We start from the raw sequence: 72089 nt of genomic DNA, 5'->3' as shown, positions 1-72089 counted from the left end.
GATCCGAGATTTTCGAGGAGGACCTATTTATTGGCATAGAGGGAGCTAGGAGAGTCCAAATGAGGTGCGGTTTTTGGCCACGCGATCGTGATCGAACACTCTAGAACATGGAGCAGAGTTAGGTGGGTTTTGGGCCAAATTGAAGGGGTGTTGGGCTACAACACACACGAGGCCTTTTCGGTCCCTAGGTTAACCGTTGGAGTATCAAACGAAGTCCAAATGATACGAAACTTGACATGCGGTCTACCGATAGTAAACCAAGGCCGCTTGGCAAGTCTCGGTCCAATCCGGAAATGTTTAATCCCCACACACGAAAGAAACCTAGAAATGACCACCGGAGGAGAACGAAGCGCCGGAATGCAAAACGGACAACGGAGAAAATGCTCGAATGCATGAGACAAACACGTATGCAAATGCAATGCACATGATGACGTGATATGAGATGCATGACAACGATAACAACACACGGAGACAAAGACCCGAACCCGAGGAAATAAAATAACTTAACGCCGGAAACGGCAAGAGTTGGAGTACAAATTGGGAAAGTTACATCCGGGGTGTTACAACACTCCACCACTACGAAAGGATCTCGTCCCGAGATCTAGGACTGAAAGAACACCGGGTACTCAGAAAAGAGGTGATCCTCGCGTTCCCAGGTAGCTTCACGGTCGGAATGGTGTGACCACTCGACTTTGAGAAATTTGATTGACTTGTTGCGAGTCTTGCGTTCAGTCTCTTCAAGAATAGCAATTGGGTGCTCACGATAAGAGAGATCTTCTTGGAGCTCAATGTCCTCGAAGTTGACGGTGCAGTCAGGAGTCTTAAAGCACTTTCGAAGCTGAGAGACATGAAACACATCATGAACATTTGCAAAGTTTGAAGGAAGCTCGAGTTGATAGGCGAGGTCGCCTCTCTTGCTGACAATCTTGAAAGGTCCCACGTATCTAGGGGCAAGCTTCCCTTTGATACCAAAGCGACAAGTACCTTTCATAGGAGAGACACGGAGGTACACATGATCTCCGATCTCGAAAGCTAAATCACGGTGCTTACTATCATAGTAGCTCTTCTGACGGGATTGGGCTGCTTTGAGGTTATCACGAATGACTTTGCACATTTCTTTTGCCTCTGTGATTAAGTCATTACCCAAAAGCTAACGTTCACCGGTTTCCAACCAGTTGAGAGGGGTACGACACTTCCTGCCATACAGAATTTCAAATGGGGCCTTGCCCGAACTTGCTTGAAAACTGTTGTTGTAGGAGAATTCAGCATAAGGAAGACAATCCTCCCACTTCATGCCGAAGGAGATCACACAAGCCCTGAGCATATCTTCAAGAATCTGGTTGACACGCTCGACTTGACCGCTAGTTTGAGGATGGAAAGCTGTGCTAAAGCGGATGTTGGTGCCCATGGCCTTCTGAAAAGAATTCCAAAACTTCAAGGTAAAGATGCTGCCACGGTCTGAAGAGATCACTTGTGGAATACCGTGTAGAGAGACAATTCGAGAGGTATAGAGTTTCGCCAATTGAGCTGCAGCGATCGACTCTTTGATAGGCAGAAAGTGAGCCACTTTGGTGAGTTTATCGATGACAACGAATATAGCATCATTGCCATGCTTGGACTTTGGAAACCCAGTCACGAAATCCATTTCAATGTGGTCAAACTTCCATTCTGGAATGGCAAGAGGTTGGAGGAGACCTGCTGGCCTTTGGTGTTCTGCCTTCACTCTTCTACATACATCACATTCATTCACAAATTGAGCGATCTCGCGCTTCATTCGAGTCCACCAATAAGCTTGCTTAAGGTCCTGATACATCTTCGTGCTCCCAGGGTGGATGGAGAGGAGAGAATTGTGAGCCTCGTTCATGATCACTTTACGAAGGTCACCTTTGGGTACAACAATACGATCCTCGAAGAAGAGAGTGTCCTTGTCATCAAGGCGGTAGCACTTGTACTTGGACTGACTCTTGGCAATCCCAATCTTCACCTTTTTCACCATAGCATCAAGAAGCTGGGCTTGGCGAATCTGGTCTTCTAAGGTAGGAGAGACTAGAAGGTTGGCAAGGAAACCTTGAGGAACAACTTGCAGGTTAAGTTTGCGGAAAGCTTCACAAAGGTCGGGTTGATAAGGCTTGAGAATCAGACTGTTGCAGTAGGCCTTTCTGCTCAAAGCGTCAGCAATCACATTGGCCTTGCCTGGAGTATACTCGATACTCGGATTATACTCTTGAATCATTTCGACCCATCGAGTTTGCCTGAGGTTGAGATTAGGCTGAGTGAAGATGTACTTGAGACTCTTGTGATCAGTGAAAATGTCCACTTTTCTTCCCAATAGAAGATGTCTCCAAGTCAAAAGAGCATGCACAACTGCCGCCAACTCGAGATCATGAGTGGGGTAGTTCTTCTCATTAGGCTTCAACTGGCGAGATGTATAAGAAACAACTTTCTTCTCTTGCATCAATACTGCGCCAAGACCTTGGAGAGAGGCATCACAAAAGACCTCGTATGGTTTGGATTCATCAGGCGGAGTCAGAACTGGAGCAGTGATCAATTTCTCTTTCAAAGTGTTGAAAGCAATATCACACTCCGGAGACCAAACGTACTTGACGTGCTTCTGAAGAAGATTAGAGAGAGGCTTCGCGATCTTAGAAAAGTTTTCAACGAATCTTCGGCAATAGCTTGCGAGACCGAGGAAGCTACGGAGTTGCTTCACGTTCTGAGGAGGTTCCCAATTCACAATTGCAGACACCTTCTCAGGATTCACGGCAATGCCCTTGGCAGAGATGATATGACCAAGATAAAGAACCTCATCGAGCCAAAATTCACATTTGGAGAACTTGGCGTAGAACTTGTGTTCTCTGAGCTTACCAAGAACCAAACGCAAGTGCTTGGCATGATCTTCCTTGTTCTTCGAGAAAACCAGAATGTCGTCGAGATAGACCAAAACGAAGTCATTGGTATAGGTGTTGAAGATGAAGTTCATCATGCGAGAGAACGTCGGAGGAGCGTTGACGAGACCAAAAGACATGACAGTGTATTCATATGAACCAAAGCTTGTCCTGAAAGCCGTCTTGGGAATATCTTGCTCACGGATTCGAATCTGATGATAACCCATACGGAGATCAAGCTTGGAGAATACTTGGGCACCTTTGAGTTGTTCGAACAGCTCATTGATGTTGGGAAGTGGGTATTTGTTCTTGATGGTCTTCTTGTTCACTGGACGGTAATCAACACAAAGTTGGTCCGTTCCATCCTTCTTCTTCACAAAAAGAACACCACAACCCCACGGAGAAGAACTAGGCCGGATGAGACCCATTTTCTCTTGAATATCGAGTTGCTTCTTCAGCTCCTTCAACTCTTCAGGTCTGAGCTTGTAAGGACGTTTGCACACAGGTTCCGTGCCAGGCTCAAGATCAATAACGAATTCGACTGGCCAGTGCGGAGGCATTCCTGGAAGCTCTTCTGGAAAGACGTCTTGATATTCGCAAATGACTGGAATTTGTGAGATGGCATCCAATTCACCCTTCTCGTTGAGAGAAAACAGACGGATGGTATTATCCCGAGCGGCAAAGACAATTACATCCTCAGACGAATGAGTCAATTGAATCTGCCTGGATGCACAATCAAGCTGAGCCTTGTGCTTAGAAAGCCAAACCATTCCGAGAATAAGATCAATATCCGAGTTACCAAGAACCACCGGAGAAGAGAGAAACTTGTAGTCACCCAACGTGATAGAGATATCGGGAGCAACCAAACTAGAAGTCAAAAGCTTGCCGGGAGAAACAACTTGCATGACTTTGGGCATGATCTCGGTATCAACATTGTGCTTCGATGCAAAAGGACATGACAAAAAGGAATGCGATGCACCAGTGTCAAAAAGAACTTTTGCAGGAACATCGTTAACAGGAAGGTTACCCATGATCACATCTGACGAGTCCTCTGCCTGAGCTGCATTCATCAAGTTAACCTTGGCGTGCTTGGGGTTATGCTTGACCACAGCTGTACTTGCCGATCTCACAGGAGGAGGAGGAGGAAGACGCCTCTGGTTGAAACACTTGTTGGCATAGTGACCCTTCTGTTGGCACTTGTTGCACGTGACCTCTGAAAGCGGACGGTGATACGGAGCACTCGATCTTGGAGCTTGAGACGAAGTCTTGTTCTGAAAGCCAGGGTTGGGTGGGTGGGAAGAACCACTGCCACCTTTACTCTTCTTCTGATACGGCTAACGAAACGGAGGAGGAGGAAGCCAATACTTCTGCTGCTTGGCCACTTGAGTAGAGTAAGAAGGAGTAACATCTCTGGCATGCTTCTTGGAAGCATCACACCTCAACTGAGCAGCCTCTTGCTTCAGTGCCATGATGTAGAACTCATCGTATCTCAAGGGCTCAAAGAGGACAAGAGCTAGCTGAATTTCTTCTCTGAGACCACTCCTGAACTGGTATATCATGCTCTTCTCATCAGGGCCGTCCTGCTTGGCAAAGCGGGTGAGCTTCTGGAACACCTTCTCAGGATTCACGGCAATGCCCTTGGCAGAGATGATATGACCAAGATAAAGAACCTCATCGAGCCAAAATTCACATTTGGAGAACTTGGCGTAGAACTTGTGTTCTCTGAGCTTATCAAGAACCAAACGCAAGTGCTTGGCATGATCTTCCTTGTTCTTCGAGAAAACCAGAATGTCGTCGAGATAGACCAAAATGAAGTCATTGGTATAGGCGTTGAAGATGAAGTTCATCATGCGAGAGAATGTCGGAGGAGCGTTGACGAGACCAAAAGACATGACAGTGTATTCATATGAACCAAAGCTTGTCCTAAAAGCCGTCTTGGGAATATCTTGCTCACAGATTCGAATCTGATGATAACCCATACGGAGATCAAGCTTGGAGAATACTTGGGCACCTTTGAGTTGTTCGAACAGCTCATTGATGTTGGGAAGTGGGTATTTGTTCTTGATGGTCTTCTTGTTCACTAGACGGTAATCAACACAAAGTCGGTGGCGGCGCGGCATGGGGCGCGGCGCGAGGCGGTGGCGGCAGCTGGGCGAGGCGGCGGCGCGGGGCGCGGCGCAAGGCGGCGGGCGGCTACGGGCCGCGGGGGCTGGCCCCGGGCCAAGCGGGCTTCGGCGGGAGGAGGTGGCGGCGCGCCATGTGGTCCTCTGCAAGTGGCCGCGGGTGGCGGCGCGGCATGTCCGGCGGCGGACGGACACGTCCGGCACGGAGAGAGATGATTTTTAGGGTTTCGGGGAGGGGGATCCGAGATTTTCGAGGAGGACCTATTTATAGGCATAGAGGGAGCTAGGAGAGTCCAAATGAGGTGCGGTTTTCGGCCACACGATCATGATCGAACACTCTAGAACATGGAGCAGAGTTAGGTGGGTTTTGGGCCAAATTATAGGGGTGTTGGGCTACAACACACACGAGGCCTTTTCGGTCCCTCGGTTAACCGTTGGAGTATCAAACGAAGTCCAAATGATACGAAACTTGACAGGCGGTCTACCGGTAGTAAACCAAGGCCGCTTGGCAAGTCTCGGTCCAATCCGGAAATGTTTAATCCCCACACACGAAAGAAAGCTAGAAATGACCACCGGAGGAGAACGAAGCGCCGGAATGCAAAACGGACGATGGAGAAAATGCTCGAATGCATGAGACGAATACGTATGCAAATGCAATGCACATGATGACATGATATGAGATGCATGACAACGATAACAACACACGGAGACAAAGACCCGAACCCGAGGAAATAAAATAACTTAACGCCGGAAACTGCAAGAGTTGGAGTACAAATTGGGAAAGTTACATCCGGGGTGTTACACCCTCGACCCCGGACTCGAAGAGGATCCGGACATATTCGTGGAGCTGATCGACAGGACATTCTATCAATTGAGCTACGATGATGCCATGGTGGCCATCATAGCCGACTATGCTAGGCTACTCCCTGCATCGCATGTAAGAAAAACCGGAGTCCCAACTTCCGAGAAGGATCCCCTTTTACGCACTTCACCTACCGTACACATATGGTGTCTTACAGGGAAGGCCCTCAGGACGCCATGCCGAACCCGCAGTGACTCGCCAACAAGGGACACCAAAGCCGGGTAGGCTAAAAAGGAAGGCGGTCAGGACTGAGACGCGGCGTAGAGGTACCAAACCTCCCTCCGTGGTTGTTGTCTTTCTTAAAATATAATGACGTCCATGTTTCCTAGTAGGAAAAACGCTCGCCGGACTATATCCGGAGAGGTTGCCGATCATGCCTCCACCAGTCGGGCTCCAGGGCCGGACATAGAGGCGGAAGCTAACACGGGGCGAACGCCGGATGCTCCTCCTACAGAGGATGTGGATAGACTATCCGCTACAAATTCCGAAGTGGAGAGCGCCATGAATCACAGGCGTCGCCGGGCCGTACTCCGTGACGCTTGTTTCTCCCAAGAGGCGTTCGATGCCTTCAACTTAGGAGACGCGTACATCCGTGCTGCTCAAAATGGTCTTGCCAGAGCCACGGACCAGTATGTAAAGGATATACGGGTAAGAAAGTCTGATGATTATATATATCAGTAGCCCCTGAGACTTGAAACAGTTGACACAACTGGTTTAAGGATCATTATTTGTGCAGGTTCTTACGGAGAAGAATACCCAATTGTCTCAAGAGCTGGAAGAGTGCAAAGCCCAGCTACGGGCCGCGGTTGCCGCGTTAAAGGAGTCCGAGAAGGCCCCCTCTGGTAACACTTGTTTCCATTGCAAAGAATGACAGGTACCAGATAGTATGCGGCATGCATGCAAATCTAACAATAGATGTTGCAGATGACTCCGGAGTGAATCCGGAGGCCGTGCCGGGGAATGCGCAACATGCTAATCGACAGCTAAATGCTGGCGAGCGCGTGCTTATGCGGGTCAAGCAGGAGAGAAATGATCTCCAGGATGCTAATATCCAGCTGGGCGTGGAACAAAAAGATGTCCCAGCCCAGCTTGCGGACTCCGTGAAGGAGAATAAGCGGCTTCGACGCAGCATTTTCAGTAAGTGCTTGAACGAACTTTTGAAAAAGTTCGGCGAAGAAGCCGGCTAACAGAGTTATGTCTGCAGGTATGCTGACGGGTCATCCCGCGGAGGAGATGCCCGGGTCTACGGGTGATCTTCTACCAGAGCTCTCACAACTGCACGAACAAGTTCAGCAGGTGATGCAGGGTATTGCCCAAGCCTTGTGGCCATCCGCCTCCCCGCCAGGAGGCATGGGGGAGCTTATAGAAAAGCTCAAGGGAGCGTGGCGGCGCTTCCGATTATGGAAGATATCAGCCTGCCGACAAGGTGCAAGGGAAGCCTGGGCCATGGTGAAGACGCGATATACCAAAGCTGACCCAAACCACATGGCCGAGGTCGGACCTGTGGGGCCCGATGGGAAAGAGATCCCCGTCAGTTTGGTGTATGACCAAGTAGAATTAGCCGCAAAGTATTCCCAACAGGATTGTAGGCTAGACAGCCTGTTGGATGGTATAGAAGAAGAATTTAGTCAGTCTTAGTGACTGTGTACTTTAAGTGACATATATAATGTCCCTAGACGAATTCCGATAGTCCGGAGTGTATCCAAATACCTGCTCGGTTATGTAAAAACCGGGGTATGCATGGAAACCAGGCGTAGGGTTCATAAGTGCTTGAACAGACAAGTACCCAACTAGCTACGTTATATTACATGGATAGTAAGAAACATCTTCCAGGGAGAATAGTTCCGTTAAGGGTTCCTTTCCCTGGGTACGCATGCCCTAATGTGCATGTCCGAACTGCGAAAAGAGACGCAGGCTATAAACATCTGGGGGGCATGTATCAAAATAAATAAAAGTCAACTTTTGTTCACCGACCGAATATTCCCTTAAGAACGCTAGCTTTCGGCTTCACCCAGTCTGAGGTACACATCCGGCTGACCCGGCAGTAACAATCGTAGAGGTGCTCCCCTTATGCCCTAGCCGAATTAATGGGAACATAGGGCATAAATACAAGAGCCAGCGAACCCAGCTTGGCCAAAACTTAAGTCATATCGATGCATATAATGGGGAAAAAAGGTACATGTGGAAGAATAACACATGTGTGGGGTGTAAAGCCCAGAAAAATAGTTATATTAAGATTCTGTATAAGAAGCCCCCGGGTATAATGAGCGCGGTTAGCACATCAAGATTGTGTAGTCAAGACACAAGTTAGCCTTTTAAGGCTTTGAGGAGAAGAAAAAAGAAGAGAGAAAGAGAGAAAAGATAGATAACAGATATCCAAAAAATTGATGGGGTTAAGGAGATGAACATAGAGTCTGGCACTAGGCGTAGAATCATCGGAGTTTGGCTGCGTTCCATGGGTTTGGCTCGAGTCGATTATCCGATGCATCCCGCAGACGGTACGTTCCACCGGTCAGAACCTGGTCAATAATGAAGGGACCTTCCCATTTGGGCTTGAGCTTGTTATTTTTCTTCTCCGGCAGTCGTAGAACTAGTTCGCCAACGTTATAGGTTTTGGCTCGTACTTCTCTGCTTTGATACCTTCGAGCCTGTTGCTGATAGAATAGGGCGTCCAAACTGTCCTACCGATCAAGCTCGGCCTCTTTTTCTTCGTACATGCGCACTCGAGGTGAGTCATGAATTATGTCGCAAGGCAGAGCCGCCTCTGCGCTGTACACCATAAAAAACGGTGTGTATCCGGTAGTGCGATTCGGCGTGGTCCGCAGCCCCCATAGCACGGAGTCGAGCTCCTCTACCCAGTGCGTGTTTGATTCCTTTAAGGACCGCACTAATCTGGGTTTGATGCTGCTCGTGATAAGACCATTTGCTCGCTCGACTTGACCGTTAGTTTGTGGGTGATAGACAGAAGCATAATCGAGCTTGATGCCCATGTTGCTGCACCAAAGTTTTACCTCGTCGGCTGCAAAGTTCGTGCTGTTGTCAGTGATGATGCTGTGGGGGATGCCATAATGGTGTACAACCCCAGATATGAAGTCTATCACCGGTCCGGATTCAGCCGTTTTAACGGGTTTGGCTTCTATCCATTTGGTGAATTTATCCACCATGACCAGTAAGTATTTTTTCTTATGGGTTCCCCCTTTGAGGGGTCCGACCATATCAAGCCCCCAGACCGCAAAGGGCCAAGTAATGGGGATTGTTTGAAGAGCGGTAGGCGGCATATGGCTTTGGTTTGCAAAAAGCTGTCAACCAATGCAACGTTGGACCAGACCCTGTGCATCCGCTCGGGCCGTCGGCCAATAGAAACCTGTACAGAAGGCCTTGCTTACAAGGCCCTGGGCTACAGCGTGGCGGCTGCCGATTCCAGCATGGATTTCTGCCAAAAGCTTCCACCCTTCCTCTTCGGAGATGCACCTTTAAAGGACTCCGGTAGTGCTTTTCTTATAAAGCTCTCCCTCGTGGACCTTGTAGGCTTTAGATCGCCGCACTATGTAGCGTGCCTCATTTTGGTCCTCGGGTAGTTCCTGCCTGGTTAGGTAGGCCAGGAATGGTTCTGTCCACGGGGCGATGATGACCATTATCACGTGGGCTGAAGGTGTTGTTTCGATGGCAGAGCCTCCGATTGTGTCAGAGTGTTCGGTATCTGGTGTTGTGGCTGGGTCCGGACTATTGTTACCGGTGTCCCCTTCCCATACCATGGATGGCTTAAACAGCCTTTCCAAGAAGATGTTAGGTGGGATAGGGTCGCGCTTAGCACCGATACGGGCGAGGATATCCGCCGCCTGATTGTTTTCCCGAGCCACATGGTGGAATTCAAGCCCCTCGAACCGAGCTGACATTTTGAGGACGGCGTTGCGATATGCCGCCATTTTTGGATCCTTGGCATTGAAGTCTCCATTTATTTGAGATATTGCGAGGTTCCAGTCCCCACGCACCTCCAGGCATTGAATGCCCGTGGAAACTGCCATCCGAAGACCATGTAATAGGGCCTCGTATTCGGCTGCGTTGTTAGAGTCTGTGTATAGTATTTGGAGTACGTATTGGACTGTATCTCTGGTGGGGGACGTCAAGACGACGCCAGCCCCCAGACCAGCCAACATTTTAGAGCCGTCAAAGTGCGTGATCCAATTGGCGTGCCGTACTCTTTAGGGAGCTTGGCTTCTGTCCACTCGGCGATGAAATCGGCCAGTACTTGCGACTTAATGGCTCGCCGTGGTCTATATGTTATGTCGAACGGGAGGAGATCGATATCCCATTTGGCAATTCGGCCCGTGGCATCGCGGTTGTTTATTATGTCGTTGAGTGGTACTTCTGAGGCCACCGTAATTGAACACTCTTGAATACCGCGTATGCTATATTTTGATAATGTGGGTACCATGATTTGCATGGAGTGAGGACAGTGGATACATAATATACCGGCTTTTGAAGTGGGAATTTATGTCCGTCCGTCTCTCGTTCAACGACGAGCACTGCGCTTACAACTCGGTGAGTTGCCGCTGTATATAACAACATTGGTTCACCGACATTTGGCGCGTCCAAGATTGGGTTGGTGGCCAGGATGGCTTTTATTTTTTCCAATCTGGCCGTGGCTGCGTCCGTCCACTCGAAGTGTTCGGTGCGTCGAAGAAGGCAATAAAGGGGGAGTGCCTTTTCTCCTAATCGGGAGATAAAGCGGCTTAAGGCCGCCACACATCCAGTTAACTTCTGGATTTGCTTGAGGTCAGTTGGGATAGCCAACTGCGACAGAGCTCGATTTTAGCCGGATTTGCTTCAATTCCTCTACTGGAGACGATGAAGCCCAGGAGCTTTTCGGCGGGCACGCCGAAAACGCATTTTTCCGGATTGAGCTTAATGTCGTATGTTCGGAGATTGTCGAACATGAGCCTCAAGTCATCTATTAAGGAGTCGACGTGTCTGGTTTTAACGACCACATCGTCTACGTATGCCTCCACTATTTTGCCGATCTGCTTTTCCAGACACGTATGAATCATGCTTTGATACGTTGCGCCAGCGTTTTTGAGCCCGAAGGGCATTGTGTTAAAACAGAAGGGGCCGTATGGAGTGATAAATGCCGTTGCGGCTTGATCAGACTCCGCAATCTTAATTTGGTGGTAACCGGAGTATTCGTCGAGGAAGCACAATGAGTCGTGTCCTGCGGTGGCGTCGATAATTTGATCGATGCGAGGGAGGGGGAAGGGATCCTTTGGGCAAGCCTTATTAAGGTCCTTGAAGTCGACACATAGGCGCCAGGATTTTTCCTTCTTTGGTACCATCACCAGGTTTGCTAGCCAGTCCGGATGTTTTATTTCTCTAATGAATCTGGCCTCCAGTAACTTGGCTAGCTCCTCTCCCATGGCTTGTCGCTTAGGTTCAGAGAAACACCGAAGAGTCTGCTTGACCAGCTTGAATCCATTTAGAAGGTTAAGGCTATGCTTGGCCAGCCTGCGTGGGATTCCTGGCATGTCTGAAGGATGCCAGGAGAATATGTCCCAATTCTCGCGTAGGAACTCCCGTAGTGCGGTGTCTACAGCGGGGTTTAACTGTGCCCCGATGGATGTTGTTTTTGTGGGGTCTGTTCCATGGACTTGGAATTTGACTATTTCATCCGCTGGTTTAAAAGAGGTGGACTTGGATCTTTTGTCGAGTATCACGTCGTCCCTGTCCACTGTGGAGCGCAGCGCAGTTAATTCTCCGCCGCAAGGGCTTCGGATAATTCCTCGAGGGCCAGTGCGGCTGTTTTGTTTTCGGCGCGGAGTGCTATGTCCGGATCACTAGCTAGAGTGATGATTCCATTGGGCCCGGGCATTTTGAGCTTCATGTACCCGTAATGGGGTATGACTTGGAAGATCATGAATGCCTCCCGCCCTAGAAGGGCGTGGTATCCGCTACTGAACGGGGCCACTTGGAATGTAATTTCTTCAGACTTGTAATTCTCCGGAGTGCCGAATACCACATCAAGTGTGATTTTCCCAGCGCAATGTGCCTCCCGACTGGGGATGATTCCTTGGAAGGTCATGCTGCTTTGCTCAATACAGTTTCTGTCTATTTCCATTTTTTGAAGAGTATCCTCATAAACGAGGTTTAGTCCGCTGACTCCGTCCATGAGCACTTTAGTAAGCCGAAAGCCGTCCACAATTGGACTGAGGACCAAGGCAGCTGGCGCTCGGGCTGTTCGGAATTTAGGTTCGTCACTGGCATTGAAGGTGATAGCCGTGTCGCTCCTTGGATTTATTGCTGCCACATGGCAGACTTCGGCAAGGCCGCGGAGTGCTCGCTTACGCCTATTATTTGAGGCGAAGGTCTCGAAGACTGTCAATACTGTATTGTTATCCCCGGGATGGTGCTCTGCGGTGTTTTGAATGAGGAGATCCTCACCGCTCTTGGACACCTGCCGGAGTACCGAACATGCTCTAAGGCTGTGTGTTGGTATGGTATCCGCTGTACTATGAATTTTGCAGGGCCCGTTAAGCCATCCCTCCAATACGGTTCCACGCCCTATAGTGGGCTTTTGCTTCTTTGTAATTGAGTCGGGCGACTTATGAGAGTGCACCCTTTTAGTTCGGACTGGGGGTTTTGTCAGAGCCGGATTATCCCAACATTTTGTTTGGGTTTTCCAGGCGCTTTCCATCGCACAGTACTTCCGTACTATGGCCGCCAAGTTAGCGAAGTGTGCTATGTCACGATGACTTATGCCGTTGAGGATTTCCATGTCTGTGCAATTGTTTCAAAAGAACAGTGTCGCGACAGTCCTTGACCTTGTTCATTACAAGGAGGAATCTGGCCCAATAGTGATGTACTGTCTCTTGGGGCTCTTGCCTAATGTGGGAAAGATCGTTTATATCTGGGTGGGTGGGTGGATTTAAGTCCAGACCTTGACCCAATCTGAGACCCAGGGGCGGGGGAGTTTCCGATCTTAGAAGTTTGGGCTCCGGGATGTTGCCCCACAGGTTCGGCATGCTGGCTGATTCTAGGTTCAGGGTTAGGGCGATGTCCTCCCGTGGACGGGTATCCGGCTCGGAGAGCTCGGGAATCCAGACATAGTTCGTCCTCATGATAGAGGAAGAATCGCCGCATTGCTCCTCCACCACCGCTATCTGAAGGGTGACTGACGGGGAGTTAATCTCCCTTTGGTCGGGTTTAAGCCCAATCCGATCATAGTCCGTAGTGACTCCCAGAGCGGCGATGCCATCCAAGAGCTTGTTCAATGAGGAGAGCTCCATTGGATCCATCTGCTCGGTGAATTTCGAGCCGATGTGGAGGCTATTTTCGATGACCCGAGAAGTCATTGTCGGTGCAATGGCCGAGCGGGCGGTCATGACGAAGCCGCCTAGTCGGAGAGTTTGGCCTACAGCCAGGGCTCCCCCAGAGGTGATGTTGTTCTTGACAACGAGACGAGCCATCCCTCCTTATGATGACGACACAGTGGAACTCTCAATGAAAGCACCGATGTCGGTGTCAAAACCGGTGGATCCCGAGTAGGGGGTCCCGGACTGTGCGTCTAAGGCGAATGGTAACAGGAGGCGGGGGACACGATGTTTACCTAGGTTTGGGCCCTCTCGATGGAGGTAATACCCTACTTCGTGCTTGAATGATCTTGATGATATGAGTATTACAAGAGTTGATCTACCACGAGATCGTAGAGGCTAAACCCTAGAAGCTAGCCTATGGTATGATTGTTGTTGTCCTACGGACTAAACCCTCCGGTTTATATAGACACTGGAGGGGGCTAGGGTTACACAGAGTCGGTTACAAGGAAGGAGATCTACATATCCGTATTGCCAAGCTTGCCTTCCACGCTAAGGAGAGTCCCATCCGGACACGGGACAAAGTCTTCAATCTTGTATCTTCATAGTCCAACAGTCCGGCCAAAGGATATAGTCCGGCTGTCCGGAGACCCCCTAATCCAGGATTCCCTCAGCCTACTACTCAAAATATGAGAGCTCCAGAAGTGATGATACTTCGCAGATGACAACTTCAACATATAGTAAAGAAGAACAAGTCGACCTGACCTGATAGATTCAAAATATACTAAGGGAGAATAACTTGACCTGACCAGTCAACCGCAAGAGAAGAGGATCATCTTAAAGAAGAGCAAAAGAGCAAGTGGATTGAAGATATTACAAGTCTTTCTACACAATGTCGCTTGGCCACCCATGGTGAACCAGAGCACATAGAGAAATACTATTCCTTCCGGTCTCTCCATATGTGGCTCACATGCATTTCGAAACTAAAGTAGGAACATTTAGCTGACCAATTAAACATCTCTCAGTTTTACTAATATCAGCATAATATCAGATTTCAATTTGTACAACTAAGCTTGTTTAGCTCGATGGGTGGAGCAGTGCTATTACGACACGAACCACGTAGGCTGATCGTGGTCATCATAAAATAGGGAATCCGTAAGCATGATGAGTATAGTGTTGACCGTGGCAGTGGGATGGCAGATCTGAAGCTGCAAACCGTGCAAAGGGTAGTTAGCAACCGATGTTTGCTTTGAAATAATAACTAAGATTTTATATGGATAAGAAAGTACAGTCAACAAGTGACAAAGAAAATGCAATTCTGTTGTATCTCTATATGTCGCGACATGTATTTGGAAACTCAAGTGGGACCTTTAGCTAACCAATTAAATGTGTCTATTAACTAATATCAATATCATATCACAATCATATTTGAACAACTAAGCTTTGGAATTTTGAGTGTTGTGTTGTTTAGCTTGAAGGGTGGAGTAATGCTAGTATGAAAGAAAGCACCTACACACATCATAGTAGAGTAGATAAAAGGGGAAAACCCAAAGCATCAAGAGTAAAATCAGGAAAGTGGAACTAGCTGGACCAATGGGTGGCACACATGCTTTTCGAAACGAATATAGGAACATTAGGTGACCAATTAAACATTCTCTGTTTTAGTAATATGAGCATCATATCAGATTCATATTTCAACACGTAAGCTTTGGAATTATGAGTGGCATGTTGTTTCGCTTGATGGGTTTAGGTCTTGAGGAGCAGTGCTAGCACAACACGAAGCAGTGAAGCACCTACGATGATGGTAGTGAATATAAAGGGGGGAAACCATGAGCTTTACGAGTATAGTGACTGTGACATGGCGGATCTGAAGGTCGAAACCGGACAAAGCTACTTCGCAACCAATGTTTGCATTCAACTAGCCACTATGATTTGGTACGGAAAAGAAAAGTACAGTAAACAATTTAAGATCTATTTTCCGGGTGAGATCAATAACTTAAGCACATATGGAAGAGTACCACCTCTCTTGCGACGCCATGTAGGCCCCTGCTGATACGTTGAGGGTGCTGCAGGTGCAATGGCTGTCGGCAGCAGGGAAGAAGACTTTAGGTGGCAGACGGCCGGGTCGGGGGATAAATCCTATTGCCGTGGACGAGGTGGTCATAAGAGCGGCAACGACAAGGTGGACGACGGCACCGATGAAGCGATACGACGCAACGCAAGGATCCTGGTCCAGCACCATGGATGAGAGACGTCCATCTCTTGCAGTGGACGACGGGGTAGGGGTAGAGGCTCCGGTAAGGTGGAGGATGGGCTGGCGGACGGAGGAGGCTGGCCGCAGTGGGGAGGTTGTCGTGGCACCGACGGTGTATGAATGGGGAAATGGAGGGGGAGGGGAATCTCAAACTTTGGGGCGCGCTTGTCTGAAATGTGGGGAAGTTACGAACTTATCCCCCGTTTAAAATTTTGGACGTCACGTTGCTTGGGGATAGGACGGTAATCTCGCATCTCCCAGATATTTGTCGGTAATGATTTCGGGCGAGGAGAAGCTGTTTTGCCGCTCACGGTTGGCACCCACGGTGTATGAACAGGGCTGATAGGTAGGGCGGTTTTATCACGTCTGAGGGAAGTTACACACCTGCCCCTATTTAAAATATTAGGCTACATTGATTTCAGACAAGGAGAGTTTGTCTTGCCGCCCACCATGGATGAATGGGGAAATGGAGGGAGAGACACATGTCTTTCGGACGATCTTGAATCAAATGTGTTTTGCTGCCCACGTTTGGCGCCCACCGTGTCTGAATGGGCTCAGAGGCCATCGTGTCACGTCTAATTGAAGTTACTAGTCTACCCCTATCGACAGCAGTGTAAATCCGGTCGATAAGGATGTTAAGTGTCAGGGGTAGACAGTAATTTCCATCTCGCCAACACTTGCTTTGGGCAGCCCACAAATGATAGTGGGTGTTTAGCCGCTTCGTTCAAAACTTGGGAGAATTAGCATTCACGTTTGCCCTGGGCCCTGGCAACTAAATCCAAATTCAATTTTTATTCAATTACGAATATCCACAAATAATTCTACATTTTATTATTGATTTCTTCAAAACCAAAACAAAGATTTATTCCACCTTTATATATGATTATGATTTAGAAATGTCGTGATCTTCGAATTCAGTAGGTTGGATACACTTTGAGTCAAATAGTTATTTCATCCAATACAATATGCTCACACGGAAAACAGTTCACCTTATGTCAATCATACAAGTACTGAGGATTACCTCGCCAAAAAAATCGGATCATTACAACACATTACAATAATCAAATGACAATTTCAACAGCTATCTAAAGTAGAACTAGGATTACCCTGGGCTTCAGATAGTAGAAGCAGCAGGACCTCCTCCGTCTTCAAATGCAACATTCTTAATTCCTCCAATTCTTGGGTTGCTTGCATAATGCGTGCAGCTAATTGCATAATTTCCAGCTTCAAGATCGAGATTACCTCATTCATGGCAGCCACACCATCTCTTTCTGCCTCTAGTAGAGCCTCAAGAACTATAATATATGTGCTCAGATTGCTCTCCGATGGTGTTGCCTCTGAACTACTACCATCTGCTAACATGGATGGCGCACTACTTCTAGAAATAGATTCTGGGGTTGTACATTGTGTCCTAGTGTGAACGACATCCTGAAAGGTTTCCGCTGGACATAAGTAAGATATAGTTATCGCATGATCCAGGCAGTAAGCTTACATGGTAAATGACGTACGATTTATTGCCGAGCATGGCAAGCTATATTTAAATGGTTCGAAGCAACATCAGCCGAAAATAAATTAAAATGGTAAGATGGAACTAGGGATGTAAGTGGCAAATAAACGACATCTGCCAGTCCCATCTAGTTAGTTTTTGCTAGCTCCCCGGTTCATTTTCCTCAAAAAACAAAAACTCTTTTGAACTATCATACCACTAGTGGACTTTAATCGGGATTAAACGGGACCCAGTTGACATCCCTAGTTGAAAGGGAGTGTACCACCGCTATATTTAAGTTGCCAAGGCATCTAAGCAGTTGAAATAATCTGAGAAAGCACTTAAAAGTGTGGCCTCATATAAACTACGAAGACAGTCTTGTGATGAAGTTCAGAGGAAAAGTTAAGGACTCATATGAACTAGGCATGCATTTCTTTACGATAGTACAGCAGGCACTGCTGACATATTGGCCAACTCAGGTATAGCATAACAAGTAACAAACAAGCACTCGAATCAAGCAATACAGCAAAGCACAGAACTGAACTATTTGTTATTTTGTAGGATTACAGGTTGAGGGCACAAGCCAAGAAAGCAGCCCACACGCATTACATTTCACATGTACTAAAACACACTGGCTTACCATATGTTGCTGTGAAGCCTCACTGCTGTTGCAATGTTCTTTGAACATATCGTCAGCATCCCGTGGTTGCAAATCTACTTGTTGTAGTTTATTTTGCACCCTTTATTTAGGTAAAATTAATTTTAATCACATGCACTGGTTCGAATTGATCATCAATGGTTCATCTAAACTAATGAAAGAAGGGTGTGTGCATACACGACAATATATATGCTTCCCTCTATTTTTATGCTTGTTCGAGGTGCCAGCCCTAAAAGAACAAATATTTTGCTTGATGGGGTTGGCAGCTCCATAATTAATAGAAGCATCAAATTAGTCATGCAACTTGGGAAGATCAAGAACACACAAAAAGTAATGAACAGAGGCTCGGAGCAGTGATGTAATAGCTAGCATCAGAAAATGTAGGGCAAAACGAACAAAAACCAGTGGAACCACATGCTAGTTTGATGATGTGTAATTAAGCATAGAGAACATGAAGCAGTCTGATGGAACCAATAGGTGGCATCAGAACAACACCATTATCATAAATATAGCATGCAAGAAGTAAAATAGTAGGCAGTGATATCTAGGAAGTACCGTAATACTTAGGACAAAACTAAAGCATATTAACTATATCTGCACTGGTATGTAATTTAGCACATGTAACATATTCACTGCCTGAAGTATGGCCCTACAGGTGCAAGAAGAATAACGCGTCTCATGAAAAACTGAATGATGCCCTGAAGAAATTCAAAGGTGCAGTGCTTATGCTAAGAAAGTGAGCGTAGGCGCCGGCCGTTGGATAATAGTACCTGATTCTCAGCGGCATATGGGTATCGTTGGCATACTTGATAGCTAAGGATCGTCGATGGTGCACGTGTTGCGGTTGAGTTTGGGCCGGCTGTCGCCATCGCTGAAGCGGCTCCGGTGCTGCGGTTGCGGTGCCTGTCAACATACAAGAAAGTTCATCTGCAGTAAGTGAAGTGGACGAAGGCTTCGGCGGGCGCGTTGTATAGTGCTTTCGGTGAGGCGGATCTGTTGCGGCAGATGAGGGCTTGTATGAAGGGCCAGCGAAGGGATGGACGAGGGAGTCAGTGAAGGGCCTACACTATGGTGGAAAAGGCCGCCGGTTTAAGCAGATCCGGTGCGGTGGACCATGATGGCGGTCAAGGAGATCTGGAGCGGTGGACAAGCCAGTCGCTGAAGCGGCTCCGGTGAAGTGGTGAGTTGGCAGTTGGGGGTTCCAAGGTGCGGAAGGTAGATCCGTCGGGGTTTGAGGTCCACCGCTGCGGCGGAGGACTAGATTCAGCGGCTTGCCGTGGTTGGGGGGGTCGGGGAGGGGAAGGGGAGGGGCTCCGGGGAAGAATGTTGGGGGCAAAGAGGGGAAAACAATGGAGTTACGAAAGCAGCCCTTTTCCGTTCATGTGGCAGGGGTAAAACAGGAATATCGCAGGGCTAAACTTTCGGGCGCGAGATATTTCGATGTGAGCGGGAAGTTTGAAAGCTTTTGGCGCCTGAAATTATATTCTGCTCTTGTACGACCGACTATGATATCATGGCCGAGAATTTGTTTGTTTTGCACGCAAAAAAGTGCAAGTTTTGAAAATCAATGTCTCCAACTCGAAACTTAGATTGTCCATTCAATTCAAATATGGATCATTGAGCTACAAGCAAATACCATCATACGGTCCAATTCAAATGAAATTCCAAATGTGTTTATCCTAAATATGATGACAAAAGCAAAAATGTGTATGTGTATGAATAAAGTGGATGATTATAAAGTTTGAACATGCCCGTATGTGTATATCTCTAGGTTTGATATATGAATTTGAAATCACAAAATCCCGGCTTAAAAATGTACCTCCGTTTAAATGAATTACAAAAGCTAATGATGGAGTCGAATTCCAAAATTTCAATCTTAGGTTTGTAATTCTGGTACATCAAGGTATATCACGCATGTTCAAAAGTATCGTTATCTCATAGTCCAAACTGTGAAACAAATTGATCAACCATGAGTGCACACACTATTGACCATGTATATCTCAATTACGCTAAAGTCCCTCAAATATAGACACCTCACTCTTTATCTGAAGCCACCCCCCCTCGTCGCCCTCCCACACACAGAGAAGTCATTCTCTCCCCCAAATACCAACACACGAGCACATTAACACCCCTCTCTCTTCTAAAGTCCGGACCCCAATATAGGTCTCTATCACTTTGTCTCTTGGGCATGCACACATCTCTTCCCCCACTCTCTAGCTAGGTCTCCCGGCATCTCTCTTTCCCAAGCACACGCACTATGTAGAGTGTATCTTTCCCATACACACAAAACATCGCCCCCAAACGTCTATCTCCCTAGTTATGTGGTTCTTGCACACTCACCTCACACACCACCCCCACTGCAAACAAGCACACTTTGTCTCCTTGTGCACCACTCTCCTCTTTCTATCTCTCCCACATGCGGACCCGCCCCAGCTCCTCCCTGTATACATATATGTCGTGACTCTTTCCATAGCTCCCTAATGTATCATCGTTCTCGATCTCGCACATTGTTCTCTACACCATCTATTCTAGATCTCTCATGAAGTCCCTATCACACACACGATGACTCGCTTCCTTGCGTCTCCGTACATAGGCCAATTTCAAACAACATCAACATTGTCTCCCTATCTATACGCCATTTATGGTCACAAACGCCCCCTCTCTCGCCCCTCTCTTCCTCCCTCTCTCTCCGTCGCTAGCTCTCTCTCTCTCTCTCACACCCCTCTCCCACACACACTCGATGTCTCTTCCAAATAGTCTGCTCCCCCCGCCCGCACCCATGCTATCCCACTACTACACATGTCACACCATTCCCCCTTTCCTTATACTAGGTTTACATCATTAGTGGTCTCTCTACTCCACATACATGCTCCCTCTCACACACAAACGCACGCACAAACACACACAGACACGCACAAACACCCATTAATCCGGATCCTCATCTCTCCCCATGTCCGCATGTGTATCTCACACACTCACTCTCTAATTATGTATATGTGTCTCCACGTTACACAACACAAAGCCCCATGTACATGTCTCTCTCTATCCTCCACACACATAGACACAAAGAATCTGTTATCATTGCCTCAGTCTCTAGACATATCACACACGCACACACACACTCTCTCTCTCTCTCTCTCTCTCTCTCTCTCTCGCAAACACGCTCAACAAGGGTTTCCCCGTGAATAACTTACTGTCTATTCATCAACAGTCGTGGCAGTATGGCGAACACGAGACATGAAAAAGAATAAATCTACATGTGCTTAGACCACCTAGTATGACTACTAGGACTAGAGCAGGCCAAAAAGCACGCCGCCGTCACCCCCTCCTTATCGGCGACGGGAAAACCTTTGTTTTACACAGTCGAGAAGTCATTGTGCTAAGGCCTCACATGCTGAGGCGTTGAATAGAATGTAGATGCTAGTTTACGGAAACAAGTATCGATAATACGTTTGTATCTCCATACTTATATTTCTTCTCTTATAAAAAACCGAGTTGGTGATGATGGTACGCGTGCCATCTTGCAATATAGACCGTCCGATCTATATCTGACGGATGGAAATTAAACTAAAAGATACCCGCACCCCTCTCCACATTTGCAGACAAGGCCTTCCCTCGTTCATCCTTATCTCCAACAACCTCATTGTTGAGCAATTAAGAAAGGAAGCCTTTGGAACAAACTAGCCTGGTGGCCGCTGCCGCGTCGTCAATCCCCATGCCTCCACTCAGTCCGACCACCAATCACCACCATGCCCCACTCCTCTTCACCTTATCTCCTATTTCTCGAGATATCATTAGTTTTTACACATGGGATTACTCCCGCATGGGTCAATCACAACAAGTGTTTTATAAAAAAATGCATCTTGATGTTCCGTGCAATGCACGAATCTTGCTAGTACTCCTACAGAAGACTAAGTTGGTGATGATGGTGTGTCTGCCATCCATCGTTTGTGACCATTAGGTATACATTTAACGACTGTGAGGTAAGTTGTTGCCTTTTCTCACCAACATCCCACTTGTCTACCAATTTGCAGAAAAACCCATAATTAGTATCTTAAAACCAACCACATCCCTCCCTGACCTCACCAAAACAGCCCAAGGAATATATTCTAATTGAAACATAATATATCTCTAGTGATATATGTATATCAAAATTAGAGTGTTTTGTATCAAGTTTGTGAATAAGTATTATTCTAATTATGATTCGTTTCAACGCACATGAACATTGCTAGTATTTCCAACCATGCAATTTTTTCCTACTATTCCATAGTTTCGAGTTTTCCATCAAGATATTAGTCACTCATGGTTGATGTTTACTTTCAATCATGTACACATATGCACTATGTAACTAGCCTTGCTTATTGGGTTCCAAAGCTTAACTTTCACTCCTACTTACAATATGTAGAGTATTTAACAAAAAAACTACCACTTTCAACCAGCCCTAGGAAGAATCTATTGTACAAAAATAGCAAAAACATACCCAAAATTTCTTAATCCACGCCAAAAACTACTATCTAGTACTCCCTCCTTCCCACAATGTAAGACGTTTTTGCAAGCTAGTTTAGCTTGCAAAAACATATTATATTATGGGACAAAGGGGGTACCAATTAGGTTAGTTTAAACCCGTTTATGACAGGGTTAGCCCACACGTCCGTGCTGACGAGGCAGATTAAACCAACACATTTTGTTTGACCGTTGACACGAGGGACCCACATCTGACCTTCTATCCTGTTATCCCCCCTCAAATCATTATTTTTCCTAAACATTACTTCAAACAGTACTAATGCATGTTCGTCGATGGCGGCGGTGATGAGCGAGTTGGCCGCCGCTCCATCGGACCGGACGCCGCGCTGGCCTCTGCATGGGTTGGCAGGCTGGCCCGAGCATGACCCATGAGTGAGCAAGCCGCCGCGCTGGCCTTCGCTCGAGCCAGATGGCTGGCCTTAGCTCAGCACGCACGAGCAAGCTGCCGTGCCAATCTAGCTAGCAAACCTTGCAAACAAGCAGCTGGACGGAGCTATCTTGGCTAGCTAGCGGATGCGAGCGCCGGACGGAGCTGGCATCCGGGCTGCCACAAGATGGGCTCCGCACCGCCGACGGTTTTGACCTCGCCTTCTACCGGCGGCGGTAGCTGCGTCCCATGGCCGAGGATGACTAGGTGGACGGGCCGGAGGTAGGAGGTCACTCGGGGATTTTTTGTGCAGACTGACATGTTGGTCCCACAAGTCATAACGCCCAGTCAAATAGAAGGCGTTGACTTAATGGGCGACATGGGCCCTGTTTGGATACTCTAAGTCAGAGGTTAGAGTTAGATTCTAACCCGGAACTAACTCTTACCAAAGTGGTGTTTGGATGGCAGGCTAGATTGACAATAAATGTACCCAAACAGGGCCATGGGTTGAAACGTGCCTATAACAGCACTTTGTAGAGTAGTCGTTTCTTGGTAGGGCTGGTTGGTAAGAGCATGTACAATGTTGATAAGGTAGTCTTATCTTAAGTCTGCCACGTATACGAGTGGTAGTAGTTTCTTGGCATTATTAGTGGTTTCTTGCATTATTAGGGGTTTCTTGTAAGGAACAATGTACTACTAGCGACAAAAGGCGATTCTAGGTCGCGTTGTACTCCAACGAGTACTGCTAGTGGTCGCGGGAGTGTATACCTCGTTTTGTGGGTTCGATCCCGGCCGGACGCATGGCGGCCTTTTTTTAAATAGTTACTTTGCTGCGAGCCAATATTTTACACTGGTAGTTTGAGTTTTGAAGTCAAACGAACGTGCGACACCACAATCTGGGTGCACTGGATAGCCTAGCCACATGAACAGATTTTCCTTCACTCCCCAACATCTCTTGGCTCGCGTGCTCGCCCTAGCCACACCTTGCTTGCAGCTTCCTCATCAGCTAGTAGCATATTTAAACTAGCGCCTCCCAATTAGGCCCGAGGAGTCGGAAAAGCCTGGCGGGGCATTAGGAACTATGCAATATGGCTCTGTACGTAAAGTGCTCTACTACTACTCTGTAGCTTGTGGTGTTGCATGCATGGAGTTCACTCCATTATTGGCTCTACTATAAAAGAAATTCCTCTTGGTGTTTTTTTTGAAACGGAGGCAAAAGCTTTGCTTCATCTCATTCATAAAGAAGGAACTACTAACAAAGTTCGATGAGATCCATTACACCTCCACAAATGGAAGTGAAAAGCCTAGTCTCGTTGTATCAAATAACTCAAATGTTCTGCCCCCGAGTAACCGTCGCTGATAAACAGGCTGCTAGTGTGTGCGTGAGAGGAGCGGCTGAGTAGGCCAGCTACGTGAGAGGAGCGGCTGAATAGAGCACCGAGAGTACGCACTAGGCCACTACGTAGGTGTACTTTCCCTGCATTGATAGTACAATGATGGTTCTAGAGAACAGTATGTAGTACCCTCCACTTCCAACTGTAGCTCCTTGGCCCTGAGATTCAAGAGTTCAAAACTGGTGCACTATACTAGAAGTACAGTACATCGCACTACTAGTTGAGAAAGTAGTACTAGTACTGCTACAGTACGAGTACGTACTCCTCCGTCACATAATGTAAGATGTTTTTTGACACTAGTTGGCGTGTACAAAAAATAGCAAAAACATACCCAAAATTTCTTAATCCACGCCAAAAACTACTAGCTAGTGCCAAAAATTTCTTACTAGTGCTATTATTTACAGTATAATGCAATCCCATAACGTCCCATAATGCTAGTACTAGTAGTAAATAATAGCCTCACCCCTTCGCTAAGGAACGATCTACAGTTGGAAGGGACGAGGCCCTGCGGTTACTACGCTCTTATCTCCTCCTCGCCAGTTCCCCTCCCCCCGAAGAGAAGGCAGTTCGTCGCTGCTCCCATGGATTCGCCAGGCGGTTCTCCTCCTCGTCGGGGCTGGGAGACCTTGGACGACGATCCTCTGGGAGAAATCGCACGCCGCTCCGACGTCCTCACCGCCGCAAGACTCGGTGCTTCCTGCACCAACTTTTTCAAGACGGTGCTTAAAAAGGCTTGGGAAAAGGCCATGCTTGTTGGTCTTCCATGCGTCCTCGAGGAGAAGGTTCTTCTATGGGACAATCCTTCGAACAGTCCACCGCTCCCTGGCCATGGTTGCACGTTGACTCCACTAGAGTTGCCGACGTTGAGAGGTAGTCGGATTTTGTCCGATGAGCAGGTCAGTAATGGAGTTTGATCATGTAGTACTTAGTTATTCCATTTCCATCCCGTAATTTCTCCGCTGCCCATCGTCTTATATATAGGTCTGGGTCGGTGCCAACGAATATTCGCTTGCATACCTCCGGTCGGATACCACCATCATTTTGCACAACAACCACAGCAGTGCGGCCGTTCGGGTAGACCCCTTCTCCACCATTGGGATTGGCCTTTGTGACTGGCTGAGCTTGAATACGTATGATGGTGCCTACATGAGATTGAAGGAGATAGCAATTGCGGACCCGCCGACAAAGCGACATGGCTACAACGATTACTATCTCATCGCGGTGTTCGACATAAGGGTTGCCAACAATGCAAGAGGCAGTAACGGCACAGGCTGCGCATGTTGGCGGTGGCAAATTTGTACCCCTACACGTTCGAATATGCCGTGCGCCATCTAGGCCGCATCTTCGCGATGACATGCCAGGGGACTAGTTTCATCTGGTTGCCATCCTACGGTACGGGAGATTACAAACGGAAGGCACAAACCATCATTTGCATCCCTAACGGTACTCCATTAGTTTGCAGGGACCAGTCATCTTGCGATCAAAATAAGATCGCCGATCCTGGATGTGCATTTGCATCCGCGATTCGATCGAACCTGGAACCTTGTAGCTAACTTTGGCATATTGGGATCAACTATCTTAGTAGTTGTTACCCATGGTACCACTGATGTGCAACATGGTCACACAATCTACCATGATCGGACCGTCACCATCTACCCAGGTATTCCATTTTTTAACCCTCTCGCCTTCTCTTTCATTGTTGTACTAGTACTCTACTTACGTACTAGTAGGAGTACTTTTTACCTTAGAGGACGTGTATAGCTAGCTAGGCCCTTGAAGACTTGAACCCACTAGCTGCCACCATTTTTGTTTTTCCATGTCTTACTATCTCATCCATGTAGCCAAGAGTGGCTATATATAATAAGCCGGTTATTTTACTTCCTCTATACCGGAGTAGTACTATTTGCTGCACAGTATTACTGACCGCCATATTTGAGCACAACATTATTATGCATGGACCTTGACTATGTACGTCACCATGTGTCCAGATCTGAGATGCCGCGTGTACCAGATGAACGGCACCGAGTTCGACCCCCGTGATGCTACATGGGTGCCGAGGAACACTCTTGGAGAGTACTCGCTTTTCATTGGGGACAGCTACCCCATTGTGAAGCGGATGCCACCTTCCGTGCACGACACGGAAGGCCTGCCGTTCATGAAGCATGGTTGTGTCTTCAGTGCGCACCGCCGGATGAATGACATGCTGGGACACGCTATCCCTGATTTATGCCGCTTCAGCTTGGATGAGTCTCCATCGTGTGGAACCGGACTAGAAAGCTGCGACAATGATTCCCGTTGCCCACCGCTATGGATCGTGCCATCCATGAAGAACACCTGGGACTGGAACCTGGAGGAGGACATGTAGCCCATCTATAACGTGTAAGTGGAGTACGGTAAATTGTGAACGGTAGCGCTGTGAATATATGTAGACTAGTCGTGCACAAATTTATCACATGAATTGGAGATGAACTTGTGTGGCATACTGGCATTTGTCCTTTAGAATTTATTACTAGTAAATGTGTTATGTGTACGTGCAACTTGTGTGGTTGTTGCACGGGCTCCAACACGCTCTTTGAGAAAAAAAAGTGGCACAACATTGGATATACGTGACATGGCGGCATCATACAGTAGCATCGTTCGCTATAGTTGTAGTACACTCCTACTAGGACAAAAACTCCTATAAAACCTTGCGCTTGGCTCTTTGCCTCTTCAGGAGGTTCAACAGTTCGTACTCGTGTGAACCTTGCACTTGGCTCTTAGCCTCTTCGGAAGGTCCAACAATGATGATACTACATTACATTATGCTTCTGGAAATCTGACACCGATTGAACTGATGCACGTCCACCGCGAGGGCAAGGGCGAGGGAGAGGGAGAGGGCGCTGTAGTCAAAACCCTCTCCTCGTCCTATGAACCACCACGTGCGTGGGCGATGGAGAGGCGTAGTAAGCAAGCTTCTCCTTGTTCGGCGAGTTGACGGGACACATCAAAGTAGTACTAGTACTAGTCCATACTGCGTCCTTTCCGGTTAATATGGCTTAATTTGAAATGAGAAAAATACACTGGCGGTCAAAGTATGTAACAATACGCTCTTTATGGTCACTATATATAGTTTTGCGGTGATTATACAATCACTAGCTCATCGTAGAGCACCGTATTGCACCCTACTGACCGGCCACATAGTCGACGTGGCACTTTGTTGACTGGTTAAATTGTCACCTGGTTTCTGGGTCCCACCTGTCAGTTGGTAGAGCAAAGAAATCAGTTAAACAAAACTTTATGCAGGCGCGACAAGAGTCCAACCCTTGCGCGCGAACCACCCTGGCTGTGTATGTGAGTGCATGCACGTGTACTCCCTCGGTCTTCCAACAAAGAGTGTACGTCGGCTAAAAACAAAGAGTGTAGTACATCTACACTTCCAATGCATTTAGCCTTTAATCTAAATCGATACTGATTGACTAATGCACTAACTTGTGCTCTAGGTATACGCTACATGTCTATCCTTAATTACAGCATGCAACGACCTTCAATTAATCTTCTTCTCTCAATGGTCGCATGCACACATAAGTCTGCTACTTTTGGGCATTAATTATGCCCTGGTCAATGTGTAAATCTCTAAATGTACAGTCTTTCACGGACGTAGGGAGTAGGTTGAGCACTTGAGCATGAGCGTGTGTGTTGCGTCGTGTGCTATGTGCCGCATGGGTGCATGAGTGTTGCGTGCGTCCATGTGTATGTGTGAGTGCTGCATGTTGCATGCATGCATGGGGCTTACTCCCTCCCACTGACATGTTCATATTTCAAGCTTCCTCTATTCCCTCCATACGGTGATACTCCCTCTGTTCCCAAATACGGAGTAAAATCCTCCCTCTATTCCCAAATACGGAGTATTTATCTTATTACAGATTTCAACAAGTGACTGCGTACGGAGCAAAATGAGTGAAGTGAGCGTAGAGGCATAGGGATAACTAGAAAGGAAGTCATTGTGATCCATTATTCCCCATCTCGGTCAGAGAGAACTATTCAACTAGTCTACGCAGTGAAGTGGCAATACACGCTACAACATATGGGACACTTAATTAATAAGCTGAACCAGCGTGTTGGTGTTACTAAATTAGCCTTACCCAGTACTGCCATCATGTTTGCCCGTAGAGCATGCTTCTGTCCTCCGTTAACTGACATATGGGCCCTCTTGTGGTAGACCCACATGTCATTGGTGTAACTATTTACACTCCGAAGGATGGTATATCCTGGTAGTAGTAGTAGAATTGAGATTTAATGCACTTTCTTCCCCGTCTTAGACTCTTCTTCCTCCTCTCTTCTTCTTCCTCCTCTCTTCCCCATCGTCGGCCGCACACCATTTCCCCCTGCTCACTGCTCACCCGCCCGCGCTATATTCCTTGGTAGCTTGCACGTACCATACCCCCCCGCTCACTGCTGGGCCACACGAGGAGAAACTTATTCGCTTGCACGCCCAAATCCACTTCCCTGCTGGCTCGCAGGCACCGAAAACCCCAATGGCAGAACCGACTGACACGCAGATCCGCGATTGGAATTCCCTCCATGATGTTCTCTTGGAGCAGATCTATAATCGTATGGACCTACTCAGCACCGTCCGTCTGGCCGCATGCTCGATGTCTTTGTACCGTCTACTCGTCTGCAACCGGCCGGCTCTTTTCAAGACACCCTGCTTGCTGATGCCCGATCCTCGCAGGTGGCCCAGACACCAACTTGACGATCCTACGAAGGTTGCCGTGGTGCCCCTCGACATGCTACCACTACCCGTCCACTTGTCCTTCATGTGCGGCCACTACTGGGCGGGCATGAAGGCCAACTGGATCGTCATCATCCACCAATCCGGTAGTCCGTGGCATCTCGTGGATATCTACACCCAACGAGAGATCACCCTTCAATCGTTGGATAACGCTGCCATCGAGCCTCGCGGCCCGCCGGACACTCCTGCCTACTATGCTACTTTTGGGCGTCAAGCTTTTGGCTCAACCTCTGTTTGCTGAAAGTATTAATCTGTGAAGTGCCCACACCATCAGAAGACTACATGGATTACAAGCTGATTGCATTGTTCAACATGGGATTAGTCTATCTGGAATCCGGTCGCCATACATGGTTATGGCTCATCGTCAATCCTGTTGAGGCAACATTTCTGTCTGATGCTATAGTGCATGATGGCATCATTTACGCGGTCGACGCACAGATTGGCTGCCTATACTGGTGGGATCTATCATCGTGTAATTGTTTTATCTCATCTCATGTTTACCTTATGAATACGACTGTCTGTTCATTGTTACAAATTTAGAATAGATAGTATGTCTATAACCACATCATTGCTATATGTTCCTCTCATTTCCTAGATTTTTATGACCACACATGTTATTGTTAGAGTTGATATGAGAATAATTGGCATCTAATGATTATTAGAATAGATATTATGAGCATAACATCATGATTGCTATATGTTACTCTCATTTCCAAGATTTTTGTAACAACACATGTTATTGCTTAGAGTTGATATGAGAATAGTAGTAGCAAGTGCTATGGTAGAATATGAGTAGGCTCTGTCATAGCTGTTTTCCTCTCATTGTTACATGATGTTTGAACCATGACATATTGCTAGAATCACTACAAAAAAAGACACATCCGTGACATTTTGGGCCGAACGAATTTTTTTTCTGTCATACATATGACACTTCTATGACGATAATTGTAACAAAACCCGGTATCATCATAGATGTGGTGGGCTCCTACTACTATGACAAAAAATCATGACAGAAAATGGGCTTTTCGTCCTGGGCGGGCCGGAGACGTAGCTGCATGACATTCTTTGGGCCGTCCATGACGGAAAAATCGTGGTAGAAGCGAGGGGGAGGAAAATTTCGGGGAGTTCCCGGTTACGGTGGTAGGTTGGGGGCCGAGCGATGCGCGTTTCTCTCGTACATGTACGCGCGTGTGTGCGAGGCGTTGGCTCTAACTGAACCCGAGCGAGGCGTTGGGCTCTAACTAAACCCGAGCGATTGCACTGCAGGCTACGCGTTACTGAACCCGAGCGATCGATCGATGGCTGTTAACTGAACCCGATCGAGCGATTCCTTCGCTACTGCTGCTAACTGAAGCCGATCGATGCTGCCTCTGGATGAACAGTGAGCGTTGCGGGGGGGGGGTTGGATGAACAGTGAGCGGTGGCGTTGCCTCTGGATGAACAGGACCCCGTGGTGTGGTGGAGGGCTGGATGAACAGTAGACGGTGGAGGGGTGCCCGTGGAGGGGTGGTTGAACATGACCCCGTGGTGTGGAGGGCTGGATGAATAGTAGACGGTGGAGGGGTGCCCGTGGAGGGGTGGTTGAACAGTAGCCGGTGGAGTAGCGCGCGTGGAGGTTGATGAAAGGAGCCTGTGGAGGCTGGAGGAGGTCGACGGTAGCCCGTGGAGGCTGGAGGAGGTCGACGGTGGAGATGAACAGTATCCCGTGGAGTCCCGTTTTGCGGTACGCCACACCCCTCCCATTGAACAGGACCCCCGTTTCGACCGTAGCGCTCCAACACAAGTTTGTTTCCTCCGTTTTGCGGTACGCCACACCCCTCCCGATCAACAGGACCCCCGTTTCGACCGTAGGAAGGTCCGTTTCCTCCGTTTTGCGGTACGCCAGACCCCTCCAGATGAACATGATCCCGTTTCGAACGTGGCCGGTTGAACACAAGGCCGTTTCCTCCATTTTGCGGTACACCAGGCCTCGTTTCCATCGCCTGTTCCATCCAAGCCCTCCCGGTGAACACGACCACGCATTCCGTTCCAACCCAGTCGGTTGGCTCCCACGCGTTCTGTTGCCTCCCGATGAACACGACGCATTCCGTTGCCTCCCCATGAACACGACGCATTCTGTTGCCTCCCCATGAACACGACGACGACGCTGTTTCTCCGTTCCGACCCAGCCATGTACACGAGCCCTGGCCGTATGTATGCGCGAGTAGGCGTTCGAGACCCCGCCCGTATGTACACATACGTGGCCGTATTTTCTTTCTTGCACCCTGGCCGCTGTACGTACGTGTACATGCTACGTGCGCGCCTCTACTACGACACGTACGCGCCTCTACTACGACACGTGCGCGCCTCTACATCCACCAGTATATATGTACGTACACGTTCGCGACCAGAATGACAACGCTACGTACGCTTCGACCAGGTGGGTCCCGACTGTCAGGCACTTCCTTGCCTGCGAAGATGTAGCTGGTGGGTCCCAGCAGTCAGGGGGGCGAATCGTTTTTTTTGCCCGGACGCACTTCCTTGCGTGCGAAGATGTAGCTGGTGGGTCCCAGCAGTCAGGGGGAAACATTTTTTTCGCGAAATACAGTGGCCCGTCCGGTGGGTCCCAGCTGTCAGGTGGAGGAATCATTATTTTCCGCGTAATAAGGAGGCACTTCCTTGCTGCGGCCGTGGACCCAGCTGTCAGCCTCTCCACGTACAGTCCACGTCCGATGGAAGTCGTTCCTTGACCATGTTGACCACGCCGCGCCGAGAGCACCAGGGCGGTGGACGACGGCGAGGCCTAGGAAGGGGACGACGGGGAGCCGGGGAAGACGCGGCAGTGGAAGCCCGCGCGGAGAGGAGTACGAGGGTTCACTGGTTCGGCTGCGGTGTGAGGCTGCCGTCGCCGCAGGGCCTGGCCAGCGGTGGGAATAGTAGGGGGCGGTGAGGCCTCCGCGGCAGCACAGCCGGCCACGGGAGGCAGGAGCATGCGGCACGACCGGCGCTGCTTTGGGCGGCTGGAGCAAGAAGACCAGAGGTTGAAGAAGCACTACGGCCGTTGGATGGACATCGTACGGTCACTGGAGCTAGAATCGTTCATATTGACTAAAGTTGACAAAGGCCCCCGTCCCAGTCAACTTAGTAGGCCCACAAGTCAGCCTCCCACCATGGTGGGTCCCAGCTAGCAGGGGGAGTATTCATTTTTTTGTGCGTAATAAGGAGGCACTTCCGGTGGGTCCGAGCTGACAGCGGGGGGAACGTTTTTTTCGCGAAATACGCTGGCCCGTCCGGTGGGTCCCAGCAGTCAGGGGGGAAACGTTTTTTTCGCGAAATAAGGTGGCCCGTCCGGTGGGTCCCTGCTGTCAGGTGGAGGAATAATTATTTTGCGCGTAATAAGGAGGCACTTCCTTGCGGCCGCCTGGACCCAGCTGTCAGCCTCTCCACGTACAGTACTCTTCCGATGGAAGTCGGTCGTTGACCACGTTGACCACGCCGCGCCGAGAGCACCAGGGCGGTGGTCTGGACGACGGCGAGGCCTAGGAAGGGGACGACGCGGAGCCGGGGAAGACGCAGCAGTGGAAGCCCGCGCGGAGAGGAGTACGAGGGTTCACTGGTTCGGCTGCGGTGTGAGGCTGCCGTCGCCGCAGAATAACAGGGGGTGTGGGTGAGTAGAGGGATGGCCTGGCCAGCGGTGGGAGTAGTACGGGGCGGTGAGGCCTCCGCGGCATCACAGCCGGCCACGGGAGGCAGGAGCACGCGACACGACCGGCGCTGCTTTGGGCGGCTGGAGCAAGAAGACCAGAGGTTGAAGAAGCACTACGGCCGTTGGATGGACATCGTACGATCACTGCAGCTAGAATCGTTTATATTGACTAAGTTGACAAAGCCCTTGGTACGCGTCAACTTAGTAGGCCCACAGCTCGGATTTGGCAGAGAACATATAGCCCATTTGCGATTTGTAAGAATGTACATCCCATTTTTTAATTCTAATGGAATTTACTACAGCCCATTTACAGTTTGTTAAAAGTACAACCCAACTTCTAGCTAGGACAACGATTAATAATTTCAAACAACCGCTCAAAACAGAATTCAAAAAAAATTCCCACATTTTGATGGGATCCGAAATATTTTTATCCGAAATTTCTAGTCAGGTTAAATATAATTTCAAAATAAAGTTGTATTACGTTAAAATCCAACGAAATATTGCGCGCGCAACAAGTAATGAAATTAAAATTTTCAAATTCCAAAAATAATATATTTTTCAAACTAATTACGTGTTTGGTGCATAGTAACTGTCCAGTTATTATAATTACATCCCATTTATTATTTCTTAAAGTCCATTTTCTTGTTAAGCCTAATGCATACCTCCTAGGAAAGTTTGTAGCCCAGCGGGGCGGAGAATAACAAGTTGACCCGGATATTGTGTACAACTGTCGGCCCAGTTGCATTGCTGATGTTGAAAAAAAGGCCTGTGTAGTACAGTACAACCTAACATGGTTACTCAGCCCACATTCAGCGACGCCGGAAAGGCCCAAACAAGGCTTCTGTACAACTTTTTGAAGTCACTGAGCTCAATTAATAACTTAAGAAAAAAGTTAGATTACAGTGGAACCTAATTAAAAGCTGTCACGAGCAAATAAATAATTCAACGGGTCCCACTTGTGCGTGAGCGCGCACGTGTGTGTGTGTGTGTGTGAGAGAGAGAGATAGAGAGAGAGACCCATCGGTCGATGCTCGTAAATACATCTTTCAGCCATATGCATTGCTGATGCTCAGTAAAAACTTATATAGTTGACACAATCATATAGAACATCATAGCACACTGAACTTGCATACAAAAATTTCACGCAGGCGGCACAATCAGGATGGAAGCAGTGGATCGCTACGGGAAGGGCTATGTTGAAACCAACGAAGTCGTACATAACGGTTCATCGTCTTTATCAATGACGGGGAAATATCTTGAATGTTGTGCAAAGAAAACAAACAGACAACACAATAAGTTCTGCTAGCACATTAAGTTGACGTACACCCCTTTCTAAAAAAAGTTCAGGTACAAAATTAGAACAGGTCACAATCAAATGTACTGGCATATCAGTGCTTCACACCCATAGCTCGGATTTAACTAGTATCTGACAAGATTCAGTTGTTACCTCAAATTAGAGCACATCCAGGCAGCCAACCCTGCCTCTTCTCCCAAAGAAGCAGTGGCCTCCGCCGCGCGATGGAGTAGGCCCTGTGCCATCCATCGTTCCGAGCAACACGGGGAAAGTCTGACGTTGACTCCTGTAATGGACGTCGTCGACGGACCCTGGCACCAGCGGCGGCGGCAGGACTTCGATTGATGGATTGACCACTTCTTCGACATGCACGAACACTCGATACAGGTACATCCCTAACGTGGTCCGCGGCGGCCTTGGTGGCGACGAATAGTACAACCCCGGTTCCTGCACCGGTATCTCAACACCAATCACCTTCGGTATGGTGGACGGCTTCTTCATCCATGCCATAACCGTCAGAGCCCAGCTGTCTGGAGGAACAAACATACTTACGAGCTCACCTCCAAGGTCGTTGATAAGCTCGTTCATGGACTCGCTGTTCCAAGCACGTCGAGGCATGCCGTGGAAGGTAAGCTTTGTTAAAAACTCAAGCTCAGAGGGCACCAAGCCCCATCCTGGGTGCCACCGATCAAAGCTCACTAGCACTCCATCGCAGAACAAACGCCGGGAAGATTCGAACACACGACTGCAGTCGAAAGTTGTCCGGAACCTGACGAAGAAATCAGCCGGTGGCGGACAGACTTCGACGAGCAAGTCACTTATTTGGATGCCGTGCGCAATGCCAAGAGCTTTGACAAGGTCGTCCGGCGAGACGGGAGGCCGGTCGCCGTTGATGGTTACCATCAGCACTTTGCCGGCAAACTGGTCGTCAAGCGCCGCCATGCCACTGTTGAGCGACAACACGCAGCGACCGAAGGCAGGACTAACCAAATTCTCGTGCATGCCCAATCAACGCCCTGTCGCGATGCATGCAGTGGTCGTTCTGGTGCATCAAGGACGGCATGCAGATCGTTCCACACTTGAGAAGAGGAAAAATGGAAAGGTAGAACGCGGCAGCAGAGGAAGAGAACGCTGGCTAACGAGGCTGGGAGGGGATCGAGCAGGAAGTTAATGCTCCACGCCTAAAGGTTTTGGGAAAACCTGATTTTCATAAGGTGACTTATACTCACCTAAACGGAGGGAGTATTCCTTAACCAGAGAATGTTGTGTCTCCCACTCACGCGCTCAAAAAAAACTACGACACATTTTTTATCTGTTTGCATAGGTCCCACCTATCAGGAAGGATGGGCACGTACACGAACAGGTACGACTCATCAGTCTACCCGCATAGCCTTTTCGTTTAGTCTACCTAGCCGTCTAATCAACTGCCTGCACGCCACTTCTCCCATTTACTTCTCCATCGGGAACCGATTCTCCTCGGCTTCTTCACCTCCCCTTCGTCTTCATTTGCATCCAAACCCCACTGCGTTCACATTGTTTTAACCTCTTTAAATAATCATCTACTACTTCAGTTAGACTAGCCATCTAATCCTAATTCTCCAAACCATAGCCCTCCGTTCCAGCGGTTCCAAATGGCGGAAGAGATCGAGATGCAGGTTTTTAGCGTCCAACATGTCCTCGTCGAAGGCTCGATGCGCATAGTTGCCACCGTCACCGTCCACCCAAGGGTTGTTCGGCAGTGGATCAACAATGTATCCAACTCCCTCGAAAAGGTAGAGACGAGGGTCATCGGTCTCGACGCAGAGTACACGGAGCGTGCCCCTGGGAAGATCCAGCGCGCCGCCGTCCTTCAGCTGTGCCACGAAGATGATGTTTTGGTGTACCACATCATACACTCGCCCTCCATACCACGTGAGCTTCACGATTTCTTGTCTCGGGAGGACGTATACTTCTGTGGGGCAGCCATCGAAGGGGACAAACAGAAGCTGGAGCCGTACAACCTTGATTTGAAAAGCATCGCTGACCTACAAACCAGAATCAAAATTCCTGTAGAAGATTGTGATAAACAGACACCATCCCTATTCTACGTAGCAAATTTTGTGCTCGGTACAAATCTTCAGAAGGGTGACGAGACGGTGGCATTAAGGTCGTCTGGATGGGAGAATTATCCCTTGACGTACGAGCGGATAAAATATGCTGCCCTCGATGCCCGTGTGAGTTTCGAGATAGCTGCAAGGTCCAAAGAGCTTGTTGCGAAGCCGTCTCCCACAGAGAATGAGAACAAGAAGAAGAAGAAGAAGAAGAAGAAGAAGAAGAAGAAGAAGAAGAAGAAGAAGAAGAAGAAGAAGAAGAAAAGGCTGCACCAGCAGGAGGGCATTATGGATGGATGAACTATTTCCTCTCTTGTAAAAAAATTATTCCCTCTCGGTGTATATTGATATAGATGGACTATTTCGATGGTGTGCATGTCTTTGGAACAGAGTAGTAGCGTGGGTCCGCTTGACTATAAGGAACTATTTATCCGCATATATAGCTTTCTCTGCTACTCCTTCCAGTGATCGGTATGCAGTGCATGTGTCCGTAGACATGACAGCTTGTCCATGGAAGTTCAACTACGGCGACCATCACGTTTCATCTCGCGATTCCCACGACGCCTCTCCAACCCACGGCACCACGCCCCCCGACGTGCGCCTCACCCCTCTCGGCCGCACCGCCCCTCTGCCTTTGTGTGCATGACATGTGGGCCACCTAAAATGCGGCGAGCATCAAGTTTCTACCACAGCCACCCGCGATTCCCACGACGCCGCTCGAACCCATGAAACCACACGTCCCCCGACCTGCGGCTCACCCCTCTTGGCCCCACTGCCCCTCTGCCTACGGGAGCATTACATGTGGACCAGTCACCTATCGGGTCCACATGTTATTGACTCAAAGGTAGGTGTAGTAAGGCGCTGAAGCTCAGTCCCGACGGCCCTGAGAGGGAAATGTAACTCCTGCGCCAGGGCTTGTGGTGCTCCCGCAGCACGAACTCGTGCCAAACTCGAGATTTGTTTCTTTACTATACATGCACGCAACGATTTAATGGACATTGTAATCTCAACATGTGATGGGGAGCTCTAAATTTGAATTTGAAACTTATAAAACGAAAAGATTCAAAACAAATAAACTGGGAGAGAGGGAGTATATCGTAGGATGTGTCCCATACAAAATAAGTCCCCTGGTTTGTCACCGCGAAGATGCGGTTAGAAAGGAGCACAACGTCTTCCTACTCGTACGGCAACAAATCGGCCGCAGACAGCATGGTCCGCCTTTGACCGCCATGTGCAAGGTTCGTGCTATCTTATTCAATCTCACCGTGGTTCCATCGTACCAATTCATGCGGTGGCCCGTTGCATGGCTGATCCCAATGTTGGACAAAGGTTCTACGGGAACGGTGTCACCGTTGTAAATGTTGTGCAAATTGATGTTGGTACCCTCCCGTACATATGCAAGCCAATCTCCACTCGCACCGAGCCTAACCTGTGAAACAGTGGGCAGGGGGAGAATTAGGAAATGGACACGGAAGTAGTCTTTAGAATGCATTTACTACGTGATCAAACTCATCTTACCTGCTCATCGGAGGAAATCCGAGTGCCCCTCAACGTCGGCATCTCAAGGGGCGTCAACTTGCAACTACGGCCACGCCGCGCTGGAGAGACCCCCAAGGAAACATCCTCGTGCGTTCCACGGAACATCAAGATGCATTTGTATGAGTAGTTTATCTTGTGAGAGAAAAGGATGAACGAGGGAAGGCCTCTAGAGATAGAGATGGACACTACTACTACCAATGTGCTGGCCCGTGCGTTGCAATGGATCCAAAGTAGTAGAATAATACTTGTTCACGTGCTTGAAATATAAACACTCTAGTTTTGATATACATGTGTCAGCAGACATGACAGCTTGTCCATGGAAGTTGAACCACGGCGACCATCACGTTTCTTGTTTCTACCACTGCCACACCCACACGCGATTCCCACGACGCCGCTCCAACCCACGGCACGACGTCCCCCGACGTGGACATGGATCCTCTGACGTGGCTATCACTGCCTTGCCCTGCCTTTCCTTCGCTGACAGGTGGGACCCACGCTTATGGGTCCCACATGTCAGTGACAGAATGGTAGGATTGTTCGCGTCAGGGGATCCTCATCCCCCCGACGTGCCCCTCATCCCTCTCGGCCCCACCGCTCCTCTGCCTTTGTGTGCATGACATGCGGGCCAGCTGAACTGCGGCGACCATCAACTTTCTACCACAGACACACCCGATTGGACGCGGTTTGCCTGCTCCGCTGCTGTGCTCCGATCCGTACTCCCGCACCATCGAATTTTCATCCAGCGGCTGTGACACATTTCGTCCCGGGCATCAATCCTCAGCTGGAGTACTTATGTACTACAGGTAGTACCCGCCGGTGTGGCCATCTACGCCTCGTAACGCCCCGACGCCCAGCTGTGGCACCCTCGCCACGGCCACGCCACCACCGGCCGGTTCATCTCGAACGAGTGAGTCGCGAACCACGCCACCACCATGAGAATGACATGTGGGCCAGCCGCATTTAAGGTCCGCATGTCATTGACTCATAGGCCGGGCACTAAGCCACTGAAGTTCGGTCCCGTGGGCCCCGAGAGGGAAATGTAACTCCTGCGGCAGGCCTTGTGGTGCTCCCGCAGTACGAGCTCGTGCCAAAACTGGAATTTGTTTCTTACTACTACCAACTAGTACTAGTAAGGTACACGTGCATTGCACGCATGAGATTCTGGTGGTTTGTGCATTATGCTTCTACATGTGGAGCTTTCTGGATTCTAACATGTGGCAAAATCTGGTGGAATGTAAGGTTAGGCAAGTTTGATTAACTTAGGTGAGTGTTTGGTTCAAGCCACACCTTAGGCAAGCCACACTAAGGCCCCACATGACATACACACAAAAAATGTGGCAAGATTCCCTTAGGCTTGCCAACTTGTGGCTCTCATTTTGAAGAACTAATAACTTTGCCTAAGCTTAGTTGTGGCAAAGTTAGTCATGAATTAAGTTCAACCATGGAGTCTTCTAGATTATACATGTGGCAGAATCTGGTGGATGATATCCAACGGCCAGTAGTGCTCGGATTTGCCATCTTTGTACCGTCGGATTGGCTTCATCCAACGACCAACTTTCAAAGTTTTTCACACACTATATAGGGGGTATAGATATAGATGTGTCGGTCCGTTGCAATGGATCCAAAGTATATCTATTTAGTGGAGTGCACTCTAAACACATTATCTATTTATTTTTCTCTAACCTTCCGTAGCCATGCAACCAAGCCACATAAGCTTCATGGGTGCCCCCCACATCATATTATTCATACTACGTTGATTGAAAAAAAGATAAATCACCCAAAACAAGATCTTCCCGTTTTTTGTTCCTACGATGTTGTGCCGTGCACGTACCTACTAGTTGTATAGTGGTAGTACTAGTAATATAGTATTAGGAGTACAAACTTGGTACTAGTAGGAGTAGTACTAGTACGGAATGCTCCTACTCTATCAACGAGCCCCGTCTGACACCAAATTTCTTGGCTTCCGTGCTACAGCTAGATCTTCCCCTCGTTTCTGTTTTCCAACCCGGCGGCGGGCGGGGTGTCGGTTTGCTCAACGGCGGTCCCACATGAAAGTGAAAATGCTAGGCAACACGCCTTCCCTAAGCTATGTGTCGTGCCGGACGGGCCGTGTTGTACTCCCGATTCCCGGGCGTGTGGGGGTGCGACGCGAACGCGGCAGGCCTTTTCCTTTTACCAGCAATGTGCCCGTGCGTTGCGACGGATCCAAAGTAGTAGAATAGTAGTATTTGTTCACAAACTTGAAAGAAATCACTATTGTTTTGATATACTCCTAATATATTACTCCCTCCGTACCTAAATATTTGTCTTTTTTGAGATTTCAAATGGACTATCACATACGGATTATATAGACATATTCTAGTGTTTCTAGCAAGATGCCCGCGCGTTGCACGAAGTTGATGGAAAAGGTAAGCACAACTTATAAATTGACGGATGGAGTACTAGTTACAGTGATGCATATAATTAAGCAAAGGGATCGCACATGTCGGTATTGACTGGAACGAGAATGCAACAGCACAATAAGAATTAAGGCCACGATGATGCGATCGCAGTGGTGGTTACAGAAGGCAAGAAGAAAGATGGATCCACGAACGTACGACCTCCTCCTCCTCAACTTAGTGCGCCGGGCCACCGACCGGCGGCTAAGGAGCGGCGGCTTTTGTGGCGAGGTCGAGGTGCTTCTCAGCAAAGGCATCCAAGGCTTCCAGCCGGTTGAGGAAGGCCAACGTCGTAGCGTCCTCACTGGCCTTGTAGATACCTATGTACACGATTTCCTCGTACACGTGGATGTGTAGGTCGACGAATTCTTGCAGGGCGAGGCGCCTCGCGGCGAGCGCGACCTCCAGGTGGACATTCTTCGTGGCGTCGGCGGGCAGTCGCAGGGCCACCAGTGCTTGAAAGAGGTTCCGGCCATGGAGGCCGATTAGGGTGGCAGGCAATGAGGAGCCCGGGCGCGCGGGCTGGAGGAGTACGGCGATGTCGTCCGCGAGCTTCTTGAGGACGGTGAACTTGTTGCTGGTGGCAACGATCATCTGGTCCAACTGAGAGTCGTAGTTGGCGTCGACGGCGGCCATCCACCAGCCGGTCTCCAACACCGTCTGGAGACGATCCTCGGCGCCATGCCGCAGGCCGGCGTCGTGGACCATCTGGCGCAGCCGCTGGCCGCTCACGCGCATCGCCGCCATGGGTCTAGAGTGAGCTATTTTGCACTTAGTGTAGGTGCTTATACAAATGCTTAGGTGCGTACAATGTGGTAGATGCATTGGAATGGAGGGGCGCCTTTATATGAGGGCAATGAGGGCAAACTGCGTTGCATTCACATCGTGCAGCCTCTTTTCCCGGACCTCCTCCCATTACTTCCCTCATGCATTAATTGAAGGAGGATGCATTGGCCGTTCAACATATCGGGAACCGCTACTCCCTCCCTCGTCTGCATTAAAGCCATATTGGGAACTGCGCCGCCCGCTGTCAAATTGAATACTCCCTCCCTATATGTACCACCTTTTTTTAATTTCAAGTTTTGCTCCATGGCGCAATCCATCGATACTACTACTGTACAAAAGTGGAGTATATACATTTTTTAAAAGGCTAGAGGGCGGGGCAGTCTAGCTCGGTCGGTTTCATGAGAGGTGAGGGCCTTTGTGATTTGACGGCTCATTACTGCTGTCAAATCAAATAGTACTACGCCGCCCGCTGCACACCCGGCGCCTCCATTAAACCCCTCCATTAAACCCGCATGCAAACGGAGAATCCTACTCCGGCCACACGTCCGTTCATGAGCGGGCCGGAATTAAACGCAACACCGGCCGAGCTCCTCCCGTCCGCCCTCAGTTTAAACGAGGCCAGACGCCGGCCAAGCTCCTACCGTCCGCCCTCTATTTACACGAGGCCAGACAGACAGCGGGCAAGAATCGCACCCCTCCGCCACTCCCGCATCTCCTCCTTCACCATTTTCTCCACTCTTCTGATGGCTTCTGATGAGCCATTCTCCGGCATATTACCCGGATGGGTGGCCCGCCGAGCCCTCCGGATACGGGCGAGGCCGCTCGGTGCTTCACCAACCTCGCTTGGCCCGACGGAGCCAGTTGCCGCCCCAAGCAGGCGCGTGGTTCAGCAACTCGCCGCTCCAGTTCAGCTCGATGAGGAGTGGCGAGTTGCTCCACGCCGGCACGGCGGCGAGCACGCCGGTACGGGCGCCGTCGCTGCCGCGTCGTACCGCGCCACCAGTGTCTGCGGTGGCCGCGCCTCCCGTGTCTGTGGGCGCGCCTCCCGTGCCTGCGGCAGCGCCATGCAGGCAGAGACAGAAGCCGGGTGCGTGGAGAGCGACGAGTCGGTGGCCAGCTTCTCCGTGTCCGCCGCCATCATCGAGGAGAAGTAGAACACGGGAGGCCGCCGCCACTTGGGACCCATGAAGGCCACCGCCGAGGCGACGACCGCGGATTCAGGTGGTTTCTTTGCTGCTTCGTCTCTTCCGAGGACCTTCGTCGACCCCGCAAGTGTCTGACGGACATGAGGAAGACAAAGGGATCCGCGGGCGGCCATTTAGAACTAAAATAAGTCTAGATACATCCATTTCTAGGACAAGTATTTCCGGACGGAGGGAGTATTAATTATACAAGAGAGCCGGATTGGCACCTCTTAGTTCATGTAAATGTAATGAAATCCATCATGTTTATATGAAGATCCGGCTTTTTTATACGAAATCCTTCATGCTTATATGAAATCAGTCCGTGTTTGCACGAATTTCATCTGGTTGGTTAGAGTTGTAAAAATGTATGCCGCTGGCGTTTGATGTCGTCCTCCGCTTAAGGAAGCGGGAGGAAATTTGCCGGCTGCCGTTGGAGATGCTCTTTATGCTGGAAATAATAGAGTGACATCCAATCCATTTGAGTTAATTGCCTGTATGATTGTCCCTCTATAAAAAGTTAATTGCATGTACAGTGTACACGTGACTTGCAGGGTGGCTACAGCTTCGTACAGAAAGTTAAAAAGAAACAAGTCCATCCTTAATCTTGTATTCTAAGTACTCTGTGGGTTCCACTGTCAGTACAGTAGCGAAAGAAGTATATATTAAATAAGTAGAGTAATATATAATATAAAAATATAAAGTTAAAAGACAGAATTCGAACTCATGTCATCGCGTTGCGAGCATCCGGCGCTAACCAGCCCAGCACATTTTTGTTGTAGACCATGCTGGAGATATATCTCCATGTCTACTCTTATATATACTCCATTCGTTCCTAAATATTTGTCTTTTTCAGATTTCAAATGGACTACCACATACGGATGTGTATGTAGACATATTTTAGAGTGTAGATTCACTCATTTTGCTCCGTATGTCTTTTCAGGAAGGGGTCAGATTTGTCCTTGATTTATTTATGAGGTATCCAGATGGCACTGCACCGCCAAGAAAAGAGGGTAACATCAAAATTATGGACTACTTTTTTGAGTATGTTGGTAAGGTCCGGTCATAGTCACTTGTTGAAATCTCTAAAAAGACAAATACTCCCTCCGTCCGGAAATACTTGTCATCAAAATGGATAAAAGGAAATGTATCTAGACGTATTTTAGTTTTAGATACATCTCTTTTTATCCATTTTGATGACAAGTATTTTCGGACGGAGGGAGTAGAAAACAGAGTTGGTGATGATGGTGTGCGTGCCATCCTGCAATATAGGCCGTCGGATTTATATCTAACGGATAGGAAAGAAACTATGGCAATTTTGCAAAAATATACCCACACGTCTCTCCACGTTCGCAAATAAGGCCTTCCCTCGTTCAACCTTTTCTCTCACAAGATAAACTACTCATACAAATGCATCTTGATGTTCCGTGCAACGCACGGGCAGCTAGCTAATTTCTTTTAAAATAGTTGCTGCGATAATTGGGTTGAAGTGATATATTTTATGTCTGCCCCGAATGATTTCAGATTCACTAGTAGTAACAAAGAAAAGGTTGCCTTGTTAATTAACAGAAAACAGGGTGAAAACTATCACATGAGGCCGGTAAAAACAAGGCACACTGGGTTCAGCGTCATCGTCACTACAGCTGTGCGCGCGCGAGAAGTCTACATATCGAGGGGGCTACCGAGCGAGGCACCGAGACACAATGTTTGAGAGAGAAACCAATTGACAGATTATGATCAGATCGAGTTGTCACCCTTCTGCTGTCATTGTTGGGGGGGAGGGAGAGAAAGACGTATCGAGAGTGTGCGCGGTAGGCACAGAGGCACAACTAGCGAGTGTGTGTGTGTGTGTGTTTGAAAGAGGAGTAGATAGATTATTATCAAGATCGATGTGCCACCCTACTCCTTCGGTGCCGGGTAGTGTGTGTGTGTATGTTTGAGAGAGAAGCCAGTCGATAGATTAGTATCAAGATCGAGGTGTCACCCTACTCCTTCGGTGTTGGGAAGTGTGGGTGTGTGTGGGGGGGGGCAGTGACACTCACATATCTCTACTCTTATAAAAAACAGAGTTGGTGATGATGGTGTTCCTGCCATCCTGCAATATAGGCCATCCGATTTATATCCGACGGACAGGAAGGAAACTATGGCAATTTTGCAAAAAGATACCCACACCCCTCTCCGCATTTGCAAATAAGGCATTCCCTCGTTCATCCTTTTCTCCCACAAGATAAACTTCTCATACAAATGCATCTTGATGTTCCGTGCAACGCATGGGCATCTTGCTAGTAGGGAGAAGGAGTTTGTGTGACACATATCTAGCTATATTAAGGGATAGGTAGATAGCATATGTGTGAGAGACATTATTATACTTTGAGACATTAGTGGCTGTGGGTGGGCGGAATTAAAGGGGTGGGCGTGTTAGACATAGAGAGCGTGTGTGTTTCTGTGTGAGAGACTTGTAGGACGGGGTAGAAAGACGAATTTAACCCTGACGGAGGGAGAGAAATACACGAAGTGCGCGTGTGTGATTCCGATGCCCACAGGGAAATGAGATATGTATGCGTGTGAGAGAGATTGCACAATTCATTCACGTATCACTATCTAGCGATCGTGGACGTGCATCGCTTGAACATAAGTCAATATCTACTTCGTATCGTGGCCAAAGGTACAATATCGATTCAACGCTATAAAGATTGGACACTCACATATCACATTTTTTCTATTTAAATAAACCTTTTCAGTTGTGCATGCCAAAGTTACAGTGATGTTTCTTCAAACAACCAATGTAGCTATCATGTACATGCACCATTGTTACTCTTGCATTCAAATTCATTAGTCTTGGATGATTTAAGTTTCTATTTTGAAGTAATATATGTAATATTCATATATGAATTCAACGGGTACGCAATTTATGAAATGGAGGCTATGTAATCATATGAGGTAACACTTTTAAGTAGCTGACTACAATATCCATTTCTTTTTGTGCGCCTCTACACTAACACGTCAATGCATTATGTTTAAAGTAAATAACCAATGGCACTAAATTATCTATTTACACGAGAAATACATAGGCTGAGCGTTTGATCCCTTTTTTGTGAACGCGCCACTACACCCGTACGATTGGCCGCGCCCGTGTGAACGTCCAAGTTATCGGCGCATCATCCCGAGTTATTGTCTTTTTTCTGGGGTGGACTTCACACCAGTTATTAACTGCTGACGCGTGCCCCGTGTACACAGTCTAGCATGACCTTCCCGCTAGCACGGTCCAAAATTAGTTGAAACTGGATACGAACGATCCCGCGGGCGGCAAAATCTCCCGCCTCCTTCTAAAATTTCCGCCACCTTAGTCTTTAGCATGCGAAATCCCCCTTTTGTCCTTGGTGCACGGAGACCAACAGTTACAATACCGCCCTCATCTACATGATAGGTCGGGGCTGCTTTGGTAACTTCCGGTTCCCCCACTACACGGCACCCCCATTTCCTCTCCCCTCCCGCAAAAACGACTAACTCCACAGCACCAGAGCATCTTACATCACGCCGTCCGTACTTCATCGCCCTTTCTCCCCTCCCCTCTCGAAACCCTAGACTGCTCATCCACCGGCGTACCATAACCCATTCACTGCCACCGGCGTCCACCTCGCCGGATCTGCTTCTGCGACCGCATCTACCTCTCCCACCTCCCCTAGAAACAAGTAGACTGCTCATCCACCACTGTACCACAGCCCATTCAGTGTCGGCCTTGTCCACGGCGTCGGATCTGCTTCGCCAGTACTCCTGTCAACCACCGCGCATCTGCAGTGGCTCATTCGTACTCCCCACCGGAGACGCTTCGTCCACACCCCCAGAGCCGCCCCACCGACGCCCCCGTCGATGGGCTTTGATCCTCTTCGCCGACACCTTCCTCAACCCTACCGGAGCAAGTTCACCGACACCATCGTCAACCCTACCGGAGTAGCTTCGCCTATACCATTCTCAACCCTACCAGGGTCGCTTTGCCAACTCACAAATCCACGGCCTCATATCCGCTTCCTCGCACCCTCATCCAACCTACCGGAGCAGCTTCTGACAACCCGTCCACGGCCGCAGATCTGCATCATCGACACCACCCTTAACCCAACCACCAGAGCAGCGCAGCTTCTGACGCCCCGTCCACGGCCGCAGATCCACATCGTCGACACCATCCTTAACCCAACCACCGAAGCAGCTTCTGACGCCCCATCCACGGCCGCAGATCCACATCGTCGACACCATCCTTAACCCAACCACCGGAGCAGCTTCACCTATGCCCTCGTCCACGGCCACAGATCCGCTTCGCCCACACCGTAGTCCACCCTACCGGAGCCGCTCCACAAACACCCTACTCGACAGTTCTAGATCTCCTTACCGGACCCCGATAGCCAGCGCAACGTCATCACCCTCGACGTTTCTAACCTGATTCCCACCGTCTGGAGAGATGCCAAGCACCGGCCACGACCTAGGTACTTGTCACCTTTAAACCCGTCCAGCATCACCTGCCCGATGTACTTCAAATATACTAACCGGTCGCTGTTACCTGTTATGCAGCTGGCAAAAACTACAAGGACGATGTTTCTTCTGGATCTAACAGCTTGGCCAACCAAGATCCTGGACTGAGGCATTGCTATGATCTTGTAAGCGCGTCTCTCTCTCTTGTATTGTTCTGTGCCTGCCAGCGTGCTTTGCTAGGATTTTCGACCAGTAATCCCTTTGTGCAGACAATGATTTCTACTACTGGCTGCTAAATTAGATATGTAGATGTCATACATGATACTACCTCGTACCTCCGTTCCTAAATATAAGTCTTTCTAGAGATTCCACTATAGGCTACATACGGAGCAAAATGAGTGAATCTACACTCGAAAATGCATCTATATACATCTGTATGTGGTCCATACTGGAATCTCTACAAAGACATATATTTAGGAACAGGGGCAGTACATTACACAAAATCGTAGGTGGCATGTAGGAATTCCAGTGCACTACATTAGGCTCCCTTAGAGTGCCTGCTAGTCCAGCATACAGAGTCATGGCTAGTTTATGGTACGCACACAATCGTTAATTGGTGGTTTAAATATGCGCAAGGGATATGCAATGTAGTATCATGTAGAGATGTCTGAAATTAGCCGTGTCAACTTGCAGATAGGGTTACACAATGAAAAAGTACAAGATGTATGTGGCAATTTCATGGAACATCGCAAAAAAGGAGAGGCAGCGGTGAGCCTATACAGTGTGCTATGGTACGTCACTCCTCCATTGCAATCATCGTGACATGTTATTTGTATGCCAGTTCTATTAGCCAAGTTTCTTAGGGACAGTTATTACGAGTTATCCTAAGAAAATAAGCACCTGTGAATATAAGCTCCATGTAATAAGCCAACCAGTTCTTTTCATTGCGTTTTCAGCTTATCTTTGGTATGATCAGTGGAAAGTCTAGATTGCATTATATTTTTTTCATTTTGCTGCCCATATGGAAATTAATTTGACTTGCAAACATCACAAATTGAACCCAGTGCAGTAATTAATATGATAGGAAAACAGACCATCACTATTTGCTCAAAATGCAAATACAAAGATACCATCTACTTGGCACAATCTACTTTGGTCAATGGTTTCCATAGAGATCCCATTGCCTAATTTAAACAAAGAACACATGACCCACATTTAAATGAAGAACAATTATTTATTGAAATTCGATGGTCCAAGTGGCTGGTTATTATCGTATAGCAGCACCACCTGAAAGCATCATATAGCAGCAGCAGCAGCTCATAGCAACTCATCATACAACAACAGCAGTCTGCAATTCATCATATACCAGCAGCAGCTCATAGCAATTCATCATATAGCAGCAGCAGGAGCAGCTCATAGCAATTCATCATATAGCAGCACCAGGAGCAGCTCATAGCAATTCATCATATAGAAGCAGCAGGAGCAGCTCATAGAAATTCATCATATAGCAGCAGCAGGAGCAGCTTGTAGCAACTCATCATATAGCAGCAGCAGCAGCAGCTCATAGCAATTCATCATATAGCAGTAGCAGCTCATAGCAACTCATCATACAGCAGCAGCAGCTCATAGCAATTCATCATATAGCAGCAGCAAGAGCAGCTCATAGCAATGCATCATATAGCAGCAGCAGAAGCAGCTCATAGCAATTCATCGTATAGTGGATCAGAATGAAAATTTGGCAAAAAATCAGAGGAGATCCTCACCTTTTTGGATGAGCTCATCCTTCAACAACACCTCAAGGCCATGGCCTGGGAGGAGGGGAGGGGGAATAAGGTGCCTTCTGCCACAGTGTGGTATCAGTCGTAGTTGTGCAGTGCCCGCCGGAGTAGTGCGTTGGATGAACCACAGTGGAGCAGTTGCTGGAGACCATGAGAATGAGGGGTGGTGCCAGAGGGAGGAGCAGCCAGGGAGATTTGCCCCTACCCGCCGGCCATGTAGCCTAGCTAGACATAGCATCATCGAGGACTAGGCCAGATGGGACCAGTGGCGACGGCTCGCTGGAGGAACCCTAGTGCTGCAGGCAGGGGATCGATGTAGAGTGAAAGGGGAGAGGAGATGCAAGTGGGCAGGGCAATGAATGCTTGCATGTTTGTTTTTACTTGAGGGTCAGGTGTGACACGGGCGTCAGCAGTTTCATTTTGAGTGTAATATAGGCAGACAACAGAGTCATTTCACTATTCCCCTTCCCTTCAATTTTTAGTGAGGTTCTACCCGAAACACCCCCCTCCAAAGCGAAATTAGTTAAGCCCAAGCCCATAACTCAAAAATGACTTCTTTACATCTTTTATGGCTTATTTTGACAATATGCCCTGAAAAGGCGGAATCGAACTGGCCCTTAACCTGCAATTCAATTGTGCGTGCAATGATGAATCACTCCTGCCTGCTATCTGTACATTTAGGCATCATCATACATGGCATAACCTAATACATGTGCATTCCATTGTAGAATCTGGAATATGCAATGTTTATGTTAGTTCATACGTTGCACATGATGTTTAAATGCCCCTTAAATCTGGTCAGTCAAGTGATGGTCTTTAAGCCTCCTTCTTTGCTTCTTTTCTTGATATGTAAGATTTGCTCACACATCTGTTCAATTGCTTGTTTGCATCAGCCAGCCATACTAGGACTGTTTGCTTTGATTACTTGTTGTTCTTGACCTAACACTCTAACAGAGCTTGTCAACGATTTAAACACTAAGGGCTGCTGTAGTGGGGCCTTGTCTAACTCATAGGTGACATAAAGGTTTGGCTGTACACTACAGTAGGCTCTCCAAGAGTACCTGGAGATCCAGTTCGAAGGTATGCCTAGTTTTTACATAGTGCAGACATAGTAAATGCTCATTTCATTGTGTGCAAGTGCAAGAGATGCGGCATGTTTCATTATGTGGTGTTGTTTTGTTATAATCTCATCCTTTTGTGTTCACAGACTGGAAAGTATGCATATTTATCTTCCAAGGAGACGAGTAACTAGTTTGTGTCACCTTGCAGAGGGGGTGCAATGAAGATAAGATTGAGGATTTCCAAGTACAAGATGTTAGGAAGGAGCCTTGCAAGAGAAGTAGGAGCTGCGCTGAGCCTCTTCAACCTGCTAAGGTAAGTCACTGTATGCAACTCAACAGTTCAATTCCTTGTTTGTTTCAGGCATAGTTAATTTTCTCTTTTCAATTGCTTTATTTGTCCTCAGTTAATGAGATGCCCAAATAATCATGCCTGATGTTCGGTACTTGTATCACTATTAGTTGACATAATTAAAGGCCTTACCATTTAATTACTCTACCGAAGTGTGCCTGAAGCTTTGAAGTCTATTAACCAACTATTATTGCATGAGGCTCACAATCTAGTTTATACTACGCTAATGATTGCATAGTTTTGCCTGTTGTAGTATGTTTGTATGAAACCCTCTGATGTTCATTATGCTCCCTAAGACTTTAATTGAGGCACATAATGGCCAACTGCTTGCTTACTTATACGCAACGTGTTGTCTAAATTTGTAACTTGTATGTGTTTTCGATTGGGCCCCAACATCATGCTCCTCTGGTGAGCTAAGAGGGATTTCTGTATGCAGGCTGCACAGACTATCTTTTTTATAATTTTTAAAATATCACCTGCTTATGCTTCATGACATGTAACATTTTTTGGAAGTGACGTGTAACATTATTGTTAGTCCTGTTTTGCCATGTAGTACAAAATAGTGTCTTGTTCGCTTCACTGTTGTAACTATATTTTTGCCCTAGTCATGTGTACTTACAGAAACATTTCAGGATGAAGTGACATCAACACAAAGATCTGCGAGCAGTGCGGCATGGCCGTTACTGAATGATTATGGATTGGAATTGGAATGTGCTGATGTTCTCGAGCATCAACTAGAGGTGGCAAGACAACGTGTACATGATTGTCAACGTATAATCAACAAGTTGAGACTGGACATGCAGGTATTAGATGCAGGAGTCAAAAAAATGAAACAAGACACTGAGGTAACCATGAAGGAATTGGAGATTTTGCAGACTGAAATTTGTGCTATCTGAATCCGGCCAATCCTATTTTCTGAAGAGATTATAGTTCAAATGGAGTTAAGTTGATGCGCGTCCATGATGTATGAGCTGTATTTGCCCAGTGTATGTAATTTTCTATTTGTGTATGCTTTATTATCACCTGTGCCGAACGATAATGCCCAGTGGGTATAATCGGCTGTAATTTCTTTATTGTATAGTGTAGGATTATTCTACCTTTCTATGCCTTGATCTCTTTGTTGTATAATGTATGCTTTTTAGAGGTGATAGTATTGAGTAGGATAATTCTTTGAATATTCTATATCGTTCAAACGGGGGCCAACTCGCCCGACCATGGCCCTTCACGGCCCGTCGGATCCATGGGCCTTCTACGTCTCGTAGAATCCATGGGCCTTCTACGTCTTGTAGGATCCATGGGCCTTCTACGTCTCGTAGGATCCATGGGCCTTGTACGTCTCGTAGGATCCATGGGCCCTATACGTCTCGTAGGATCCATGGGCCTTCTACGTCTCGTAGGATCCATGGGCCGCCGACTCATTTATGGGTCTTGTATGGGCCTTTAATGGGTCGTAGACGGGCCTTTAATGGAAATCATACGTTTTATGGGCTGACCATAACGAGCCGTTAATAGGCCGTATTTGGTGATGCTATGAAAATGGCCCAACAGACTAATGGTCCACAAACGGGCCGACTGTAACAATGGGATAAATTTGGCCCACAAGCAGAAAATGACAGTAACGGGCCGTAAGTAACCGAATGCTGCAAATGAGCCCAAGAATAAATGGGCCCTCAGAAGGCCGAAAGTTAACTTGGGCTGGAAACGGCCCAACGGAATAACGGGCTATTAATGGGTATAAAGTGATACACTGTTCATTACGGGCCAGTTTCACCACGGGCCGTTAATGGGTGTAAAGTAATACACTGTTCATTACGGGCCAGTTTCAGCACGGGCCGCTAATGGGCCAAGAGTTACAAAGGGCCTCATATGGGCCGAAAGACGTCATGGGCTATACATGGGCCAAAAGTGAAAACAGGCTGGAATCATATTGGATGGCCCAGATGACGCTACTGGGCCTAATTAGGATAGGGCGTAACAGACCTTGGGTTAGCCAGCTGTAAATGGGCTATATGCGAATAGGCCGTTAACAAGCTTTCCATGGGCCGGCCCACCAGCTTTTGACCAAGTCAAATGGGCCGGCCTTTTCACAGGAATGGGCCACTGTTAGGCCGTGCCACATGTTGATGTATCATAGGCACCTTCTGTCCAGTGAGTGGATGACATCTGTCCCAACGATCAGCCGGCACATATTTCCTCTAGCCAATGATGATTTTACACGTGGAAAATCCCCATTGGTCGGGGCTGTTAACGGGTTATCGGATCCAAAACCCGACCCGATAGCTTAATGGCGTTCCATTATGGTGGATGCCATGTGTCGGTCACCCTTGACGAAAGCACTTCTGTGACGCGCGATTTATCGTCATAGAAGTGGACACTTCCGTGATGATAATTTGGGTAATGTCATGGAACACTTCTACGACAGCACATGTATGACTATCTTGATCCTGTCACAAATTTGTCATGGATGTACATGCATGACAAAAAAACGCGACCTGCCGTGGCAAACACGTATCATCACGGAAGTGTATTTTTTTGTAGTGAATATGAAAGCCATTGGCTTATTTTTTTAACTTGGGGTATGATTACGACCGTGGTATTGCAATTCTCTGTCTATGATATGTGTCACTGTTATAATAATCTTAATTCCACACATACTCTGAACATGATTGTTTATTTTTGTCCTTTTGGTCTCCAATTTGAATTGTTGCAGCAGACGCAAATGCACTGGCCTTCATGATTCCAGGACCTGGAATCATACTAGCCGATGGGTGGTGGTTCATCGCTCGTTCAGCTGACGGCGATCATTTGATGTTCATTCGCACGTAGAAAATTGACCAAACCATTACATCAAACCACATGCAGTACAATGCCTGGGGCGTTCATGACATTGATGGCTATGGCTGCTCCGTGTTCGAGAAAGATCCCAGCTCCGTTGGGCCAGGCGTATTCAACTGGAGGCGGGTTTACAGCCTCGGCAACCACTCCATGTTCCTCGGGCTCAATTATCCGATCATCCAACCAATCATCGATCATATCACCGGTGATGACTACCGTGCTATGAAACTTCCATTCGCCAGGGGGGACTGTGTTTACACATCATACCATGGGTTTCATGAATCACCATGTCCAGAGATTTGTCGACACAACTTGTTGCCAGATAATCTTCAGTGTGTGAAAGGCATCAAGCTTCCATGCGATGGATGGCTTTTGCAAACCCGACATGCGGCGATGTGGTTCATGCCAACAGCAAATATGCACAACTTGATTCGTACTGATATCTAGACTGAGCCATGTATTCTGCTGCTGTAGCACGACCCTCTTTTGTTGGATATTATGTACTGTTGTTAGTTTGAAGCACTCCTCTGGTTTGAAGGATAGATACCTTTCTGGGATCAAGTTCATCCTAACTCACCTATGCAGGATGTACTAATAATGATGATGGAGATGTTGTGCGGTATATATATATAATCAGGCTTCAAGTGCGTACTTGTTAGTTAAACCTATGGTTAAAATGTGACACTAAATACAATTAGTAAGTAGTACAGTAGCAGTACTAGTATACATCGGTCAAATTATTCATCGTGTCCACACATTGAATTGACGTGACACCACGCTACGCGTGAGGTGACACAAGAATCCCGGTGGCATGTTTGGGTATTCTGGACTTCTGATTTGGAGTACAACCTATCTGTCGAAATCTTTCATCATTCACTTAAAACAGTTGATTGATCATACATTGAGTACCATATAACTGGAATTAACCGATGCAAGTCGAAGAAGGATTGGCCGGTGCTGCCGGCTGGCGTCAAGTTCGATCCCACTGATCAGGAGCTGATCGAGCACCTTGAGGCCAAAGTGAGTGCTAACAGCGCGAGATCTCACCCTCTCATCGATTTGTTCATACCAACCATCGACAGCGAGCACGGCATATGCTACACACATCCTGATAAACTTCCAGGTAAGACACCGATCGGCCGTCTACTTGCACAAACATATTCCTTTGTTTATAGCTCTATTTTTCTTTTTAGACGCAGACCTAGTGAAGCAATTACAATTTGACAGTTAATAAAAAGTGAAACAAGTGACTGTAACATGCCAAAGATGTTATGAAAATGCCAACTACGTACACTAAAACATGTATTCGACAATACTGGAGGTATCACACTGAGTGGCCTAAGCAAGCATTTCTTCCAGCGCAATTCCAGGGCGTTCAAAAGGGGCACATGGACGCGTCACAAGATACGGTCGGAGTGCGACATGCACGCGATGTGGCACAACATCGGCAATACCTTGCCGATGATGGTCAATGGCCGACAGACGGGCAGCAAAAAGTTTCTAGTGCTGCACACCAGCAAGAACTTCGACCAGCAGAGGACCAACTAGGTGATGCACCAGTACCACCTCGGGGACCTGGAGCAAGAGAAGGAGCGGGAGCTGGTCCTTTGCAAGATTTTCTACCAGACGAACACTAGGGCCAGGAGTGAAGATATTATAAGTTAGTTTGGTATTGGTACTTGTACTACCTTGTCGTCCGCAAGTTGGTATTGTTGTTAACGATCTTTTGGTATGAACTTGGCATTTGCTTCCAACCATCATGCCGAGGGTCGACGTTTATATAAAGCTGAATCATTTGTTTCGAAACGAATTTTCAGTCACCTGATTTTTATTTGATAGGTAGCATAAGCACCTGCCGTTCGAATTCCCAATTCTCCAAATTTTTCGAAACAAGTGCATGCACTTATTATCATGATGAAAAAACAATATCCCTGTTGCATCCCAGTTATTAGTCTGTACTTGCAGAATTCTCTCGTTTATTGAGCACATAATTTGTTTTTTCAGGTCGAGCAAGTTTCAACTGGGCTGTAGACTGCCCAGGCTTGGTTTTTTTAATAGGCCCATCCCATGATGGCAACGGGGCACAAAGATCTAGCAGGTATCTACTGGCCTCTGGCCCGCCAGTTAGTTATATTTTGTCTTACAACATCCGCAGGCAATTTTTTTACTGAATCAAACACACAGCCCAGTTATATTTTCCTCTTGAAATGCATGTCCTACATCTGTTTTCTGATCTCTACCTATAGTTTACTAGTTCATATACACGTATCATTATATTGAAAATACATAAAATTCCCTTTTGATATTTACATCCTTATTTTTGTTGTTGTTTTCCCTCCCAAGCTGATTTTTGTACCATTGGTTTTCCCTTAAACAAACTCAATTGTCCCACGTCCTATTTGCTTACAGAAACAAAACGTTTTTTTTGGAAAATCAATAAGTTCTTAAAAAATGTTTATCATTTCGGGATTACAAAAGTTCGGACTCCACCGAAATATGTAAAATAAGGTTGAACTTTTTGACCGTGGTCCTGGGCAGAAAATGGGTTGTAATAAATTACTTAAGAATTAGCAAATGGGCAGCAAATTATTAAAATCAGGACACATGTACAGTCTTCGGCCTTCATGTCTTCATAGCCCATCAATCCGGCCCATGGATAACAGGCCGGACGCCCGGGGACCCCTTAGTCCAGGACTCCCTCAGTAGCCCCTGAACCTGGCTTCAATGATGAGGAGTCTGGCGCGCAGAGTGTCTTCGGCATTGCAAGGCAGGTTCCCCCCCTCCGAACTCCTAGTTGATCTTAAGATGTAATGATTGTATCCGGACTTGTATGCACAACCGCAGAGGACATAATATTTCATGGGTTCAACCCACCGACCACTTTTTCGTAATATGATACCACGCCTGCCCTACCACTACTTACGAACCATTTTAGACGGCCTGTCGCCCCACGTCCCAGGACATGGCCTTATTGGCACGTCTTATCCAAGCAGACATCGTGCCTCCCTTTTTTAAGGGATTCCTGTCGACCCGAACGTGGGTAACCCAACCGTCGCTTGGGTACAACTCCTTTGAAACAAGCAAGTTTTTGAGGCCCGAGAGGAGACATTTGATATTTGCAGCCTTTATATAGAGGTACAGACCTGTCTTTTTCTTCCACACTTGCCTCTTCCTCAACTCCTGCCACCCCGAGTTCCAACACCCAGGTTTCGGTTGCCACCAGCCCCAATCATGTCCGGATCTAGCCGTCAAGGCCGGTGGGTAGCCTCTTCTGTTACGGAGGAAGACATTGCAAAGCTTCGGGCGGCGAGGTACCTGACCACTGAAATCCATCATCGGCTTCCTGCCGAGGGGCAGGTTATTCCCACCCCCAGATCCGGCGAGAGGGTCATGTTCGTGTCCCACTTCCTCCTTGGGTTGGGGTTTGCACTTAACCCCTTCGTCCGAGGGCTCATGTTCTATTGTTGGCTAGACTTTCACAATTTGGCCCCGGACTCTATTCGTCTTATCTCGTCATTTATCATCACATGCGAAGCCCTCCTCCAAACTCCTCCGCACTTCGGCTTGTGGCTCAAGACCTTCGATGCGAAGCCGCGAGTGGTAGAGGGGGAGCAGGCCGAGTGCGGCGGCACTACAGTGAGCAAGCTTGCTAGCGCCGTTTGGCTGAAAGGATCCATCGCCAAATCTTCTGATCTATGGCAGCATGGGTGGTTCTATATCACCGAGCCCCGCAGCTCCAAGTGGGCAACCGCGCTCGCATTCCGATCCAGCCCCCCAACTTAGCTTGCATCATGGATTAACAAGGGGCTAGATTGGGGATCAACGAATGATGTGCGAACTCTGCAAAGTCGCATCCGAAGCCTCATTGAGAGGGACATCGACATAGCCAGCATCGTTCATGTAATGCTAGTTCGTCGGACCCTGCCATGCCAGCGACGGCCTCTCTGCCTATGGGACTTCAATCCAGAAGGGTCTCAGACTCTTCAGAACTTCTTTGGCACAACGCACGAAAAAATGTGGAGATTATTCTTCGGGAAACGAAGGCAATGGCCAGACACCACCGAAGATGTCGGCCTAGACTGTAACCATCCGGACACCCCGGTAAGTACCCATTACCAAATACCTCATAATCAGATACCCAGTTGCAAGATACCGATAGTATCATCCTTTTTCAGGGCTAGATAAAGAAGGTGGAATTGATTAGGTGTCCGGCTCCCCTTCCCGAAGACTCAGCTACTCCTATGTTAACAAGGATGCTGGCCTCGGCGCCATACCAGGCATCAGCAGGGGAGGGCGAAAAGACCCAAGATGACCTTGGTTCTGGAGGTAAGTCGGACACTGAGTCCGGAGAAATCGACCTTTCCTTGCCCAAAGATGGAGGCGGAAAAGGACCCAATATCCCTTCTCCAAATAGGAGGGAAAGGGCCGCCTCCGAAGATTGGGAGGGGCGGTCTTTCAAGAAGGGCAAGATGCCGCCGTCGACCGGCTTGGGTTTGGAAAGTGACGCCATTGAGCATCCCCAACAAGGGGACAAGCCCTCGGCCAAACAGTAAGAGAATCCGGAGTACTTTGATAGCGTCCCGCTCCGTTGCTACTACCGAAGATATACGTAACACATTCATGCATTTTTACAGGTCGGCACAAAGTTTTTCTAGGCAATCCTCTTCTTCGAGGAGTCTCCTCCCAGAGGTGATGGAGAGCGAAACGCCTCCTCCAACCTCCTCGCCCAACAAGGCGGATGACTCTGAAGTGTCATCACAGAGGGTCCCTTTTGACCAACAAGTTACGCAGGGGACAGAAGAGGCAGTACCCGAAGGCGGAGCACCGACCATCCGGGATTCCGGGGCTGATGATAACAAAGGTCCCGACTGACTGGTTCGCAGCCGACAGTGATTCTGGAGACGGGTGAACAGCTTCCTTCAAAGGATGATTGTGCTCCTGGAGCAGCTTCGGGAAACCCGGAGACTCCAGATATATTGCGGGACATGTTGCGGAAAGCATATGCCTCAGGGGAACAACGTACCTTGATGGGTAGAGTGATTGAGAAGATTTCGTCCGCGAAGAGCGGATTAAATGAAGCCTTCATGAGCGTATTGAAGGGCTTCGAGGTTTGTGACATAATGTTTTCATCTATGTTTCATTTGCAAAGATGCGCTTGTGTATAGGTAGTAGCCCCGGATACTAGGGTTGCCTTCCACTGGGAAGCAAATGGAGGGTCGAAAAGGATCGTTTAAGGACTAACCTGATGAATTTTGAACACAGGCTGCTTCCCCCTTCGCCATTTCCCGGACTATGGAGATTGCCGATTTGCAATGAAAGCTTGATGTGGCAGGGGATGATCTTGCTTTAATCAATATGCGTCTAGACGAGTCGCAAGGTATGTATTCGGGGCAATCCTCATACATTTTTGTGGTATAAGCATGATGCTGATATTTGGCTGCAGATGGTGCTGCCGCCGTTGAAGTTCTTCGAGCGGAGCTGGCCCGGGCCAAGGAGCAGGCCCGGCGTAGCAATGCCGTTGCCGAAAAGACATCGGCTGAATTAAAAGCCGAACAAGCTGCACGGCGCCAAGATGAGGAGAAGATATCACGATGACGCTCGAACTGGAGAATGCTACCGGCCGCTGTGAATTTCTGGAGAAAGAGAGTAAATCCTTAACGACTGATCTGGACAAGGCCTTACAAGAGGCGAGAGAAGCGCGGTCGGAATGCAGAGTAGCCCGTGAGGAGGTTCGACAGGCGAGGGAGATTGCGGCTGGAAAGCCCTTTCTGCTGCAAACTAAGTTCGGTGACCCGGACTATGCCCAGCTTAACCAAGTATGGAGTTCTCCGGACGCGTTCTTGGACTTGCCGAAGAGTTCTGCCGATGCAGCGCAGTATTACCAAGCGCGAGATGGATATGCAACTGGGAAGCTTTTTTCGCCGTAGTTTGGCGCATCAAAGCGCCCTCTATTACTCAATGAACAGATGTCCCAATGGGCCGAACTTCATAGGATATCCGACGCTGCCATGAAGGATGTCGTAATCCAGTTGTGGCCAACCGAGCCTGTTCCAAATAGCTATTTCGGTTTGGTGCAAAGGCTTGTTGACGCGGTGTCGCGTATCGACGCTGTGAAGCGGTCAACGTGCATTGAGGGTGCACGGATGGCTTTTGCCCGAGTCAAGACGTTCTGGGGGAAGATGAAGGCCATCGATGATGCAACGAAGGGTCCACCCAGAGGCAAGGACCGTCCGGAACCGGAGCATTATTTTGAAGACGTCCTAGAGGCCGCCCGCTTTATAGAGGGTCAGTGCTCAAAAGACATAGTGTCCGAGTGAGGTGTCTGAAAATTGTAAGAGACAATTTTATAGTTAATCTATATATGTTTTGCTTGAAATCTTGAATTCTTCCTATGCGGCCGTTTTGATATAATCTAAAAGTTTTCCAGTCGTCGGCTTCGGCCCCCTCGTAGGAAGTACGGGGGTGTTTGGAAAGGCATTTAATCACTCTTTATCCAACGTCTTGGTCCATGAAGGAGGTGATAATGCGGCGAACTAGGCAATCGGACTATAAGGCGTTAACACTTTCACTTAGCCATAGGAGTTTTATGGTGGGGCTACAACATAGCCCCTGGTATGTATGCGGCATATGGTGCCTTACATATTTGATCTGAAAAAGATCCCTCCTGTGAGACGGAGAATCGCTAAAGATTCCAAGAAGTCATCAAGTGGTTGACCAGGTCACGCTGCATCATGACAGTCAGTTTTCGGCTTTCTCTACTGAGGTGCTCATTCGGTTTAGACCAGGGAACAATCGCAGTAGTTCTCCCTTTACCACCCTAGCCGATAGAGCGGAACGTAAGGTAGCAAGCACAGGAGCCTGGCAACCCAACTATTGACCCAAGACAATGATTCGGAGCTGATGCATATAAGGCCAAACTTGCGATGCCGAAGTATGCTATAGAGCTGTTCAGACTTTTACTGACAACTCATTTGTTCCCACACCAATCCCCTGGCAGGTTATGCCAAGGTGTTTCTGTGAAACAACCGTGGGAGCCATATTTGTTGGGGAAACAATGCTGGTGATTAGTTTGGATATTTGTTTAATGGGAACCGAGTGATATGCCAATGATTACTTATGATGTATATATATATAAGCCATCCTCCCGGCTATTTGACATGCTCAAGGTTGGAGGCAGAGGAACAGGCATAGTACACGCTCGAGAAATAGAGAGTGCGGTCTATAAAAAGTTATTTTGGACCTCCTGTCGCACGTCTGCGCCGCTAGTCCTCGGTGGGGGAATCCTTGATGGAAATGACCCCTTGGGTGAGTGTACGGATCCGGAATCCGATAGAGCCGGTTTCCGATGTTTATCCTGTTTGTCACCTGTTTTTAAAGGATATCGAAGGAAGAAATAAAAAGAAAATAAATAATTATATAAAAAAGTTGCTGGAGTGCTTGCAGGCTTGTCCATATTGTGCTTCCGCCAATGCCCATGGTATCTTGAGTGCGTAATGATGTATGCGTGGTACAAACTTTGTAGGTGTACGGAGTGGGCGGCGGAAGCCGGGTTGCTATTTCCGTTCTAGGAGTAGTTGATCCTCGGGTGGAGACTGCTTCTGACCCCTGGTGTTTCGTTGGTGAACCCTTCTGTCATCCCTGTCGCTTGGTGGCCTCTTCCCCCTGTGTTCGGCGTGGAGCTTGCCGGCCTGTTTGAAGACCCAGCAGTTTCTGTTGGTATGATTAGCTGGTTTTATCGGGGTGGCCATCAATCTGGCAGGGTCGGTCCAATATCCTGTCCAAGTTGGATGGTTCGTCTCGATTCACCTTGAATGGCTTTTTCCGCTGACCGGGCTTGGGGTTGATGAATCCGGCGTTGACCGCTGGGTCGCCTGATCTTTCATTGTCATTGCGACTGTTGTTTTTGCTTCCTCGTGGCTTGCCGTTGCCGTCTTGGATTTCGGAGGTCCCCTGGTTGCTGGCGCTATTGCTTCTACGAGTGAGCCAGCTATCTTCTCCTGCGCAAAAGCGGGTCATCAGAGCAGTGAGGGCTGTCATGGATTTAGGTCCTTGGCCGAGGTGGCGTGCAAGCCATTCATCTCGGATGATGTGTCTAAAAGCCGCAAGGGCTTCCGCGTCCGGACAGTCGATGATTTGGTTCTTTTTTACTAAGAATCGAGTTCAGAGCTCCCTGGCTGATTCTCTGGGCTGTTGGACAATGTGACTTAGGTCATCGGCATCCGGTGGCCGGACATGTGCTCCTTGGAAGTTATCGAGGAAGGCCTCTTCCAAGTCCTCCCAACTGCCTATGGAGTTTTCAGGCAGGTTGTTTAACCAGTACTGAGCTGGTCCTTTTAGTTTTACTGGGAGGTATTTTATGGCGTGGAGATCGTCCCCACGGGCCATATGGATGTGGAGGATGAAATCCTCTATCCATACCACGGGATCGGTTGTCCCGTCGTATGATTGAATACTGACGGGTTTGAATCCTTCAGGGAATTCATGATACATTACTTCATTAGTGAAGCAGAGCGGGTGTGCGGTACCTCTATGTTGGGCCACACTACGACGTAACTACGAAGGAGTTCCCCTGCGGTTTTCGGCTCGGTCGTGGCGAGGTGTGACACGTCTGAATAGGTAGCCGTCGTCGCGTGTCGAAGCATGCTTTCGCGATCCGTAGATCGTTCTTGCGTGTCCTAATCTATTGTCCAAGTCCCTCTGCTGGTTGTCTGGGTAATCGTGACCTGCGTTGTTCTTGCCTTTACGGCAAGGTGGGGTTGTCTGGTGTTCGGCTTGAGTTGCCTCTTTATCCAGACAGAGTTGTCGACAAACCTGCCGCATTGTGTGATTATGGTATGGGCTCCAACGCCCCGTCGTCGGACTTGTATAGCAATCTGTGCTTTGGGTAGCTTTTGGCTAGGCCACTAAGGCTGTATTCTTCGGCAACCAGGACTTCGGTCCATCTGTCGTTGAGTAGGTTTTGTTCAGCTTGAAGCTGCTGCTGCTTCTTTTTTAGGTTCCTTGCCGTAGCTATCAGCCTGCGCTTAAAGCGCTCCTGCTCGAGGGGCTCTTCGGGTACCATGAAGTCTTCGTCGCCGAGGCTTACCTCATCTTCGGAGAGCCGAAGGTAGTTGTCTTCCTCCAAGCCGTCGCTGGGCGGGGCCTGTTCATTGGGGCTGGCTTGCCCATTTTCCTGTTCCTCTTGTTCGGATATTATTCCCACAGGGTCTTCATTGCTTTCGGCGCCGTCCAGAGTACTATTTGTTGGGGATCGTAGCAGAATTTTAAAATTTTCTACGCATCACGAAGATCAATCTATGGAGTAATCTAGCAATGAGGGGAAGGAGAGAGCATCTACATACCCTTGTAGATCGCTAAGCGGAAGCGTTCAAGTGAACGGGGTTGATGGAGTCGTACTCGTCGTGATCCAAATCACCGATGATCCTAGTGCCGAACGGATGGCACCTCCGCGTTCAACACACGTACAACCCGGTGACATCTCCTACGCCTTGATCCAGCAAGGGGAGAAGGAGAGGTTGGGGAAGACTCCATCCAGCAGCAGCACGACGGCGTGGTGGAAGTGGAGGAGCGCGGGACTCCAGCAGGGCTTCGCCAAGCACTACGAGAGACGAGGAGGGAGAGGGGTAGGGCTGCGCCAACAGGGGAGGAACTTCATGTGTTGGGCTGCCCCTTTGCCTCCACTATATATACGGGGAGAGGGAGGGCTGCGCCCCACCTAGGGTTTCCACCCTAGGGGTGGCGGCAGCCCCAATCCCCATCTGGGGTGGCGGCCAAGTGGGGGGAGAGGGAGGCGCACCAGGCATGGGCCTTAGGGCCCATCTGCCCTTAGGGTTTGCCCCCTCTTCTCTCTAGGCGCATGGGCCTTGGTGGGGAGGCGCCCCAGCCCACCTAGGGGCTGGTCCCTTCTCACACTTGGCCCATGTATGCCTCCGGGGCCCGTGGCCCCTCCCGGTGGACCCTCGGACCCCTCCGGTGGTCCCGGTACACTACCGGTGATGCCCGGAACACTTCCGGTGGCCAAAACCATACTTCCTATATATCAATCTTTACCTCCGGACCATTCCGGAACTCCTCGTGACGTCCGGGATCTCATCCGGGACTCCGAACAACATTCGGTAACCGCGTACATACTTTCCCTATAACCCTAGCGTCATCGAACCTTAAGTGTGTAGACCCTACGGGTTCGGGAGTCATGCAGACATGGCCGAGACAACTCTCCGGTCAATAACCAACAGCGGGATCTGGATACCCATGTTGGCTCCCACATGCTCCACGATGATCTCATCGGATGAACCACGATGTCAAGGATTAATCAATCCCGTATACAATTCCCTTTGTCTAGCGGTATGATACTTGCCCGAGATTCGATCGTCGGTATCCCGATACCTTGTTCAATCTCGTTACCGGCAAGTCTCTTTACTCGTTCCGTAACACATCATCCCGTGATCAACTCCTTGATCACATTGTGCACATTATGATGATGTCCTACCGAGTGGGCCCAGAGATACCTCTCCGTTTACACGGAGTGACAAATCCCAGTCTCGATTCGTGCCAACCCAACAGACACTTTCGGAGATACCTGTAGTGTACCTTTATAGCCACCCAGTTACGTTGTGACGTTTGGCACACCCAAAGCACTCCTACGGTATCCGGGAGTTGCACAATCTCATGGTCTAAGGAAATGATACTTGACATTAGAAAAGCTTTAGCAAACGAACTACACGATCTTGTGCTAGGCTTAGGATTGGGTCTTGTCCATCACATCATTCTCCTAATGATGTGATCCCGTTATCAACGACATCCAATGTCCATGGTCAGGAAACCGTAACCATCTATTGATCAACGAGCTAGTCAACTAGAGGCTTACTAGGGACATGGTGTTGTCTATGTATCCACACATGTATCTGAGTTTCCTATCAATACAATTCTAGCATGGATAATAAACGATTATCATGAACAATGAAATATAATAATAATAACTAATTTATTATTGCCTCTAGGGCATATTTCCAACAGTCTCCCACTTGCACTAGAGTCAATAATCTAGTTCACATCGCCATGTGATTAACACTCACAGGTCACATCGCCATGTGACCAACATCCAAGAGTCTACTAGACTCAATGATCTAGTTCACATCACTATGTGATAAACACTCAAAGAGTTCTGGGTTTGATCATGTTATGCTTGTGAGAGAGGTTGTAGTCAACGGGTCTTGCCATATTCAGATCCCTATGTATTTCGCAAAACTTTATGTCATATCGTAGATGCTGCTACCACGTTCCACTTGGAGCTATTCCAAATTATTGCTCCATTATACGTATCCGGTATCTCTACTCAGAGCTATCCGGATAGGTGTTAAGCTTGCATCGACGTAACTCTTTACGTCGAACTCTTTATCACCTCCATAACCGAGAAACATTTCCTTATTCCTCTAAGGATAATTTTGACCGCTATCTGGTGATCCAGTCCTAGATCACCTTTGTACCCTCTTGCCAGACATGTGGCAAGGCACACATCAGGTGCGGTACTCAGCATGGCATACCGTATAGAGCCTATGACAAGAGCATAGGGGACGACCTTCGTCCTTCCTCTTTCTTCTGCCGTGGTCAAGCTTTGAGTCTTACTCAACTTCACACCTTACAACTCAGGTAAGAACCCCTTCTTTGACTGATCTATTTTGAACTCCTTCAAAAACATGTCAAGGTGTGCGTTCTTTGAAAGTATCATCAGGCGTCTTGATCTATCTCTATAGATCTTGATGCCCAATATGTAAGCAGCTTTATCCAGGTCTTCCTTTGAAAAATCACTCTTCAAACAACCGTTTATGCTTTCCAGAAATTCTACATTATTTCGGATCAACAATATGTCATCCACATATACTTATCAGAAATGTTGTAGTGCTCCCACTCACTTTCTTGTAAATACAAGTTTCTAGCAAACATTGTATAAACCTAAAAGCTTTGATCACTCCATCAAAGCATATATTCCGATTCCGAGATGCTTGCTCTAGTCCATAGAAGGATCGCTGGAGCCAGCATACCTTTTAGCATCCTTAGGATCGACAAAACCTTTTATTGTATCACATACAACTTTTTCTTACGAAAACTGGTAAGAAAACTTGCTTTGACATCCATCTGTTAGATTTCATAATCGAAAAATACAGCTAATGCTAACATGATTCCGACGGACTTAAGCATCGCTACGGGTGAGAAATTCTCATCGTAGTCAACTCCTTGAACTTGTGAAAAGACTCTTTCCCACAAGTCGAGCTTCATAGACGGTAACATTACCGCCCACGTCCGTCTTCTTCTTAAAGATCCATTTATCTCAATGGCTTGCCGATCATCGGGCAAGTCCACCAAAGTCCATACTTTGTTCTGATATATGGATCCTATCTCGGATTTCATGGCTTCTAACCATTTGTCGGAATACGGGCCCACCATCGCTTCTCCATAGCTCGTAGGTTCATTGTTGTCTAACAACATGATATCTAAGACAGGATTACCGTACCACTAGGAGTAGTACATATCCTTGTCGACCTACGAGGTTCGATAGCAACTTGATCCGAAGCTTCATGATCACTATCATTAACTTCCTATTCAACAGACGTAGGCTCCACAGAAAACATCTTTCTGTGTTGCATCACTCTCTGGTTGAAATAAAGGTTCGACAACCTCATCAAGTTCTATCTTCCTCCCACTCAATTCTTTCGAGAGAAACTCCTTCTCGAGAAAGGACCCGTTCTTAGCGACAAACAATTTGCCCTCGGATCTGAGATAGAAGGTATACCCAACTGTCACCTTTGGGTATCCTATGAAGATGTGTTTGTCCGCTTTGGGTTCGAGCTTCTCCGGCTGAAGCCTTAAGCATCGCAGCCCCAAACATTAAGAAACGACAACTTTGGTTTCTTGCCAAACCAATGTTCATACGACGTCGTCTCAACGGACTTAGATGGTGTCCTATCTAAAGTGAATGCAGCTGTCTCTAACGCATAACCTCAAAATGAAAACGGTAGATTGGTAAGAGACATCATAGATCGCACCATATCTCATAGGGTTCGATTACGACGTCCGGACACACCATTACCTTGTGGTGTTCCAGGTGGCTTCAACTGTGAAACAATTCCACAATGTCTTAAGTGATTGCCAAACTCATAACTCAGAAATCCCCTTTTGATCAGATCGTAGGAACATGATCTTATTGTTATGATGATTCTTAACTTCACTCTGAAATCGCTTGAACTTTTCAAACGTTTCAGACTTGTGCTTCATTAAGTAAATATACCTATATCTACTCAAATCGTCAGTGAAGATGAGAAAATAGCGATATCCACCGCACGCTTCAATTCTCATTGGATCACACGCATCAGCATGTATGATTTCCAACAAGTCACTTGCCCGTTTCATTGTACCTGAAAACGGGGTCTTAGTCATCCTGCCCATGAGGCATGGCTCGCATGTGTCAAGCGATTCAAAATCAAGTGACTCCAAACATCCATCGACATGGAGTTTCTTCATGCATCTTACGCCAATATGACCTAAGCGGCAGTGCCACGAGAAAGTGGTACTATCATTATTAACTCTACATCTTTTGGCGTGAACATGTGTATTACCACGACCGAGATTCAATGAACCATTCACATAGGGTGCATGACCATGAAAGGTATCATTCATGTAAACAGAATAACCATTATTCTCTAACTTAAATGAATGACCGTATTGCAATGAACATGATCTAATCATATTCATGCTCAACGTAGACACCTGATAACATTTATCTAGGTTCAATACTAATCCCGAAGGCAGATGGAGCGTGCGATGGTGATCTCATCAACTTTGGAAACACTTCCAACACACATCGTCACCTCGCCCTTAGCCAGTCTCCGTTTAGTCCGTAGCTTTTGCTTCAAGTCACCAATAATAGTAACTGAACCGGTATCCAATACCCAGGTGCTACCAGGAGTACTAGTGAGGTACACATTAATAACACGTATATACTTTGTTGAAGTTGCCAGCCTTCTTATCTACCATGCATTTGGGGTAATTCCGCTACCAGTGACCGTTCCCCTTACAATAGAAGCACTTAGTCTCGGGTTTGGGTTCAACCTTGGGTTCCTTCACTGGAGCGGCAACTGGTTTGCCATCCATGAAGTTTCCCTTCTAGCCCTTGCCCTTCTTGAAACCAGTGGTCTTGTTAAACCATCAACACTTGATGCTCCTTCTTGATTTCTACCTTTTGCGGTCTTAAGCACCGCGAACAGCTCCGGGATCAACTCCATCCCTTGCATGTCATAGTTCATCACGAAGATCTAGTAGCTTAGTGATAGTGGCTAGAGAACTCTATCAATCACTATCTTATCTGGAAGTTTAACTCCCACTTGATTTAAGTGATTGTAGCACCCAGACATTCTGAGCACATGCTCACTAGCTGAGCTATTCTCCTCCATCTTGTTGGCAAAAGAACTTGTCAGAGGTCTCACACCTCTCAACACGGGCATGAGCCTGAAATCCCAATTTCAGCTCTTGGAACATCTCATATGTTCTATGGCGTTCAAAACGTCATTGGAATCCCGATTCTAAGCCGTAAAGTATGGTGCACTAAACTATCAAGTAGTCATCAGGATGTGTCTGTCAGGTGTTCACAACATCCACAGACGACGTTGTAGGGGTTTGCACATCGAGCGGTGCATCAAAGACGTAAGCCTTCTGTGTAGCAGTGAGGACACTCCTCGGACTACGGACCTAGTCCGCATCATTGCTTACAATATCTTTCAACTTAATCTTTCTCTAGGAACGTATTGAAACAGGGAGCTACAACGTGAGCTATTTATCTACAACATATTTGCAAAGACAATTTAGACTATGTTCATGATAATTGAGTTCATCTAATCAAATTATTTAATGAACTCCCACTCAGATAGACATCCCTCTAGTCATCTAAGTGAAACATGATCCGAATCGACTAGGCCGTGTCCGATCATCACGTGAGACGGACTAGTCATCAACGGTGAACATCTCATGTTGATCGTATCTTCTATACGACTCATGTTCGACCTTTCGGTCTTCCGTGTTCCGAGGCCATGTCTGTACATGCTAGGCTCGTCAAGTCAACCTAAGTGTTCCATTGTCCGGGCATGTTGTACATCTGGCTCGTACACCCGTTGTATTCGAACGTTAGAATCTATCACACCCGATCATCACGTGGTGCTTCGAAACGACGAACCTTCGCAACGGTGCACAGTTAGGGGGAACACTTTTCTTGAAATTTTAGTGAGGGATCATCTTATTTAAGCTACCGTCGTTCTAAGCAAATAAGATGTAAAACATGATAAACATCACATGCAATCAAATAGTGACATGATATGGCCAATATCATTTTGCTCCTTTTGATCTCCATCTTCGGGGCTCCATGATCATCGTTGTCACCGGCATGACACCATGATCTCCATCATCATGTCTTCTTGAAGTTGTCTCGTCATCTATTACTTCTACTACTATAGCTAACGCTTTAGCAATAAAGTAAAGTAATTACATGACGTTTATGTTGACACGCAGGTCATAAATAAATTAAGACAACTCCTATGGCTCCTGCCGGTTGTCATACTCATCGACATGCAAGTCGTGATTCCTATTACAAGAACATGATCAATCTCATACATCACATATATCATTCATCACATCCTTTTGGCCATATCACATCACAAGGCATATGCTGCAAAAACAAGTTAGACGTCCTCTAATTGTTGTTGCAAGTTTTTACGTGGCTGCTATAGGTTTCTAGCAAGAACGTTTCTTACCTACGCGAAAACCACAACGTGATATGCCAATTTCTATTTACCCTTCATAAGGACCCTTTTCATCGAATCCGATCCGACTAAAGTGGGAGAGACAGACACCCGCTAGCCACCTTATGCAACTAGTGCATGTCAGTCGGTGGAACCAGTCTCACGTAAGAGTACGTGTAAGGTCGGTCCGGGCCGCTTCATCCCACGATGCCGCCGAATCAAGATAAGACTAGTAACGGCAAGTAAATTGACAAAATCGACGCCCACAACTGCTTTGTGTTCTACTCGTGCATAGAAACTACGCATAGACCTAGCTCATGATGCCACTGTTGGGGATCGTAGCAGAATTTTAAAATTTTCTACGCATCACCAAGATCAATCTATGGAGTAATCTAGCAACGAGGGGAAGGAGAGAGCATCTACATACCCTTGTAGATTGCTAAGCGGAAGCGTTCAAGTGAACGGGGTTGATGGAGTCGTACTCGTCGTGAACCAAATCACCGATCCTAGTGCCGAACGGACGGCACCTCCGCGTTCAACACACATACAACCCGGTGACGTCTCCTACGCCTTGATCCAGCAAGGGGAGAAGGAGAGGTTGGGGAAGACTCCATCCAGCAGCAGCACAACGGCGTGGTGGTAGTGGAGGAGCGCGGGACTCCAGCAGGGCTTCGCCAAGAACTACGAGAGACGAGGAGGGAGAGGGGTAGGGCTGCGCCAACAGGGGAGGAACTTCATGTGTTGGGCTGCCCCTTTGCCTCCACTATATATAGGGGGAGAGGGAGGGCTGCGCCCCCACCTAGGGTTTCCACCCTAGGGGTGGCGGCAGCCCCAATCCCCATCTGGGGTGGCAGCCAAGTGGGGGGGGGGAGAGGGAGGCGCACCGGGCATGGGCCTTAGGGCCCATCTGCCCTTAGGGTTTGCCCCCTCTTCTCTCTAGGCGCATGGGCCTTGGTGGGGAGGATCCCCAGCCCACCTAGGGGCTGGTCCCTTCTCACACTTGGCCCATGTATGCCTCCGGGGCCCGTGGCCCCTCCCGGTGGACCCCCGGACCCCTCCGGTGGTCCCGGTACACTACCGGTGATGCCCGGAACACTTCCGGTGGCCAAAACCATACTTCCTATATATCAATCTTTACCTCCGGACCATTCCGGAACTCCTCGTGACGTCCGGGATCTCATCCGGGACTCCGAACAACATTCGGTAACCGCGTACATACTTTCCCTATAACCCTAGCGTCATCGAACCTTAAGTGTGTAGACCCTACGGGTTCGGGAGTCATGCAGACATGGCCGAGACAACTCTCCGGTCAATAACCAACAGCGGGATCTGGATACCCATGTTGGCTCCCACATGCCCCATGATGATCTCATTGGATGAACCACGATGTCAAGGACTTAATCAATCCCGTATACAATTCCCTTTGTCTAGCGGTACGATACTTGCCCGAGATTCGATCGTTGGCATCCCGATACCTTGTTCAATCTCGTTACCGGCAAGTCTCTTTACTCGTTCCGTAACACATCATCCCGTGATCAACTCCTTGATCACATTGTGCACATTATGATGATGTCCTACCGAGTGGGCCCAGAGATACCTCTCCGTTTACACGGAGTGACAAATCCCAGTCTCGATTCGTGCCAACCCAACAGACACTTTCGGAGATACCTGTAGTGTACCTTTATAGCCACCCAGTTACGTTGTGACGTTTGGGACACCCAAAGCACTCCTACGGTATCCGGGAGTTGCACAATCTCATGGTCTAAGGAAATGATACTTGACATTAGAAAAGCTTTAGCAAACGAACTACACGATCTTGTGCTAGGCTTAGGATTGGGTCTTGTCCATCACATCATTCTCCTAATGATGTGATCCCGTTATCAACGACATCCAATGTCCATGGTCAGGAAACCTTAACCATCTATTGATCAACCAACTAGTCAACTAGAGGCTTACTAGGGACATGGTGTTGTCTATGTATCCACACATGTATCTGAGTTTCCTATCAATACAATTCTAGCATGGATAATAAACGATTATCATGAACAATGAAATATAATAATAATAACTAATTTATTATTGCCTCTAGGGCATATTTCCAACACTATTTTCTCCCGCTCCATTGTTGCTGCGGCGTGACTTGGGGCGCCGGAACTTAGACTGTGTCTCAGGAGTTTTAGCTGGATCTCCCTTGCCCTTGCCGCGGGGCTTTTTAAGTGTATCGATCATGTACACGTCATATGAAGAGGTGGCCGTCCCACGCCTGATGACTGGCAGGTCTTGGCCTTGCTCCTTATCGGCATCGTCGTCTATGCCGTCAATGTCTTCGGAGCTAGAAGCGGGCATGTCGGTTAAGTCCTCGACAGTGGCTATGATGTGGATGGCGGGTGGGAAACGAAATTCTCCATTGTCAGCCTCCAGCTCGAACCAGACATAGTTCGGCCGTGAGTCCTTCTCTAAGGAAAAGTTCTTTAAAGAGTTCAGCACATCACCCAAAGGTGAGTGTTGGAAGATGTCTGCGGTGCTGAATTCGAAAATCGATAACCGATCTAGCTTGGTGCCCACAGGCATACCCGGTCCAGGACTTATAGCCGGAGACGAGTCTGGAGTTCCATTGACGCAAATATTGCGGGGTGCCGAGTCCGTGTGCGGCTCCAACACCCCGGACAATGTGGCCTCGGATGGCATGATCTGCTCCGGTTCGAAGGCTGTTGCAGCAAGAGGGACCATCTCCTGGATGTGACCCGATGACAGATTTAAGTCATGTTCATCGGGGCGAGAGGGAGCGATCGCTGCGGTCTCAAATCCATTTAAGATCAAGTCTCCACGGATATCTGCGACATAGTTCAAGCTTCCAAATCTGACCTGGTGGACAGGGGCGTAGCTATCGATCTGCTCCAGATGGCCAAGCGAGTCGGCCCGCAGTACGAAGCCGCCGAAGACGAAAATCTGTCCGGGGAGGAAGGTTTCTCCTTGGACAGTGTCACTATAGACGATTGAAGGGGCCATCGAACCTTTCGTTGACGGCACAGTGGAACTCTCAATGAAAGCACCAATGCCGGTGTCAAAACCGGCGGATCTCGGGTAGGGGGTCCCGAACTGTGCGTCTAGGATCGATGGTAACAAGAGACAGGGGACACGATGTTTACCCAGGTTCGGGCCCTCTCTATGGAGGTAATACCCTACATCCTGCTTGATTTATATTGATGAATATGAGTGTTACAAGAGTTGATCTACCATGAGATCGTAATGGCTAAACCCTAGAAGTCTAACCTATATGACTATGGTAATGAGTATCTCCTTTTCGAACTAACCCCTCTGGTTTATATAGACATCGAGGGGATCTAGGGTTTACATAGAGTCGGTTACACAAGAAGGAATCTTCATAGTCGGTTGCCAAGCTTGCCTTCCACGCCAAGGAGAGTCCAATCTGGACATAGGTACAGTCTTCAGCCTTCATGTCTTCACAGCCCATCAGTCCGGCCCATGGATAACAGGCCGGACGCTCGAGGACCCCTTAGTCCAGGACTCCCTCAACAGGGATGGAGGGCTTTGTGAACTTAGTCAATATATGAATGATTCTAGCTCAAGTGACCGTACAATGTCCATCCAACGGCTGTAGTGCTCCTTCAACCTCTGGTCTTCTTGCTCCAGCCGCCCAAACCAGCGTCGGTCGTGCCGCGTGCTCTTGCCTCCCTGTGGCCGGCTGTGATGCCGTGGAGGCCTCACCTCCCCCTACTACTCCCACCGCTGGCCAGGCCATCCTCTACTCACCCACACCCCCTGCTATTATGCGGCAACGGCAGCCTCACACCGTAGCCGAACCAGTGAACCCTCGTAGTCCTCTCCACGTGGGCATCCACTATCGCGTCTTCCCTGGCTCCGCATCGTCCCCTTCCTAGGCCTCGCCGTCTTCCACCGCCTTGGTGCTCTCGGCGCGGCGTGGTCAATGTGGTCAATGACCGGCTTCCATTGGAAGAGTACTGTATGTGGAGAGGCTGACAGCTGGGTCCACGGTTGCAGCTGAGTGCCTCCTTATTACGCGGAAAATAATTATTCCTGCACCGGACAGGCCACCGTATTTCACGAAAAAACGTTCCCCCAGACTGCCAGGACCCACCAGCTACATCTTCGCACGCAAAGAAGTGGGTCCGGGCCAAAAAATGATTCACCCCCTAA

The sequence above is a fragment of the Triticum aestivum genome, chromosome 4A (genome assembly GCF_018294505.1).
Source record: "Triticum aestivum cultivar Chinese Spring chromosome 4A, IWGSC CS RefSeq v2.1, whole genome shotgun sequence".
Lineage (NCBI taxonomy): Eukaryota > Viridiplantae > Streptophyta > Magnoliopsida > Poales > Poaceae > Triticum > Triticum aestivum.
The sequence above is the reverse complement of the archived record's forward strand: the minus strand, read 5'-3'. Positions refer to the sequence as shown.